Source organism: Arachis ipaensis, chromosome B7, assembly GCF_059453495.1.
Source record: "Arachis ipaensis isolate K30076 ecotype BB chromosome B7, ASM5945349v1, whole genome shotgun sequence".
Classification (NCBI taxonomy): domain Eukaryota; kingdom Viridiplantae; phylum Streptophyta; class Magnoliopsida; order Fabales; family Fabaceae; genus Arachis; species Arachis ipaensis.
Genome location: NC_142442.1, coordinates 100,913,107 through 100,985,195, shown reverse-complemented (window position 1 = coordinate 100,985,195; position 72,089 = coordinate 100,913,107). Strand labels below are relative to the sequence as shown.

The window sequence follows — 72,089 nt, the reverse complement described above, 5'->3', positions numbered from 1 at the left end:
TTTGCACCAACGTTTGCCTCAAACTTGAGGTCAAACATTGGTTCAAAACTATACCCTGGAGAAGCCCAAGTTTGCGCCAACGTTTGCCTCAAACTTGAGGTCAAACGTTGGTGCAACAACTAACCCTGGAGAGCCAACGTTCATGCCAACGTTTGCCTCAAACTTGAGGTCAAACGTTGGTGCAATTAATACCCAGGGAGGAGCCAAAGTTCATGCCAACGTTTGCCTCAAACTTGAGGTCAAACGTTGGCATAATTTAACACCCAGGGGAGGCCAACGTTTGCCTCAAACTTGAGGTCAAATGTTGGCACCAAAAGGTTCTTTGAGGGAGCACGTTTGAGTTCACATTTGGCCTCAAACGTGAACTCAAACATGAGTGACAGATAATCACCGTTCTGCATAATTTTAACACTCCAACGTTTGAGTTAAAGTTTGCCTCAAACTTTGACTCAAACTTAAAGGCTCCAAAGTCCAAATTGCAAACAGATTTCTTTCCAAGTCCAAGAGCAACCAACTGAGGCTATCTTTAATCCAACTCCATCAAGGCCAAGGCCCAAATTCAAGGTTTCAAGACCATTAGAAGAAAGTGTATAAATAGGAGTTAATTTGACTTAGAATGGACGTCAATTTTTACTTTTGAATTTGTACCTCTTAGAGGATTTTACTTACTATAACTTAGATCCTGAAGGAGAATTCAATTCTCTTCCTCTTTGGTTTCTTGTTTTCTTTACTGCAATTCTTGCTTGAGTCTTGGGTGTTGAGAATTAAGGAAATTCTGTCTCAATCTCACCTTGAGATCTCTCTTTGTTTCTTTCACTGCACCATTGGAGAATTGAGATTTGAATTCAAGTTTTCTTACTGTTTTGATCTTTAATTTGTTGCAATTACTTTCTGAATTGGATCAAGGAAGGTAGTGAGATCTAGACTTGGTTTTCTAGTCTCTTGACCCCTGAGATCTGAAATTTCCTTTTTAATTCTTCTGTTAAATGCTTCTTCAAGCCAATTTACATTTTCTGTTTGAGGTCTATTTCAATTCAATTCATCTTTTACTTTCCTGATGTTGCAATTTACTTTTTTCTTGTTTAATTTCTGCAATCCCAATTCCCAATTCCTTTTACAATTCAAGCAATTTACATTTCTTGCACTTTAAGCTTCAGTCATTTACATTTCTTGCAATCTAAGTTTCTGCAATTTATATTTCTTGCACTTTAAGATTCAGCTTCTTTAATTTCTCTGCACTTTAAATTCTTGTCAATTATCCCTCTCCCTTTACAATTCATGCAATTTAGCTTCTGTCAATTATAAATCACTCAAATCAACTCTTGTTCGCTTGACTAAATCAACCACTAAACCAAAATTGGTCAATCCTTCAATCCCTGTAGGATCGACCTCACTCACGTGAGTTATTATTACTTCATGCAACCCGGTACATTTGTCGGTGAGTTTTGTGTTGGATCGCTTTCCACACATCAAGTTTTTGGCGCCGTTGCCGGGGATTGATTATGTTGACAATGATTAAGTGAGGTGGTGATCTAGATTAAGCATTTTTTTTCTTTTAAGTTTCTTTGATTTTTGACTAACACACTAACTGTTTGAATTTTTGCTTAAGTTAACTAAAATCTCACTTTAGCAATAGAGTGAAGTTTTCCTAGTGATGCTGGTTCTGTACATTCCTTGTGTTCTTGCTTGTTGAGTATATGACAGAAGCAATATTCTTCTATTAATCTTTTAAGCCTATCAACTGTTTGATACATTGTGTCAACTAACCCTCTAACCACATTTTGGCATGAGTATATTCAATCTTTATTTGGATTAGTTGTGATTGTGCAGATCATGGAGGAGAACCCAACGAATCCCAGTCATTGTGGAGTAGTGTCCTCACCCTAGATGACAATGCAACCCATGAATTGAAGCATCCGCTCATCACCATAAACGATGTTGCTCAATGGCTTGAAGCCTTCCCACAAGGAAGCATCATCGGATGGAAAGATATAGTGAGTAAATTCTTGGCCAAGTTGAAACCACCCCAGGAAATTGGTAAGCTAGAGGCAGAAGTGCAACCATCCACACAAGAAAAAGGAGTGATGGAAATTGAAGGTGTAAATGCAGTCATGAACCAAAACAAGCAGATGCATCAACAAACTCTGCAACAACTGGAGTTGATAGCCAGAAAAATCGATCGGCTGCAAGTTACTGCAGTAAATGCACACAACTCATGCTGGAGGCCTTACTCTAATTTGAGAATGGAGGAATACCAAAATCAAGGACAAAGGAACTTCAATCATAACAACTTCAGCAACAACCAAAGTTACCCAACACTAGGGGTGGCAAAGCGGGCCGCCCCGCCCCAACCCACCCCGCCCCGCCTAGGCCCGCTCTATAAACGGGACGGACCGGCCTGCCCCACCAACTAAAATGGATTCAAAATGCTAGCCCGCCCCACTTTATGGCGTTTTGGCGGGTTGGCGGGCTAGCCCACTTCTTTTCTTTTTCTTCAATAAAATTCATTAAAATTAACAAAAAAATAATAATTAAAAAATCAAATACAAATAAAAAATAGTAAAAATTATAACATAATTTTTTTACTATTTTTTTAAAATTTTTAACTTCAATAAAATTGTTCAAAATAATATTTGTCAATAGAATCATCTTTATTTTAAAAAATAAGTCACATAATTTGAACATATATACGAAATTGTAAAATAAAATAAATAAAGTTAATAACTAAAAGAAGAATAAAAACAAAAAATGAAAAAAAAAGTGTTTAAAAATTCTATAATTATTAATTTTATAATAGTAATCACTCTTTTATTTAATAAAAAAATAAAAATAAAAACCTTCGACCCGGCGGACTGGCCCGCCCCGCCCTGCCAAAATCCGCCAATTTGGCGGTGTGAGTTTCGCGGATTTTTTTAATTTGGCGGGTTCCAAATCCTAGCCCGACCCGCCTTTTTTAGCGAATTTAGCGGATCGGCCTGACGGGCTCGACCCGTTTTGCCACCCCTACCCAACACATAATATCAACCATTTCCAACACTCACAAAACACACATCCCCAGCCTCACAACCATTCTCAAAATTACCAGAATACCTCTTCCACATCCACATTTTACACACACAATACCTATGCAATTAACCCACAGAACTTCCTGCAACAACCATCCCAACTCATACACTTACAACATTCTCAAAGAATCTCTAACTTAGAGATGAGGATGGAGAAACTCATGGAAGCTCAAGCCCAGATAACCAAAAATCAAGATGAATCACTCAAGAAACTTGCGAAAAACATTATGCTATTAGTTGAGTAATTCACAAAAACGAGTAAAGAGAAAAGGGCAAATACTTTCCCCAGAGCCACTGAAGACAACCTGAAAGACAATGAAAAAGCTGCTAGGTGGGAGAAATGGAAAGCAATCATAGAGAAAAGTGAGAGGGCTATGGAAAAAGAAACAATCATCAAAGAAAAGTACCACAGAGAAGTTTCTCAAGAAGAAATAGAGGAAAGGAAGCCCACAGTAAGAGGAGAAGATCAAAGGCAACAGAATTCTCAACTTCCATGATCAAAGGATGGAGGATGTCAAGCTAGTGACAATAAAGAAGCGCTTGTTGGGAGGCAACCCAACCTGAGGTAGTTTTCTTTTCATAGCTATTTTAATAAAAAGGTTAATTAGCGTTATCTATATTGTAAGAAGCTAAGTTTGGTGTTACACACCAAAACAATATAAGGGAGAATGAAGGATTCTAAGTTTGGGATTCCACAAAAAATTTCATCATAAAGCACATTCTCACCTTCTGCATAATGCTAGCTTCAAGCATTTAGATAACTTAGTTAACTATTCTGCTGTTTCCTAGTTTTTAGTTCTATTACCTGTAGCAAGGAAAAAGAGTTTCACATCTGGTTCATTTGATGCATGAGAACCATTGGCAAGGTACTAAGTTTGGTGTTCCCACACCAAAGTAAGTTCAAAAGCCCACAAATAATTCATGCATGCTAACCACTTTTTTTTAAGTGCTTGGGGAACAAGCAACTTTCAATATCATTGCAGAGGTTCATACAAGTTTTTGGAAAGATTAAGCATCATCAACCAAAGAGATGAAAGAAGAATGTGAGGACCAACAATGATGATGAGGAGGAAAGCAAGTAAACTCCAAAAGGTTGTATTGTTAAGTGATTATTTTACATCAGACACTGCTATGATTTAGAGTGATATTGTACCCTTGTCTGTCTGTTTGTCTGGTATAGTCTTTCTGTAATTCAATAATTAAGATACTTAATTATTTACAACACTATACTCCCCAAAACTTGCTTGCACTCAATGTCTCAAAAAGGCATCACATAACAGTTCTTTGAAAAGAAGGATTGAGAAATTAAATAATTTTGAGGCAAGCAAAAGATTAGGAGAAGTGGTGGTTCTAGTTGTATGATTATGTATTGAGGTTGCATGCTTATGAAAACTTGCATGGGAGCTCATAAGCAGGATATGGAGTTCAAAGAAGTATTGTGGAGATTCTCAAACATTTATTGATCTAAGAAGCAGCAAACAAAAGAAAATAAAGGAAATACAAAAATAAAAGAACATGGCCCAAGGTTCTGAGCATCAATTACTAGGCAGAAAAAAAATAAGAACTCAAAGAGTTATTATCCTGGTAAATGCTTGTGGTCGAATTGTGTCAAAGAGAGAGGCTTGAGCAAGTAAATTCTTAGGGGTGCTTTAACACCTAATACCTTAAAACCAACTGGTTTAGGAGTATTGATTGAAAGCTTATCTAAAGAGCCGCTTTGAGACATGACACTTAGAGTCAAAGCCAAAACAAAAAAAAAAACCATAAGCTGCTTCAAGGTGATTACCTATAGAGAGATCTCCATGATATCATTTGAATGAAAGTCCTAGGACCTAAGACTTCCAAGATGTAGGGACTAGTAAGCACTGAAGTCCTTGCATGAGCATATAATTTAGAGTTCACCCCACTGTCACTTAATCACTTCACTCACAGGACATTACAAGTTATTCTTCAATCCATTCTAATTGAAAGAACCTTTGAGCATAATTCTTTTCTGCAAGCAAGGTTTAAGTTTGGTGTTGTGATGACAAGTCATCTTATACTAGTTTTCTCTTAGTAATTTTTCATTTTTAATAGGTTTTATACACTTTCTTGAGTTACAAGTAAGCCATTTGGGTGGAAATTCATATGTATTTGGATTCAATCAACCATGAGTAAATTGATGCATTTTCATGAGGTTTTGTGCTATAATTGCTTATATGTCAAGAATGATAATAAGTCTCATGATTTTAGCATAGCTTTGATGCATTTGTTGATTGATGACAGGTGACCAAAAGGCTTGGAGGAAGGTTGAAGAAAGGGGATGGCAGAAGGCAGCAAAACCACCCTGGGAAGAGCTCAAGTTTGTGCCAATATTTGCCTCAAACTTAAGGTCAAACGTTGGCTTAAGAAAGAAGCCCTGGAGAAGCCAACGTTTGCACCAACGTTTGCCTCAAACTTGAGGTCAAACATTGGTTCAAAACTATACCCTGGAGAAGCCCAAGTTTGCGCCAACGTTTGCCTCAAACTTGAGGTCAAACGTTGGTGCAACAACTAACCCTGGAGAGCCAACACTCACGCCAACGTTTGCCTCAAACTTGAGGTCAAACGTTGGCGCAATTAATACCCAGGGAGGAGCCAACGTTCACGCGAACATTTGTCTCAAACTTGACGTCAAACGTTGGCATAATTTAACACCCAGGGGAGGCCAACGTTTGCCTCAAACTTGAGGTCAAACGTTGGCGCCAAAAGGTTCTTGGAGGGAGCACGTTTGAGTTCACGTTTGACCTCAAATGTGAACTCAAACGTGAGTGACAGATAATCACCGTTCTGCATAATTTTAACACTCCAATGTTTGAGTTAAAGTTTGCCTCAAACTTTGACTCAAACATAAAGGCTCCAAAGTCCAAATTGCAAACAGATTTCTTTCCATGTCCAAGAGCAACCAACTAAGGCTATCTTCAATCCAACTCCATCAAGGCCAAGGCCCAAATTCAAGGTTTCAAGACCATTAGAAGAAAGTGTATAAATAGGAGTTAATTTGACTTAGAATGGACGTCAATTTTTACTTTTGAATTTGTACCTCTTGGAGGATTTTAATTACTATAACTTGGATCCTAGAGGAGAATTCAATTCTCTTCCTCTTTGGTTTCTTGTTTTCTTTACTGCAATTCTTGCTTGAGTCTTGGGTGTTAAGAATTGAGGAAATTCTGTCTCAATCTCACCTTGAGATTTCTCTTTGTTTCTTTCACTGCACCATTGGAGAATTGAGATTTGAATTCAAGTTTTCTTACTGTTTTGATCTTTAATTTGTTGCAATTGCTTTCTGAATTGGATTAAGGAAGGTAGTGAGATCTAGACTTGATTTTCTAGTCTCTTGACCCCTGAGATCTGAAATTTCCTTTTTAATTCTTCTGTTGAATGCTTCTTCAAGCCAATTTACATTTTCTATTTGAGGTCTACTTCAATTTAATTCATCTTTTACTTTCCTGATTATTGCAATTTACTTTTCTCTTGTTTAATTTCCGCAATCCCAATTCCCAATTCCTTTTACAATTCAAGCAATTTACATTTCTTGCACTTTAAGCTTCAGTCATTTACATTTCTTGCAATCTAAGTTTCTGCAATTTATATTTCTTGCACTTTGAGATTCAGCTTCTTTAATTTCTCTGCACTTTAAATTCTTGTCAATTATCCCTCTCCCTTTATAATTCATGCAATTTAGCTTCTGTCAATTATAAATCACTCAAATCAACTCTTGTTCGCTTGACTAAATCAACCACTAAACCAAAATTGGTCAATCCTTCAATCCCTGTGGGATCGACCTCACTCACGTGAGTTATTATTACTTGATGCGACTCGGTACACTTGCCAGTGAGTTTTGTGTTGGATCGCTTTCCACACATCATATCCTTCCACGGTCCTCCTTTAGTAGGTAGCACTTGAGTTGACAGCAGCTCATTAGAATTCAGATTATACCAGGAACAAACCACCTTCTTCCACAACGGACAATCCTCCTTAGCAAACCGCCACCACCACTTAAACAACATAGCTGTGTTGCAAAGCATAGCATCCCCAACTCTCAACCCACCTAGTTTTTTAGGGGCCTGCTGATGCCAGGACATTTCGGCCAGTTTCACTGACCTTTTCTTTACTGTTTTAGGATAGTTTCATGCATTTTCTTAGGAAATAAGCAAGTTTTGGGTAGAATTTCACTTACATCTTGATTTAAGCAAACATTGTGAACTTTACATGATTTCATGAGAATTATGCATAAATTAAATGACAAATTGGATGATGCATGACTCATAACTTGGATTAGAGCTTTGATGAGTTTTATTTGCTTGATTTCAGGATAAAGAAAGCAAGGAAGAGCCACGTTAGTAGTAACTAACGTGACCACTAACGTGGAATGGGAGCTAGATTACAACGTTAATAAAAAAAGTGATCGCCAATAACGCCTTCGTGAGCCATCATAGCCCACGTTAGTTGCCACGTTAACTACGTTAACGTGGAAGCTAACGTGGAAGAGAAGTAAAGCTCCAATGTTAGTGGTAAAAGTGAATGCCACTAACGTTGGAAAAAGGGGCACACCTAGCCACGTTAAGTACATTAACGTGAGCTCTAACATGGAAGGAACAAAGAAGTGCCAACGTTAGTGACATTCACTTTTGTCACTAACGTTGGACTAAGCCACTATTAGCCACGTTAGTTGCCACGTTAATTGCATTAACGTGGAAGCTAACGTGGAGGAAAGGAATGATGAGCCAACGTTAGTGACACTCACCTTTGTCACTAACGTTGGAGATGGCTATTACTACCACGTTAGAAGTCACGTTAACCTAAATAACGTGAACTCTAATGTGGGAAGAAGGGGTGTTTGGAGCGTTAGTGACAAAGGTAAGTGTCACTAACGCTCTCGAGGCTAAGGCATGCCCACGTTAAGAGCCACGTTAGTTATACTAACGTGGACTCTAACGTGAGAAAAATGGGGCTAAGAGCAACGTTATTGAAAAAGGTAAACCCCAATAACGTTCGCGAAGGATCTAGAGGCAACGTTAGTGGTCACATTAGTGCCGCTAACGTTGAAGTTAACATGAACCATCTTGGGCTAGAAACGTTAGTGAGAAAGGTGATTGTCACTAACGTTCTCGAACCCACATTTTCACTTAAACGTTAACACCATTAACGTCCTAGCTAAAGTCCATGCCTACTTCACACTTTCTCTGCAAGTAAAGCTGAGCCCACTGAAGATTCCAAACTGCTTCAACTCAAGATCCAAAGGCCCATATCCAAGACTTAAAGAGCCAACTAGAAGAGCAGAAGAGCAGTATATATAGGAGTAGTTTTGAACTAGAGGGCAGCTTTTGGGGGATTGAGAGAACTACTCTCTGTATAATTTTACTTTCTCTGTAACTTCTAGTTTTACTTTCAGAATGCATTCTCCGTCTTTGTTTTCCATTCCCAGAGCTATGAACAACTAAACCCCTTTCATTGGGTTAGGGAGCTCTGTTGTAATTTGATGGATCAATAATAGTTTTCATTATTCTTCTTCTTTCTTTTCTCTTGATTTTACTAGAAAGCTTTCAATCTTCATCCAATTGGGTAGTTGTCTTGGAAAAGAAGCTATTCATACTTGGATCTCTTTGGAACCTTGGAAGAGGAATGAAGAGATCATGCTAGAAATGCTTTCTCATGTTGGACCAAATTGGGGTTTGGATGGATATAGTGACATATAATCCTACCAACACTTTGATTTGGAAATACATGTGGTATAATCAGTGACCATACTTCATCTCTTCTCATGAGCAATTGGACCAAAGAATTGGCTATTGATCAAGATTTGAGAGATTGAATTACCAAGGAATTGGAATTCAATCACTTAAGATTGCCAAGGAGATCAATGAATGCATTAATTGAGGAAGAGATGAAAATGAACTTGATCCAGAGAATGCAACATCTCCTAAGCCCAATGAATTCCCCATTTCTGATCTCACCTATTCTCTTTAATTTCTGCCATTTACTTTTATGCTCATCTTCCCAAATCCCCATTTAAGATTCTGCAATTTACTTTCCGCCATTTGCATTCAGCTCTTTATTTCCAATATTTACATTTTCTGCTATTTACTTTCCCGCCATTTAATTCCCTGCAACTCTCACATCAAATTCTGCTTAGCTCAACTAGAACATTCTTCTTACTAAAGTTGATTGACCAATCAATCCCTGTGGGATTCGACCTCACTCTATTGTGAGTTTTTACTTGATGACAATTCGCTATACTTGCCGAGGGAAATTGTTGAGAGACAAGTTTCTGTGCATCAAGTTTATGGCGCCGTTGCCGAGGATTGATTTTGTATCAACAATGATTAAATTGGTGGATAACTAGATTGAGCATTTTTTATGTTGTTTGATTTAAATTCATTTGAGTAATTCACTTTCAGTTTAGCTGTTTTCTTCCCTTTCCCCTACCCTTTTCTTAGTTGTTTACAATTCAGTTCACTAACCCACTAACTGTTTGATATATTGTATCACTCACACTAACAACATTTCTAACAAGAATACTCTCTGCATCTACCCCCGTCTTGCTTTTGCCTTGTTGGTTGTATGACAGGTAGAAGAAGCGGGGCCTCAACTTCCTTTGATTCTGAACCTGAGAGGACCTTCCTTAAATTAAGGAGGGAAGCAACAGGAAATAGAGTAGTTGGTACGGAGAAGAAGAGGAGTATTTTGAACCAGACATGGATGAGAATATGGAGAACCATCATGAAGAAGAGGCTCACAACCATGGCAGAGAAGGCCTAGTGCATCATGCTGGGCAAGAGAGAAGTGTTTTGGGATCCTACATCAATCCAAACCCAAGAAACTGTGGAAGTAGCATCCAAAAGCCAACCATACATGCCAATAACTTTTAACTAAAGCCACAGCTCATCACCCTTGTTCAGAACAACTGTTCGTTCGGAGGAGGTGTCCAAGAAGACCCCAATCAACATCTAACCACCTTCCTAAGGATCTGTGATACTGTGAAGTCTAATGGTGTTCATCCTGACACCTATAGACTGCTCCTATTCCCCTTCTCACTCAAGGACAAGGCATCTAAATGGCTGGAATCCTTCCCGAAGGAGAGCTTAACAACCTGGAAAGATGTGGTGAATAAATTCTTGGCGAGATTCTATCCTCCTCAAAGAATCAATAGGTTGAGAGCTGAGGTTCAAACTTTCAGGCAACAAGATGGTGAGACTCTCTACGAAGCATGGGAGAGGTTTAAGGATCTGACAAGAAGGTGCCCACCAGATATGTTCAATGAATGGGTGCATCTACACATTTTTTATGAAGGCCTTTCTTATGAATCAAAGAAGGCAGTAGACCACTCATTCGGGGGATCTCTGAACAAGAAGAAAACCATTAAAGAAGCCATAGATGTCATTGAGACTGTAGCCGAGAATGACTACTTCTATGCCTCTGAAAGGGGCAACACTAGAGGAGTAATGGAGCTAAATAATGTGGATGCACTGCTGGCCCAGAACAAGCTGATTACCAAGCAACTAGCTGACCTTACCAAGAAGATGGAGAGGAACCAAGTAGCAGTAATCACCACCTCATCAGCAACTCAAGAAGGAGTAAATGCAGAGGCAGAGGGTGATCAGGAACAAGCCAACTACATTGGAAACTCACCCAGGCAGGCACATGATCCATACTCCAAGACTTACAATCCTGGTTGGAGGAACCACCCAAACTTTGGGTGGGGAAATTAACAAGATCAAAGCCAAGATCAGAGACGTCACAACCCCAACAACAATGCGGCTCACCAACATTCCACACAGAGATCATATTAGCACCCACCTAACAACACACCTCAACGTCCATATCAAAACCAAAATGGTCATTCTTATCCATCCAACCCCAACCCACCATCATCCGAAGACAGACTCTCGAGGATTGAGACTCTACTTGAAGTCATATGTAAGGAAGTCCAGGACAGTAAAGTGTTCCGAGAGGAAGTGCGGTCCAATATGCAGAATCAAGATGCTGCCATGAAGAAACTTGAGACACAAATTGGCTACCTATTCAAGCAAATTCCCAGCCATAACTTGTGCAGTAACACCGATCCGAACCCAAGAGAGGAATGTCAGGCCATCACCCTCAGAAGTGGGAAGGAATTGAAGAAAATTCCCAAGAATTTACAAGAGAAGAACTCAAATGAAAGGAAAAAGGAGCGAGATAAAGTCCAAATTCTCATTCCCAGTTCACAGCAAAAAGGAGAAATGCTGAAGCAAGACGTCCCAAAAGCTCCATACCCTCAGCAATTAAAGAAGAAGGGGGACGACAACCAGTTCTTAAGATTTTTGGAAATCTTTAAGAAACTACAAATCAACATACCCTTTGCTGAAGCAATAGAGCAAATGCCGCTCTATGCCAAGTTTCTAAAGGAATTAATGACTAAGAAGAGAAGATGGAAGAGCAATGAGACTGTGATACTAACCAAAGAATGTAGTGCTATCATTCAGCACAAACTACCCCAGAAATTGAAGGATCCTGGGAGTTTCCAGATCCATTGTATTATAGGGGAAATCACAGTGGAGAAGGCTTTGTGTGACTTAGGAGCCAGCATAAATCTGATGTCAGTAGCTTTGATGAGAAAAATGAGAATTGAGGAGGCTAAGCCAACAAAAATGGCCCTACAACTGGCAGACCGATCGTTCAAGTTTTCTCATGGCATAGTAGAAGATTTGTTGGTAAAGGTAGGAGATTTCATCTTCCCAGCAGACTTTGTAGTGCTGGACATGCAGGAGGAAGCCAAGGCCTCCATCATCCTGGGAAGACCGTTCTTGGCCACTGCTGGAGCTGTCATTGACATTCAAAAAGGTGAACTCACCCTGAGATTACACAATGAAAAGATGACATTCAACGTGTTCAAGGCCATGAGTTACCCACTAGAACTATTGGGAGAATGTATGAGGTTAGATTCACTGGAAGATGTAGTACAGGAGATTTTTGAAGAAGAAGAACTTGAAGGGTTAACAGAAGAGGAATCAACATCTAGCGAAGAGGCTGCAACAGCAGAGATTCATATACAGGGTGCACCAAGGGAAGAGAATGAAAAGATAGAAGCATCCAAACTTGAACTCAAAGTACTGCCACCCACTCTCAAATATGCATACTTAGGAGAGAGTGAAAGTTACCCAGTGATCATAAACTCATCCCTCAGCCGAGATCAAGAGGATGAATTACTCCAAGTATTGTGAAAGCATAAGGATGCCATTGGATGGACCCTCGCTGACCTGAAAGGAATCAGTTCGGCCATATGCATGCATAAGATACTGTTGGAAGATGATGCCAAACCATCCATTCAACCCCAAAGGAGGCTGAATCCAGTCATGAAGGAAGTGGTACAGAAAGAAGTTATGAAGTTATGGCAGGGAGGGGTAATCTACCCGATCTCCGACAGCCCATGAGTTAGCCCCGTGTAAGTTATCCCAAAAAAAGAGGAATCACTGTAGTCCCCAATGAGAAGAACAAACTAATCCCTACAAGGACCGTCATAGGATGGCGGATGTGCATAGACTACAGAAAACTCAATGAAGCTACAAGAAAAGATCATTTCCCCCTTCTTTTCATGGATCAGATGCTGGAAAGACTTGCAGGACACGCATATTACTATTTTCTCGATGGTTATTCAGGATATAACCAAATAGTGGTTGATCCGAGAGACCAAAAGAAAACCTCATTCACTTGCCCATATGGAGTGTTTGCCTATAGGCGCATGCCATTTGGGCTATGTAATGCACCTGCAACTTTCCAACGCTGCATGCTCTCCATTTTCTCAGATATGATAGAAAAATTCATTGAAGTCTTTATGGATGACTTTTCGGTATTCGGAGATTCCTTCCCTAATTGCCTAAATCACTTGGCCCTGGTATTAAAAAGATGTCAAGAGACCAACTTGGTCTTGAACTGGGAGAAATGTAACTTTATGGTGAGGGGGGAATAGTTCTTGGCCATAAGGTTTCTAACCAAGGCATTGAGGTAGACAGAGCTAAGGTGGAACTCATTGAAAAATTACCCCCACCAAGTGATGTCAAGGCAATTAGGAGCCTTTTAGGGCATGCCGGCTTTTACAGAAGGTTTATTAAAGATTTTTCAAAGATAGCCAAGCCCTTAAGCAATCTCCTTGTATCTGATACACCATTTGTCTTTGATGAAAAATGCATGCTAGCATTCGAAAACTTGAAAAAGAGGCTGTCCTCTACCCCTATCATTTCCCCACCTGATTGGAACTTACCATTTGAACTGATGTGTGATGCATCTGATTTTGCAGTTGGGACAGTGTTAGGACAGAGGAAAGATAACTTAGTCCATGTGATATACTATGCCAGCAAAGTCCTCAATGACACTCAAAGAAATTACACCACCACTGAAAAGGAGTTGCTGGCAATAGTTTTTACATTTGACAATTTTAGGTCATACCTCATTGGTGCCAAAGTGATTGTTTTCACAGACCACACAACACTTAAATATTTGTTTGCCAAGCAGGAATCAAAACCAAGACTGATAAGGTGGATCTTATTGTTGCAGGAATTCAATATTGAGATTAGAAACAAGAAAGGAGTGGAGAACAAGGTAGCCGATCACCTATCCAGTATCCCTCATGACAAAGGTGGAACACATGATACAAGTGTGAATGAATGTTTCCCATATGAGTAGTTAATGACGGTTCACAAAGCACCCTGGTTCGCAAACATTGCCAATTTCAAGGCAACTGGGGCTTTACCTCTGGAGATCAAGAGAAAGCTCATCAATGACACAAAATATTTTGTCTGGGATGAGCCATATCTCTTCAAGAAGTGTTCAGATGGAATCCTGAGAAGATGTGTTTCAGAAGAAGAGGGAAGAGAGGTCCTATGGAACTACCATGGCTCATGCTATGGAGGCCACCTTGGAGGGGAAAGAACTGTAGCCAAGGTGTTACAGAGTGGATTCTTTTGGCCCACCCTTTTCAAGGATGCCAAGGAAGTAGCAAAGAACTGCAATAAATGCCAAAGAGCTGGAAACCTACCCAAAAGAAATGAGATGCCACATAATTTCATTTTAGAGCTGGAACTGTTTGACGTATGGGGATTGATTTCATGGGACTATTTCCAACCTCATATTCAAACAAGTATATCTTGGTAGCAGTGGATTATGTTTCCAAGTGGGTAGAGACTATTGCAACCCCAACAAATAATAACAAGGTGGTTATAAACTTCCTCAGAAAGAATATCTTTAGCCGGTTCGGAGTCCCACGAGCACTCATTAGTGATGGAGGAAGCCATTTCTGTAACAGACCGCTAGAAGCTCTTCTCCTACGATATGGGATGAAACACAAGGTTGCCACACCTTACCACCCCAAACAAGTGGGCAAACTGAGATATCTAACAGAGAGCTAAAAAGGATTCTGGAAAAGACTGTAGGAGCATCAAGAAAAGACTGGCGAAGAAGCTAGATGATGCTCTTTGGGTATACAGAACGGCATTCAAAACACCTCTTGGGATGTCCCCATACCAACTGGTATATGGAAAAGCCTGTCATTTACCACTGGAGCTGGAACATAAAGCCCTCTGGGCTCTCAAGCTACTAAATTTTGATAGCATTGCTGCTGGTGAAAAAAGAGTCTTGCAGCTGCAAGAAATGGAGGAGTTCAGATCTCAAGTCTATGAAAATGCCAAAATCTATAAAGAAAAGGCAAAGAGAAGACATGACCTCAATCTGACACCCAGGAGCTTCGAAAAAGGACAGCAAGTGCTCCTCTACAACTCCAAATTGAGACTTTTCCTGGTAAACTCAAATCAAGGTGGTCAGGACCCTTTCTTGTCACAAAAGTCTCACCATATGGACACATAGAAATCATGGAGGAAAGTTCAAAGAGGACTTTCACTGTGAACGGACAAAGGCTCAAACACTACATGGGCAACATGGGGAAAAACCCCAAAATGAAGTATCATCTCAATTAATGAAGGAATCGTCGAGCTATCAACGCTAAAAGAGCACTTCGTTGGGAGGCAACCCAACCTAAGGTAGTTTTCTTTTCATTGTCATTTCAATAAAAATCACAAGTAGTTTTCCCTGTATTGTGAGGAGCTAAGTTTGGTGTTACACACCAAAATAATACAAGAGTGAATGTGTAATTCTAAGTTTGGTGTTCCACCAAAGATTTCAGTTAGAATCACACTACACTCCTTCAATGGCAAATTGCTAGCTCCAACCAATTAGGGGAACCACTTAACAGTAGTTTAGTTTCTAGTTCATAGTTGTTTTGTTAATAACAACACATGAGGTTCTCTACATGTATTCAATTTGTTGTACTAGGCAAGGAACTAAGTTTGGTGTTCACACACCAAACTATGTTCAGAAATTCACAAGCATACATGAATGCTAACTATTTCTCAAGTGCTTTGGGAACAAGCAACTTCCAACAACTTTGCAGGAATCTTCTGGAGAAATGGTGCACTATCATCCAAGGAGGTGAAGAAGGATGCAAAAACTATGGATGATGACAAAGGGATAGCTAGAAGCTACCACCCGAAGGTTGCATTATTACTTCACTCCATATACTTGGAATGCAAAAAAATTGGAAGTCCGAATGTGCCCTTGATTAATAGTTACTCTTTAGTTTAAATTATTAGAATTTAATGTCTGTTTTCCTTGCGTTTGTCACATGTGTGCTGATCTAAGTTACCTGTTTTCATTTTCACCTTGCTTACTTGTATGCCTGTCCTTTTGAATCAAATAGAAAGAGAATGTATGTTATGAAAAACTAGAGTGATGTTCAATTTGTGGAGTAAGTTCCTAAGTTTATGGTGTGGTAATAGATTAGCTAAGTTGGTTCACCAACAAGGTAGGAAGGCAACTATCTGTCCTGAATCATATGCTTAAAACACACCCCATGAGACTAGCTACATAATAAGATCCTAATTAGAAAAAGGGAAAGAAAAATGAAAGTTGAGAAATAAAGAAAAAGAATAAGAAATAAGGCTAGGCACCAAGCGTTGAATCTTAAGGCATGTCTGTGGTGCTCCTGTGCAAAGGATATACTTGGATGAATAAGCTCTCAGGGGTGCCTTATCACTTGGTAACTTGGGTTAACTAACCCGGGATTATCAGCTGAAAGTCCACTATCAAGAGTAACCTTTGCTATAGAACACTTAGTAACCCAAAGAGGTACTGGACACCAAGGTCTCAAGTAAGAAAATAACAAACCATGTGTCTATGGTGTGTATGTATGGAGAAAAGAGACTTGAGGGAGTAAGTCCTTAGGGCTGTCTTAACACCTAGCACCTTGAACTAACTGGTTCGGGAGTGCTGGCTGAAAGGTTATCTTAAAGAGTCGCCCCCTCACAAAGCACCTAGTCTAAGAACATAATCAAACCCTGAAATTACAAAGGGATCAATGAATAAAAGTCTCATAGGGTGCAATCAAGTGAGTATTCCAGGGCATGATAAAGGTCTGAAAGCCAGTGAAGGAATGAACCTAAGTTGCTATGCATGAAACCCCATAAAACCAAGGACATGACTTCCACAATAATGACTCATTTCTCTTGTCATTTCAGTCATCATTCTTATGTTCCAGTACTTGCTTAGTGACAAGCAAGCTTTAAGTTTGGTGTTGTGATGCCAGGGCATTTCGGCCAGTTTCACTGACCTCTTCTTTACTGTTTTAGGGAAGTTTCATGCATTTTCTTAGGAAATAAGCAAGTTTTGGGTAGAATTTCACTTACATCTTGATTTAAGCAAACATTGTGAACTTTACATGATTTCATGAGAATTATGCATAAATTAAATGACATTGGATGATGCATGACTCATAACTTGGATTAGAGCTTTGATGCATTTTATTTGCTTGATTTCAGGACAAAGGAAGCAAGGAAGAGCCACGTTAGTAGTACTAACGTGACCACTAACGTGGAATGGGAGCTAGATTGCAACGTTAATGAGAAAAGTGATCGTCAATAACGCCTTCGTGAGCCATCATAGCCCACGTTAGTTGCCACATTAACTACGTTAACGTGGAAGCTAACGTGGAAGAGAAGTAAAGCTCCAACATTAGTGGTAAAAGTGAATGCCACTAACGTTGGAAAAAGGGGCACACCTAGCCACGTTAAGAGTCACGTTAAGTACATTAACGTGAGCTCTAACGTGGAAGGAACAAAGAAGTGCCAACGTTAGTGACACTCACCTTTGTCACTAACGTTGGACTAAGCCACTATTAGCCACGTTAGTTGCCACGTTAATTGCATTAACGTGGAAGCTAACGTGGAGGAAAGGAATGATGAGCCAACGTTAGTGACACTCACCTTTGTCACTAATGTTGGAGATGGCTATCACTACCACGTTAGAAGTCACGTTAACCTAAGTAACGTGAACTCTAACCTGGGAAGAAGGGGTGTTTGGAGCGTTAATGACAAAGGTAAGTGTCACTAACGCTCTCGAGACTAAGGCATGCCCACGTTAAGAGCAACGTTAGTTATACTAACGTGGACTCTAACGTGAGAAAATGGGGCTAAGAGCAACGTTATTGAAAAAGGTAAACCCCAATAACGTTCGTGAAGGATCAAGAGGCAACGTTAGTGGTCACGTTAGTGCCACTAATGTTGAAGTTAACGTGAACCATCTTGGGCTAGAAACGTTAGTGAGAAAGGTGATTGTCACTAACATTCTCGAACCCACATTTTCACTTAAACGTTAACACCACTAACGTCCAAGCTAAAGTCCATGCCTGCTTCACACTTTCTCTACAAGTAAAGCTGAGCCCACTGAAGATTCCAAACTGTTTCAACTCAAGATTCAAAGGCCCATATCCAAGACTTGAAGAGCCAACTAGAAGAGCAGAAGAGTAGTATATATAGGAGTAGTTTTGAACTAGAGGGCAGCTTTTGGGGGATTGAGAGAACTACTCTCTGTATAATTTTACTTTCTTTGCAACTTCTAGTTTTACTTTCATAATGCATTCTCCATCTTTGTTTTCCGTTCCCAGAGCTATGAACAACTAAACCCCTTTCATTGGGTTAGGGAGCTATGTTGTAATTTGATGGATCAATAATAGTTTTCATTATTCTTCTTCTTTCTTTTCTCTTGATTTTACTAGAAAGCTTTCAATCTTCATCCAATTGGGTAGTTGTCTTGGAAAAGAAGCTATTCATACTTGGATCTCTTCGGAACCTTGGAAGAGGAATGAAGAGATCATGCTAGAAATGCTTTCTCATGTTGGACAAAATTGAGGTTTGGATGGATATAGTGACATATAATCCTACCAACACTTTGATTTGGAAATGCATGTGGTATAATTAGTGACCATACTTCATCTCTTCTTATGAGCAATTGGACCAAGAAATTGGCTATTGATCAAGATTTGAGAGATTGAATTACCAAGGAATTGGAATTCAATCACTTAAGATTGCCAAGGAGATCAATGAATGCATTGATTGAGGAAGAGATGAAAATGAACTTGATCAAGAGAATGCAACATCTCCTAAGCCCAATGAATTCCTCATTTCTGATCTCACCCATTCTCTTTAATATCTGCCATTTACTTTTATGCTCATCTTCCCAAATCCCCATTTAAGATTCTGCAATTTACTTTCCGCCATTTACATTCAGCTCTTTATTTCAAGTATTTATATTTTCTGCTATTTACTTTCCCGCCATTTAATTCCCTGCAACTCTCACATCAAATTCTGCTTAGCTCAACTTGAACATTCCTCTAATTAAAGTTGATTGACCAATCAATCCCTGTGGGATTCGACCTCACTCTATTATGAGTTTTTACTTGATGACAATTCGGTATACTTGCCGAGGGAAATTGTTGAGAGACAAGTTTCCGTGCATCTCCTGCACCGCTTCCCATCTTACTAATGCCATTCTATTACTACCATCATCCTTACTCCACAAGAACCTTCTTTGCAGTGAAATCAATTTCTCAGCAACAGCTTTCGGCATCTTGAACAAACTCAAATAATACACAGGCAGACTATTTAATACCGATTTAAGCAGCACCAGCTTTCCAGCCTTATTCAGAAGTTTAGCATTTCATAGACTGAGCTTCTCCTCTACTTTGTCTATTATTGACTTCCAGGTCTTCACCAGCCTTGGATTTGCACCTAAGGGAATACCTAGGTACTTGACTGGAAGGGTCTCACCCATACACCCCAACAATTGGTACATATTTTGGATCCAATGTTCTTCACAATTTATCGGAATGAAGCTCGACTTGTCAAAATTAATGCTGAGTCCTAACATCAACCCAAAGCATCTCAACAGCCGCTTGTAATTCATGATTGTGTCATCCTCTGGTGGACAGAACAGAATTGTGTCATCAACAAACTGAAGATGTGACAGTGCTACACCATCTCTCCCCACCAACAAAGGTGATATACGCCCGTTCCTGACTGCCTCTCCCACCAATCGATGTAGAACATCCACAACCAGTACAAATAAGAACGGAAAAAGCAGGTCACCTTGTCTCAGACCTCTTTCCATCTTGAACGGCTTGGATGGCGATCCATTTATCAGAACCGACATAGATGCTGTGGTCACACACTCCATAACCCACGATCTACATCTATATCCAAACCCCATCTTCTGCAAAACAATGTCCACCAAGCTCCACTTGACTCTATCATATGCTTTTTGGAAATTTAACTTGATTATTGCTGCCTCCTTTTTTCTCAGCTTAAACCAGTTTACCGTTTCACATGCGATAAGTGCCCCATCATGAATTTTTCTGCCCCTTACAAAAGCACTCTGAGTTTCTCCTACTAATGCTGGCATCACTGATCTCATCCTCTTAACCAAAACCTTAGAGATAACCTTGTAAACGCACCCAACCATGCTTATAGGTTGCAGATCTTATATCTCCTTTGCTCCAATGAATTTAGGAGCCAGCGCCACCCAAGTGATGTTGGAGTCTGTTGGTAACCTTGACGTTTGAAAGATACTGCAGTCGTGAATTCCGATCCAATCTCACCCCAATACCTCTTGACAAAATTCATGTTGTACCCATCGTAACCTGGTGCCTTAGAAGACTCACAATCCCACACAGCTTCTCTGATCTCCTCCACTGTCGGTAGCGCCTCCAGATTTACAAAATCTTCCTGCCTTATCCTACTTACCAGACTATCTCCGAAGCTCATCAGAGGAGACTTATCCTGGTGATATAATTCTTTGTAGAATTCGTTAATAGCAATTTTTATTCTGGCTTGGTTTCTGACCAGTCTGCCGTTGATTAACAGTGCATCTATCCGATTATTCCTCCTTCTTGCTGAAGCTATGTTGTGAAAGTACCTTGTAGTTTTGTCCATCTCCTTTGCTTGCCGAGACCAGGACATCTATTTCCAATGGACTTCTTTCCTGACATACCATCTCTCACAGCAGGTAACCAGCGCCTTTCTTCTAGCCTCCATCGTTCCATCATACACCCCATTACTAACCAAATCATCAATCTTCTTGATTTCTTCCTCAAACTTCGTAATCTTCTTGTCCATATCCCCAAATTTAGCCTTATGCCAATTCTCTAACGGGATCGTCAAAGCCTTCAACTTGTCTGTGAACTGCATCTCTCCCAAACCTCTCCATTCCTCTTTCACAAAGCTGAGAAAGCCTTCATGCGTAAACCATGAATCTAGACTTCAGAACGGTCTTGGACCTCTTCTCTGCCTCATGCACTCTATGATGATAGGGTAGTGATAATAGGCATATATATAATAGAAGAAGAAGATAGAAGGGGATAGATAATAGGCATATATATAACATTTTGATTACAGTGATTGCATTATCTTGTATTTTCTTGGAGTAGTATTTCTTTTTTTTTATCATCTTCCAAAATTCAGTCTTGTTTGTTTTAACTGTACATCCTCAATTAATAGAATAAATTTCAAGGGGATGAATCCTATTAGATAATATATAATTATGATTACTAACATAGAAGTATGTATATTTAACGCAATTTTCACAGTAATTAATTAAAAAATTCCTTTATTGTCTATTAGTTCGATTGATGCAATTGATTTCTTATCTTTCCATGCACTCTAGAGACTTTGGAATCCTTCTTCATGTAATTGATATTGTTAATATATTTCTAGTATATCTCAATTAATGATAATTAGTATGTACCTCTTGAGTAAAACAAATGTTTCAAATTCCTTGTCCTTATTTCCTGGCATATATTGATGAGCTTCTTTGAAATCAATTTGTCTATTAAAAAAATATAAGTCATTAGTCGTCAACAAATTGAAGTTTGTACACAAAAATATCTATATCAATGAAAAAATTTGAAGATTAAAATTATATGAAGACTAAATTATACCAAGAAGTAACTACACGCATTTACTAAGAACATAAATTACCTGTGGTGAAAGTAACAAATTTCTTTAAAACTCACATTTTTAGTAAATTCTCCACTTATTCCATCTATTTTTTCTTCTTTGATTAAAATTTTTGTAGTTGACTGAGAAACACTTCGATATAGAGCAACATATAATTGTCCATGGCTAAACATATATTTAGGAAGATATATAGATCCCTACTTTAGGAATGGTCTATCCTTGTAATTTATTTATTATTATTGCAAAATTCAACCTTACAGAAAATTACTTCCTGATAAGTATAAAGGGTAGTTTTGAATTTTCTGTTGTTTTGTGTTTTATCCGAGGCAAGAAAGCTCCTTTTTCACAGTGATGGCCGGTTAAAATTTCTACATCTAACATGTTTTGAAAAGTTCCACAATATAGTAACCTTGTACCATTACATAAGCCGGCCTTAGGTACTATGTTTCTCAATAATATCAAAGGTGCACCTTTTTTCTACCTTCAACACATGAGATGGCGACCCGCCTGTAGAAATTGAGTTAAGGTATTCTTGTTGATATAAATTATTAGCATCTCCTTCTACCTCATCAAATGATACTAAATTTTATTCATCTCCTGAAAATTGGTTGATAATTATATGATTAAGATGTTGTATAGCATGATTTTTTTATGTCAATATTGTCCTTTCTACCATGTAAGATGCGTCCTACCCATGAGATTGTAAGTTTGGAAATGTTTCTTCTATTAAGTTGTGTAACAATATTTCACTTTTTCACGGAATTGTCATATTTGCTTGTATCCGTACAAAGTCTTCATGTATAGTAGGCTCAATTCCATCACCAATGCGCATAAGATACACAACAAAAATATGATTATTAGAAGATCGCATATTTTGTCGCAAATGGAGAATTTGAGTGGAAGCCCATAAATGACACTTAATTATGGAAGCCCATAAATGACAAATAATATAAATGGTATATTATTTTCTAATATGTCTCTCAAAGTACGGTTTATTGATTGCACCGATTCGTTATTTGCCATCGGTGCTTCATCTCAAATTATTGTCGTTGTTTGTCTAATCAGCTTTGCAAGATCTGATTGTTTGCTTTTGTTGCAAATGGAGGATGGTTATGCATTGATTGGGATCTTAAACCTAGAATGAGCTGTTCGACCTTCAAGCAATAATATTGCAGCTATTCCTGACAATGCAATTACTAAGACAATATGACCTTTATTTCTCAATTCTGCAATTATAGCTCTGTAAAGAAATGTTTTGCCTGCTCCTCCCGGCCCATCAACAAAGAACACTCCACTTTTTCTTCAATTAATTGTATTCATATTGCACTTGAAAGCTTTACATTGGTCATTGTTCAATCTTTCTATGGAACACAGGTCTTCCCGGGGTGCTTCGACGGATAGTTCTTCTTAGATATCTCTGAGTATCAAGTTGTTATTGTCATTTTTAGAAGTTAGAATGAGCAAATCGTATTGTGTAATCTATTTTCTGTAACACCCTCACTATCAGAATGTCACGCTTCTGGCTGTGCCACTCTGATAACTAGGAAATTATGATGACTTCTATACTTAATAATAATAAAATATGAGCCTTTAACTCAAATACCGGATCGCTATTTCTTTGAAAAATCAGAAGTTCTTTTTATTTGAAAACAAATATGCATATGCATATATACAAAACTTCTTATGCAAGTAACTTACAAATGTTAGATACATACATATCATACAGCTTCTATCCCTCTTACAAAATTCTAATCACAAAGGCGAGGGAAAACTATGACGAATATATGTACCAGAAACAGCTCCGCTAAGGACTTATAAGAAAAGACTTCATCAACTTCCTCGTCCGTCCTGAAAAGAGAAGTCTGTAGGGGAGTGAGAACATTGTCCTCGAAAGGGTTTTCAGTAAGAGGTTTTAAGAATTGTCGTAAGAAGATATTTAAAATAAAACTATTTTCAAAACGCAGTGATTATTAGTTTATTATTCAAATATAAAATTTGTATTTTGCTTACAAAAATTTCATGCAAAATAACATTTTAACCAAAACTTACCACTGATCCAATCAATCATAGCCTCCGGCCCAAACATAACCAATCACGGCCTTCGGCTCAATATAAAATCAAATCTCGGCCTCTAGCCCAAATTAAATCACCTCGGCCTGTGACACAATTTAAAACAATTCACCATCGAAACTCAATCTCAAACAGAATCAATCACAAACACAAACAAATTCAAGGCAAACACATAAAAAGAACAGTTACAGCAAGTATCACAGTTACTAGTTAAAGAGAATTCAACCAAAATACTTAAGCACACCCAAACAAATCACACAAATGCAATATGATGCATGCATGTCCTACTGGCCATCAGTTCACGTGTCGATTACTTTGCCAGAACCCGACACATTCGGTAGCTAACCCGGATGTCGTCCTCTTAAAAATCGGTGAGCGGTACAATACCACAATCTTCACATCGTGAGCGGTAAACCACCTCGATCCCCACCATCTGCGGATGGTATACCACCTCAATCTCCACAGATATTTTCAATTAGAAAATAGCACACACGTGGGCGGTAAATAATCACGATCCCCACCATTTGTGGGCAGTACACCACTACGATCCCTACAGACATTGCGACACTGGACAAGCAGTACACCACCACAATCCTTAACAGGTCAAAATTCACATTCAAAACCAAATATTTCTTTAAATCCTTGGCCGAAGCAAGTGGGAATAAGCGACAACTCTTGCATACTGCCCAGGTATTCCAAATATTAAAATCTTTCTTTTAAGAACAATTCAGATCCATTTTTCTTTCATAAAACTTCTTTTTACCAAAACAAAGTCTCAAATCAACCTCATAATAAATCATCTTTTCATAATAAAACCAAAATCAAATATTATGATTCTTAAACCAAAGTTTCCTTTAAATAATAGTCCAAACAAAATCTCAGAGTTTTATAAAAATTTCAGTAGCATCTTCTCTAAAACTAGGACATTTACCACCCATCAAGGGTACTAGCTTTATAAAAAGAACTTCTGATTTCTCAAAGAAATAGCGATTTGGTATTCGAGTTAAAGGCTCAAATTTTATTATTATTAAGTATAAAAGTCGTCATAATATCCTAGCTATCAGAGTGGTGCAGTCAGAAGCATAACATTCAGATAGTAAGGGTGTTACATTTTTCGTGCTAAAGGAAGATATCATTTATATCGCTGAGTAGCTGATTTGTTAAAGCTGTTGTAGTACTGGTTGACGGATAAACATCCACTACATATGAAAAAAATTCATCCCATAGACTTTTTACATCTGTAGGCTCACAAAATATTAAGATGGTTGCAAACAACCTTCGTAAAGCACATGGCAATCGTAAAACAAAAGTCTCAACCAAACATGCACGAATGCTATTGTCACTCTATAACAATCCTCGGTGTTGAGCAGATTGCTTGAAGGACGAATATTGGACCCCATTCATTTTAGCAAGTCATCTCAACTGGTTGGTCCTCTAACATTAGATAGCAGAATATGCAAATAGAATTTTTCTCCTTCGAAAGGCAATACAGTATAAATTCGACTGATAGATCTCCTCTGTGTCTTACACTAATTGTAATAACCTAACTTTTGACACATCATGACCGATGCCAAACGTTTAGGTGTTACTTGTTGTAAGGACCTACTTGGCTCTAGACTCGAATGTCATAAGCAATTGTTAATATAAGCCTTTATCGGTTTAGTGTGGTTAACTTATTAATCATGAAAAATCATTTAGATGTTCACAAGGCTAATACTTAAAGTTATATCGCAAATAAATACATGGTAGTAGAAAATATACATATATATGCATATTTACAGATATACATATGAAATAAACTTGGAGATACATGTCATCAATTAAAAATGCCTAGTACTACACCAGGTTATATACATAAAAAAGGGAAGACAATCCCAACCGTCATACGGATTCTCTAGACTAGAACTGATCTATTAGGAGGTCCTACCCCTTTGAGAAAAAAATATATACTACAAAAGTGAGGGGAAAGTAGTACTAAGATCACCAAAAGGGAGTAGAAGATCTGCCGTGCCTATCTCTGGAGTGACCTCTGAACCTCCTCCTAATAATCGGCCCAAGATCTCTCGGGAAGCGGCTCCTCGTCGGACTCTGAGTCCTCCTCTGACTCATCATTCCAGACGGAAAAATCGTCCAAAGGGTTGGCCTACATAGCTGCTGCCACGAATTCCTGAAGGTCGTCAGACTCGATGGGCTGAGGTGCGAAAATAGGAAGGTGCTTCACAAGATCTAAGTTAGTCTCATATGCGTGCAGAGCATCCGGGAGAAGCAAATCGCAGCGTGGTGATAAACCCCATTTTTAGGATTTATCTTATATTTATTTTAGGAAATTTATGACCTTTTACCCACATTTATTCAATGAAATAGCATGATTTTTGTGCTTAAGTGTGAAAACATGCTTTTTGGGCCCTTAATTGCCAATTTTGATTCACCTTTGATTCCACTAGATTACTTGATTTGTGTGTTAGTGATTTCAGATTGAAAAGGCTAGGAATGGATCAAAGGAATGGAGAGAAAAGCATGCAAAGTGGAGAAATTATGGAAAAGCAAGGATTTGGGATGCTGAGACCTATGCGCACGCGCAGCAGACGCGCACGCTGGATTGTGACATCGCATGGCAATGCGTACGCGCACATGACGCGTACGCGTGGATGGAAATTTGTCAAGCGACGTGTACGCGTGACGTGCGTGTACGCGTCGATGTTCGCACGTGACCCACTTAAAGTGAATCCGCTGGGGGCGAATTCTGGGCTTCCTAGGCCCAAATCCAACTCATTTCTGATGCTGTTTAAACCAAGGAATGAAGAAGAATCAATATACTTTTAGACATTAGTTTACTTTAGATTAGTTTTGGAGGGAAAGTTAGTTTTAGAGAGAGAAGCTCTCACTTCTCTCTAGAATTAGGATTAGGTTAGATCTAGATTAGAATCTCTTAGATCTAGGTTAATTTCATGTTTTGATTTACTTTTCCTTTTGTAATTCTTCTTCTTCTACCTTTCCTCTTTCTATTTTTGCATCTAATTCTTGTAATTCTTTACTTTTATGTTGATGCTCTTCTATTTCTCTTTCAATGCAATTTATGATTGACGTTGCTTTATTGTTGAATTGCTTAATTCATGTTGTTTACTTTTATTGCCTTTTATGTGTTTGATGAAATGCTTCTTTTAACTTTAGTGTAGAATTTTCTCCTCTTGGCTTTGGTAGAGTAATTAGTGACTCTTGAGTTATCTAATGCCTTTGTTGATTAAAGATTAGAAGTTGCTAGTTAATTTAAATGCCTCTAAAGCTAGTCTTTCCTTAGGAGTTGATTAGGACTTGAGGAATCAAATTGATTCATCCACTTGACTTTCCTCCATGGTTAGAGGTTAACTAAGTGGGAGCAATGGACAATTTGTTGTCACAATTGAGAAGGATAACTAGGATAGGACTTCTAATTCTCATTCCTTGCCAAGAGCTTTTCTAGTTGTTAGTTAATTTCCTTTGCCATTTATATTTCTTACCTATTACCCCCAAAACCCCAAAATACATCTCATAAACAATAACAAGGCACTTTATCGCAAATCCTAGGGAGAACGACCCGAGGTTTAAATACTTCGTTTTATAATTTTAGGGGTTTGTACTTGTGACAAACAAATTTTTGTATGAAGGGATTAGTGTTGGTTTAGAAACTATACTTCGACGAGATTTCATTTGTGAAATTCTAAACCGTCAAAAATCCGTTCATCAAAATGGTGCCGTTGCCGGGGAATTACAATGATGTTATGTTATTGGTTATTGTATATATGTGAATATTGTGAATAACTTGATTTTTTTGGATTGCTTGTTAGTTTTTGCTAGTTTTATGATTTTTTTCATTACTTCTTATTAGCTTTTGTTCTTATTTTCTCTTTTCATCATGAATTCTCACTTTTGCTATGAGTTTGGTTCTAACTATGTTGTAGGAAATAAGGACTACAAGGAGGATGTGTATCAAGGATGGGATAATCAAAGGTGGGAGGAGCCATATGCAAATGATCAATCTTCATGGCAACAACCTCCACCAATAGACTATGAACAAGAGCCATTCTTTGATGCATATCAATCCAATGGCTATCGTGAATCTCCTTGTGACTTTCAAGAACCACCACCATATACCTACGAGTCATATCCTCAACATGAACCTCAACCATACTCACAAGCCTCTTTTCACCAAACAACTCCACATGACCCTAACCCATATACACAATACCAACCACCTTATGAACCATATGAGCCATACATGGAACCACCATTTCAATATCAATACTCCCAAGAACTACCTCAATATACACCACCATACCCTTACCAAGAAGAACCACCTTCCTATTATGAACCCTTTCTCCAAGACAATGAACCCTTTTATCCACTCCAATCCTTAATGGATGAAATCCTTAGCCTTATACTTCAAGGGCAAGGAGAAATACAAAGGGAGACACTAAAGTTTGTGGCTACCTTGACCAAGGTAGTAAGCACTTTAGCCTCCCAATACTTGAGCACTCAAAGTACTCCCATGGTCACATGTGGAGAATTAATTGAAAAGCATAGCATGAAGGAGAGATTGAAAAATCCGGTGAAAATGAGGGATGCTATTTTGTATTAGAGCAATTGAAGGAGCCTATGATCATTGAAGAAGAGGAAGAAGTGGTTGAAGACTTAGGAGATGCGGAACCTCCTTGGGAACTTAGAGTCGAAGAGAACCTCTCCAAAATGATTGAATTTGATGTTGAGGAGGAGAGTGCACAACCTCCAAAACAATTTTTAAATGAAGACTTGGAAGGAATGGAGCAAGAATTGAGTCCCCTTGGAGATGAAGATCATGCATCCAATTTACTTGGTGGTGAATCCTTTGAGTTTTAAGAACTTTCTCCTAATAAGATAGAAAGCAATGTGGAGGTAGATTTCTCTCAACCTCTCATTTATAATTTGAGTGATGGAGAAGAGTTAGATGAAATTGATGAACAAAGGATTGAAAGTGAAGAAGTTTGTAAAGAGGTGAAGGTTGATAAGGAAGACTATAAGCAAGTAGAGCTTGTAAGGATATTAGAGACAGCCCTCCCCAAGCCATCACCATCCATTCTTTCATTCAAGTGGGTAAATTCCTTATACTTAAGCTTTATAATTCCTCTTGAATATGGTTTGCTTAAGACGGAAGGTCAACTTAGAAATATTTGTGGCTTTTAGAGCAAGAGGGAGATGGTTATGGTGACATGTTCAAAGCATAATAGCAAGGGTTGATATAGTACTAGATTGCTTGGGTTTAGGAGGATGTTTGGTCGCTTACATTAGAATTCTAAAGTCATGCCACCCGGATGGACTAATAATGATCAACTTCAAGACGGGCGTAAAAATAAAGTGTGGGATCCCGGATCGCACAAGGAGAATCAATTTTGGGAGCCCCAAGCTTGTGAAGAACTCCATCAACACTTGGTGCAATGATGAACGGATTATTGATGGTATAGAATTTCTCTAATGAGATCTCGTTGCAAGTATAGTTTCTAAACCAAACAATAGTCCTTTCATACAAAAGATTGTTTGTCATAAGTACAAACCCCTAAATTTATAAACCGAAGTATTGGAACCTCGGGTCGTTCTCCCTGGGATTTGCAATAAAGTGTCTTGTTATTGGTTATGGAGTATGTTTTGGGGTTTTTTGAGATTTTAGACAAGAAACATAAATGGCAAAAGAAATAAGCTAACAACTAACAAAGCTCTTGGTAAGGTATGAGAACTAGAAGTCCTATCCTAGTTATCCTCCTCAATTGTGACCACAAATTGTCCATTGCTACGACTTAGTTAACCTCTAACCATGGAGGAAAGTCAAGTGGATGAATTAACTTGATTCTACAAGTCCTAGCCAATTCCCAAGGGAAAGACTAACTTTAGTGGTATCCAAATCAATTAGCAACTTCTAATTATCAATCAACAAAGAAATTAGATAACTCAAGCGTCACTAATTACTCTACCTAGGCCAAGAGGAATAAAATCTACACTAAAATCCAACCAAGCATTTCATCAAACACTTGGAAGGCATAAAAGGAAAGCTTAGGAAATTGGCAACAAAAATAGAATCTAACCACAATTATTACAAAGAATTAACAACAACAATCAAAAGAAGCACAATTACTATGAATTACCTCTAATTGAATTGAAAGAGAATAGAAAGAACAAGAGTAGATCTGCAACAAAGCATAGAAATAAACTAGAAGAGATTAGAACAAAAGAATAGAGGAATCATGAATGTAACAACAAAGAATTAAGAAGAAGAAGTAGAAGAAAGCATGAATCAAAACCTAGATCTAAGAACTAAACCTAAACCTAATCCTAATTCTAGAGAGAAGAGAGAGCTTCTCTCTCTAGAAACTAACTCTAAACTAATCCTAATGAGTGTAAATGATGCTAAGTGTGTGAATGATGATGATTCCCCTTCAATGCTTGGTCCTTATATGCATTTTGGCGCCAAAGTTGGTTTTAAACCGGGTCCCACAGCTCTCAGAAATTGCTGGGCACGTTTTCTATTAAAAAATCACGTGCGGAGACCGGTGCGTACGCATACAGTGCGCGTGTGCATCCCTGAAGATTTCGCGATCCACGCGTGCACGTACAGTGCGCGTGCACGTGGATGAAGATATCCAAATCTTTAGCTTTTTCATGTGTTCTCCACTTGCATGCTTTCGTCTTCACTCCTTTGATTCATTCCTAGCCTTTTCAACCTGAAATCACTTAACAAACAAATCAAGGCATCTAGTGGAATCAAAGGTGAATTAAGATCATCAAATTAAAGGTCTAAAAAGCATATTTTCACACTTAAGCACAAATTAGGAGACAATCATGAAACCATGCTATTTCATTGGATAAATGTGGGTAAAAGGTCATAAAATCTCCTAAATCAAGCACAAGATAAACCCTACAAATGGGGTATATCAACCTCCCCACACTTAAACCAAGCATGTCCTCATGCTTAAACCAAGAGAAAGCAAAGGGTGTCAACATTTATTCAATGAAATCTAACTAAATGCAACCTAAACTATATGCAACTATCTACATGAATGCACTTGCTTGGTCAAAATAAATCAATTCCCAAGAGAACATATATAAGCACAAGGTCTAAGGGTATTAATAACCATGCCAAACCACAATTGAATTGAAGCTATTAAATATTTTTACAAACTTGCATGAAGAGATGATCATAGGTGAAAACATGTAATTGAGTCATCGAACCCTCACCGGTAGTGTTTGCACTCTATTCGCTCAAGTATTTAGGGTTGATTCACTCAATTCTCCCCTAATCATGCTTTCTAATATTTGTTTTTTTTCTAACAATCAACATATATTTCATGTATGCATACACATATCATGAGGTTTTTTCATTGGTTGTAGTGGGGCTAGGGTCAAGGTAAGATACATATTTGGTCAAGTGGACTTGAAATTTGAATCTTTGATAAGCTTAAACTTCCCACCTAACCTATGACATCCTATACAATTCCAAACTAACCTAACTACCCATTTTTCACTTTTTTTCTTCTCATACTCATGCATTTTCTTTTCATTTCACAACACATATGCATTGATTTTATTGAACTTTACTTTGGGACATTTTGTCCCCTTTTTATTTCTTTTTTTTTCTTTTCCATATTTTTTTTCTTTTGTCTTTCTCATTTTTTTCTTTCTTTCGAACTATATACAAGAACATCAATGCATAAGGTCTAACATTTGATTAATACATGAGCATATACCCAATTCCCAATATTTACAACAAAAATACAAAAATACCCTTTTTATTCACCCAATATCCCAAGTTTTCCCACACTTGAATGACACACACACTAGCCTAAGCCAATCAAAGATTCAAATAGAGGACTTTTATTATTTTTTACTTTAGGGCTTGTAATGTGCTAAATTAAGAACAAAGTGGGTTAATCGTAGGCTCAAATTGGCTAATAATGGAAGATAAAAGGTAAGGCTATTTGGGTAAGTGAGCTAAATGAAATGATGGCCTCAATCATATAAATGCATGAATACACAAAATAATGGAAATAAAGAATCAAACAAATCAAAGATTACAATAATAGAAAGAGAATAATGCTCACAAGAAGGAAAATAAGTGGTTATAAGATGTAACCACACCATTAGACTCAAAACTCGCAAGCTTGTGTTCTTAGCTCAAAAATATGGTCCACAATATATATATATAATTCAAGCAAGTTCTATGAAAGGTTTTTATTCAAATCAATTGGTGCCCTATAGATAGAAATCTTAAAAAATTTCATTATTTTGACTAAGCTTATTATGTATATATATGCAAAAATAAGAAAATGCAAGTAAAAAATCCTAAAAACCTAAAATGAAATGCAAAAGTGTGAGATTAGAAATTTCTCACCCAAAATCGTCGACTGGTTGGACGACCTCCCTACACTTAAAAGTTTGCACTGTCCTCGGTACATTCAAAGATGAACAAGGGGGTACGACGACTCTCCGGGTTGCTACTTTCAGCTGGTAGGTCAACCGGTTGCTGCATGTTCTTTGTCTTGCTTCTATTTTTGCTTGTGGTGCATTGTCATGAAAAGTATAAAATAACACCATAAGATGAGAAAATACAAAAGTAAGGAAGCATACATTGTTGGAATGAGGTACTAATCACTAGAATTGAGTGAGTGAATTAGTGTGACATTAATGACAAAAAGGTGTGTGAATTCTAAATTGGGCACCTTTTAGAATACACATTAGCATAAAAAGTGATGTCACAAAAGAAGCATGCACTTCACTTATCCAAGTGTGCTTGAGATGCTTTAAGTAAACTTGTAAGGTAAGACAAGCATTAAAGAAGCACAAAAGTATCCAAGCCAAATATATATGGATGCATATGATCAAGAAGCACAATGCATTAAGATAAATGCTCAACATCCAATATCAAGAGATTGCCTAATCAAAGAATAGGGTTCAAATCACATGGTAGCCAAATCATGCAATTCAAGAAGAGTTAAAAGCTCGAAGGTGATTCTCATCACTTGGTATTTTAAAAAAAGTAAGCATGAAGAACTTAAAATCAAGTAGCAAAATATAAACTCAATAATAACATCCAACAATGAACATCTAAAAACATTCATGCTAAAATAGCGTTTAGGCAATAAGAGGCAGCAATGTATAGTAAACAAAATCAATAATCCAACACTTATAATGAAATGAAAAACTAAACTAAAACTAAACTAATTAACTAACTAACTAACTAATTAACTAACTAAAATAAATGGTTATCAATGGTGTTTGGAAGTGTTGGATGAGGGGTAGAAGAAGGGAAGAAGACAAGAGAAGGAAAGAAATGGAAATAGGAGAAGAAAAGAAATGTAATGAAGGGAGGACATCCGCGCGTAAGCGTGCATAGCGCGCGCGCGTGGATGGTGGTGCAATGGATGCGACGCATACGCGTACATGGCGCGTCCGTGTCGATGGCTTATTTCGAGAGTGATGTGTACGCGTCAGGTGCGCGTACACGTGAGTGGTTTCGTGCCAAAGGCACAATGCAGGCGCAGCGTTCACACAACTCTCGGGTTTTTGGCTTGGGGGTGGAATTTCTCAATCCACGCGTACGCGTACATGGCGCGTCTGTGTGGAGGGGCGAAAATGCTTAATACACGCGTACATGTGCAGTGCGCGTACGCGTGGATGGTGCTCTATTTTTCAAAATTTTTCTATGTTTTTGCACCAATCCAAGCATTCTAAACCTCCAAACAGCTACCAAAACACCATAAAACTTTATTTAACATACTAAACTACCAAATAAACTCAACAAACAAAACAAAACATGAATTTAAACTAATTCTATCAATATGTACAAAAGAGAAAAATGAAAAGATTTTACCATGGTGGGGTGTCTCCCACCTAGCACTTTTGTTTATTATCCTTAAGTTGGACTTATGGGGAACTCCTCTCAAGGTGGCTTGTGCTTGAATTCATCTTGGAACTCCCAGCAATGCTTGGTTCTCCATTGTGCCCCAAGATTTTTCATGGATTGAGCCAAGTGTTGATGGAATTCTTCACAAGCTTGGGGCTCCCAAAGTTGATCCTCTTTTTGTAATCTGGGATCCCACACTTTATTTTCACACCCGTCTTGAAGTTGATCATCATTATTAGTCCATCCGGGTGGTAGGCACGATGAATTCTCAATGAAGTGACCAAGCATTTTCCTAGACCCAAGCGATCTAGCTCTATACCAACCTTTACAATGCCAACCACTAACCATCTCCCTTTTGCTTTTAAAGCCACAAATATTTCTAAGTTGACCATCCATCTCAAGCAAACCATATTCAAGGGGAATTATAAAGCTTAAGTATAAGGAATTTACCCACATGAATGAAAAAATTGATGGTGGTGGCTTGGGGAGAGGTATCTCCAATGTCCTTGCAAGCTCTACTCCCTTATATTCTTCCTTGATTGCCTCCACCTCTTCACAAACTTCTTCAACTTCAATCCTTTGTTCATCAATTTCATCCAACTCTTCTCCATCACTCAAATCATAAATGGGGGGTTAAGAGAAATCTACCTCCACATTGCTTTCTATCTCATTGGGAGAAGGTTTTTCACTTGCAAAGGATTCACCACCAAGAAGATTGGATGCATGGTCTTCATTACCAAGGGAACTCAATTCTTGCTTCACTCATTCCAAGTCTTCATTCAAAAATTGTTTTGGAGGTTATGCACATTCCTCCTCAACATCAAATTCATTCTTCTTGGGAGGGCTCTCTTCAATTCTAGGTTCCAATGGTGGTTCTGCATCTCCTAAGTCTTCAACCACTTCTTCCTCTTCTTCAATGAGCATAGGCTCCTCTAATTGTTCTAACACAAAGTGGCATTCCTCCTTCTCCACCGGACTTTCCAATCTCTCCTTCATACTATGCTCTTCTTTTGATCCTCCACATGTGACCATGGGATTGCTTTGAGTTCTCAAGCATTGGGAGGCTAAAGTGATTACTACCTTGGTCAAGGTAGCCACGAATTCTAGTGTCTTCCTTTGTATTTCTCCTTGCCCTTGAAGTATAAGGCTAAGAATTTCATCCATTGAGGATTGGAGTGGATAGGAGGGTTCGTTGTCTTGGAGAAATGATTCATAATAGGAAGGTGGTTCTTCTTGGTAAGGATGTGGTGGTGTATATTGAGGTGGTTCTTGGGGGTATTGATATTGGAATGGTGGCTCCATGTATGGCTCATGTGGTTCAAAAGGTGGTTGATATGGTGGATATGAATTAGGGTCATATGGAGGTGTTTGGTGAAAAGAGGCTTGTGAGTATGGTTGAGGTTCATGTTGAGGATATGACTGATAGGCATATGGTGGTGGTAATTGAAAATGATAAGGGGATTCACCATAGCCATTGGATTGATATGCATCAAAGAATGGCTCTTGTTCATAGTGTATTGGTGGAGGTTGTTGCCATGAAGATTGATCATGTACATATGGCTCCTCCCACCTTTGATTGTCTCATCCTTGATACACATCTTCATTGAAGTTCTCATTTCCTACAACATAGTTGTAATCACACTCATAGCCAAGGTGAGAATTCATGATGAAAATAGAAAATAAAGACAAAAGCTAATACGAAATAATGAAACAAAGTCCTAAACTAGCAAAAACTAGCAAGCAAGCCAAAAATCAAGCTATTCACAATATTCACATATATACAATAACCAATAACACAACACCATTGCAATTCCCCGGCAACAGTGCCATTTTGATGATTGGATTATTGATGGTATAGAATTTCTCTAATGAGATCTCGTTGCAAGTATAGCTTCTAAACCAAACAATAGTCCTTTCATACAAAAGATTGTTTGTCACAAGTACAAACCCCTAAATTTATAAACCGAAGTATTGGAACCTCAGGTCGTTCTCCCTAGGAATTGCAATAAAGTGTCTTGTTATTGGTTATGGAGTATGTTTTGGGGTTTTTTGAGATTTTAGACAAGAAACATAAATGGCAAAATAAATAAACTAACAACTAACAAAGCTCTTGGTAAGGTATGAGAACTAGAAGTCCTATCCTAGTTATCCTCCTCAATTGTGACCACAAATTGTCCATTGCTACCACTTAGTTAACCTCTAACCATGGAGAAAAGTCAGTGGATGAATTAACTTGATTCCACAAGTCCTAGCGAACTCTTAAGGGAAAGACTAGCTTTAGTGGTATCCAAATCAATTAGCAACTTCTAATTATCAATCAACAAAGGAATTAGATAACTCAAGTGTCACTAATTACTCTACCTAGGCCAAGAGGAATAAAATCTACACTAAAATCCAACCAAGCATTTCATCAAACACTTGGAAGGCATAAAAGGAAAGCTTAGGAAATTGGCAACAAAAATAGAATCTAACAACAATTATTACAAAGAATTAACAACAACAATCAAAAGAAGCACAATTATTATGAATTACCTCTAATTGAATTGAAAGAGAATAGAAGGAACAAGAGTAGATCTACAACAAAGCATAGAAACAAACTAGAAGAGATTACAACAAAAGAATAGAGGAATCATGAATGTAACAACAAAGAATTAAGAAGAAGAAGAAGAAGAAGAAGAAGAAAGCATGAATCAAAACCTAGATCTAAGAACTAAACCTAATCCTAATCCTAATTCTAGAGAGAAGAGAGAGCTTCTCTCTCTAGAAACTAACTCTAAACTAATCCTGATGAGTGTAAATGATGCTAAGTGTGTGAATGATGATGATTTTCCTTCAATCCTTGGTCCTTATATGCATTTTGGCGCCAAAGTTGGTTGTAAATTGGGCCCCACAGCTCTCAGAAATGGCTGGGCACGTTTTCTATTGAACAATCACGTGCGGAGACCAGCGCGTATGCGTACAGTATGTGTGCGTGTCCCTGAAGATTTCGCGATCCACACGTGCTCGTACAGTGCGCGTGCGCGTGGATGAAGATATCCAAATCTTTGGCTTTTTCATGTGTTCTCCACTTGCATGCTTTCCTCTTCACTCCTTTGATTCATTCCTAGCCTTTTCAACCTGAAATCACTTAACAAACAAATTAAGGCATCTAGTGAAATTAAAGGTGAATTAAGATCATCAATTTAAAGGTCTAAAAAGCATATTTTCACACTTAAGCACAAATTAGGAGACAATCATGAAACCATGCTATTTTATTGGATAAATGTGGGTAAAAGGTCATAAAAATCTCCTAATTCAAGCACAAGATAAATCCTACAAATGGGGTTTATCATGCAACTAATAAGGAATCTTGGGGCACAATGGAGGACCAAGCATTGGTGGATGTTCAAAGATAGCTTCAAGCACAAGTCACCTTGATAAGAAGCTCCCCATAAATCCAACTTAAGGACAATAAACAAAAGTGCTAGGTGGGAGACACCCCACCATGGTAACTTCTTTTCATTTTTCTCTTTTGTACATATTGGTAATTAGTTTGAATTTCTTATTTTTATTAGTTTGTTGAGTTTATTTGGTAGTCTATCATGATTGAATAAGGTTTTATGGTGGTTTGGTAGCTGTTTGGAGGTTTGGAGTGCTTGGATTGGTGCAAAAACATAGAAAAATTTTGAAAAATAGAGCACCACCCACGCGCACGCGCACGCCACGCGTACGCTTGCATCAAGCATTTTCTCCTATCCACGCGCACGCACCATGCACGCGTATGCGTGGATACTAAATTTCCACCTTTCAGCCAGAAACCGAGAGTTACGCGTGCACTGTGCGAACATTGCGCCTGAGGCACAAACCAACCCATGCGTAAGCGTGATGGACACGTACGTGTCCTCTCTCAGGTCTACCATGCACGCGTACACATGACCTGCTCGTACGCGTTGCGTCTATTGCACCATCATCCATGCGCACGTGCCATGCACGCGTACGCGTGGATGCCCTTCCTTCACTACACTTCTTTTCTTATCCTCTTTCCATTTCTTTCACTCTCTTTTCTTCTTCCCTTCTCCTATCCCTCATCCAACACTTCCAAACAACATCTATAACCACTTCTTTTAGTTAGTTGGGTTAGCTAGTTAGTAACTTAGTTTAGTTTTCATTTTATTTTCTCTTTTTTCATAATAAGTTTTGGATTATTGATTTAGTTTACCATATATTGCTGCTTATTACTAATTGAATGCTATTTTAGCATAATCATTTTGTTATTCATTGTTGGACTCTATCATTGAGGTCATATTTTGCTACTTAGTTTTGAGTTCTTTATGCTTACCTTTTGTGAACACCAAGTGATGAGAATTGCCTTCGAGCTTGTAACTCTTCTTGAATTGCATGATTTGGCCACCATGTGATTTGAACCCTAATCTTTGATTAGGAAATTTCTTGATAGATGTTGTGCATTTATCTAAATGCATTGTGCTTCATGATCATATGCATCCATATGCTTTTAGCTTGAATGCTCTCATGCCTCTTTAATGCTTGTTTTACCTTACAAGTTTACTTAAAGCATCTCAAGCACACTAGGATACGTGAAGTGCATGCTTCTTTTGTGACATCACCTTTTATGCTAATGTGTGTTCTAAAAGGCACCTAATTTGGGACTCACATCCCTACTATCATAAATGTCACACTAATTTACTCACTCAATCCTAGTGATTTACCTCATTCCAATAATTATGCTTCCTTGCTTTGGTATCTCCTTATCTTACGGTGTTATTTTCTACTTCTCATGAATGATGCACCACAAGCAAAAATAGAAGCGACAGAAAGAACACACAGCAACCGGTTGATCTACTAGCTGAAGGTAGCATTCCGGAAAGTCGCCATACCCCCTTGCTCATCTTTGAGTGCACCGAGGACGGTGCAAACTTTTAAGTGTGGGGAGGTCATCCGATCATTCGGCGTTCATGGGTGACAAGTTTCTAATCCCAACACTTTTGCATTTCATTTTTGGTCTTTTATAGGATTTTTGTTTCCATTTTTCTTATTTTTGCATATATATACACAATAAGCTTAATCAAAATAATGAAATTTTTTAAGATTTCTATCTATAGGGCATTTCAATTGAGTTGAGTGAAAACTTTTCATAGAACTTGCTTGAATTATATATATATATATATATATATATATATATATATATATATATATATATATTGTGGAATATGATTTTTGAGCTAAGAACACACAACCTAGTGAGATTTGAGCCTAATGGTGTGGTTACATCTTATAACCACTTATTTTCCTTCTTGTGTGCATTATTCTCTTTCTATGATTATAATCTTTGATTTGTTTGATTCTTTATGTCCATTATTTTGTGTATTCATGCATTTATATGATTAAGGCCATCATTTCATTTAGCTCACTTACCCAAATAGCCTTACCTTTTATCTTTCATTGTTAGCCAATTTGAGCCTACGATTGACCTACTTGTTCTTAATTTAGCACATTACAAACCTTGAAGTGAAAAACAATAAATGTCCTTATTTGGATCTTTGATTAGCTTAGGCTAGTGTGAGTGTGTAACATTCAAGAGTGGAAAAACTTGGGACCTTGGTTGAATAAAAGGGTAATTTTGTATTTTTGTTACAAATATTAGGAATTGGGTACATGCGTATGTATTGATTAAATGTATAGACCTTATGCATTGATGTTCTTGTATATAGTTTGAAAGAAAGAAAAATAGAAAAAGAAAGAAAAAGAAAAAGAAACAAAAAGAAGAGTATGGAAAAGAAAAGAAAAAAAAATAGAAAAAAAGAAAGAAAAAAATGAAAAAGGAAGAAATAAAAAGGGGACAAAATGCCCCAAAGTAAAGTTCAATAAGAATCAATGCATATGGGTTGTGATCAAGAAAAGGAAATGCATGAGTATGAGAAAAAGTGAAAAATGGGTAGTTAGGTTAGTTTGGAATTGTATAGGATGTCATAGGTTAGGTGGGAAGTTTAAGCTTATCAAAGATCCAAATTTCAAGCTCACTTGACCAAATATGCATCCTACCTTGACCCTAGCCCCATTACAACCTATGAAAAGACCTCATAATACTTGTATGCATGCATGGAATAAATGTTAATTGTTAGATGAAAAATAAATCTTGGAAAGCATGATTAGGAGAGAATTGAGTGAATCAACCCTAAACACTTGAGCGAATAGAGTGCAAACACTTCCGGTGAGGGATCGATTGCTCCATTACATGTCTCTACTCAAGATCATCACTTTTCTTGCAAGTTTATAAAAATATTTAATAACTCAATTCAATTGTGGATTAGACTTGCTAGTCCTAGGCCCTTGTGCATATATGTTCTCTTGGGAATTGATTTACTTTGGCCAAGCAATTACATTCATTTAGATAGTTGCATATAGGTAGATTGCATTTAGTTAGATTCCATTGAATAAATGTTGATATCCTTTACTTTCTCTTGGTTTAAGCATGAGGACATGCTTGGTTTAAGTGTGGGGAGGTTGATAAACCCCATTTTTAGGGTTTATCTTGTATTGATTTTAGGGGATTTTATGACCTTTTACCCGCATTTATTTAATGAAATAGCATGGTTTCATGATTGTCTCCTAATTTGTGCTTAAGTGTGAAAACATGCTTTTTGGGCCCTTAATTGCCAATTTTGATTCATCTTTGATTCCACTAGATGCCTTGATTTGTGTGTTAGTGATTTTAGATTGAAAAGGCTAGGAATAGATCAAAGGAATGGAGAGAAAAGCATGCAAAGTAGAGAAATCATGGAAAAGCAAGGATTTGGGATGCTGAGATCCACGCGCACGCGCAACAGACGCACACGCGTGGACTGTGACGTCGCATGGCGATGCGTACGCGCACATGACACGTACACGTGAATGGAAATTTGTCAAGCGACGCGTACATGTGAGGTGCGCGTACGCGTCGATGTTCGCACGTGACCCACTTAAAGTGAATCCGCTAGGGGTGAATTCTGGGCTTCCCAGGCCCAAATCCAACTCATTTCTGATGCTATTTAAACCAAGGAATGAAAAAGAATCAATATACTTTTAGACATTAATTTACTTTAGATTAGTTTAGTTTAGTTTTAGAGAGAGAATCTCTCACTTCTCTCTAGAATTAGGATTAGGTTAGATCTAGATTAGAATCTCTTAGATCTAGGTTAATTTCATGCTTTGATTTACTTTTCCTTTTGTAATTCTTCTTCTTCTACCTTTCCTCTTTCTAATTTTGCATCTAATTCTTGTAATTCTTTACTTTTATGTTGATGCTCTTCTATTTCTCTTTCAATGCAATTTATGATTGATGTTCCTTTATTGTTGAATTGCTTAATTCATGTTGTTTACTTTTATTGCCTTTTATGTGTTTCATGAAATGCTTCTTTTAGCTTTAGTGTAGATTTTTCTCCTCTTGGCTTTGGTAGAGTAATTAGTGACTCTTGAGTTATCTAATGCCTTTGTTAATTAAAGATTAGAAGTTGCTAGTTAATTTGAATGCCTCTAAAGCTAGTCTTTCCTTAGGAGTTGATTAGGACTTGTGGAATCAAATTGATTCATCCACTTGACTTTCCTCCATGGTTAGAGGTTAACTAAGTGGGAGCAATGGACAATTTGTTGTCACAATTGAGAAGGATAACTAGGATAGGACTTCTAATTCTCATTCCTTACCAAGAGCTTTTCTAGTTATTAGTTTATTTCCTTTGCCATTTATATTCTTGCCTATTATCCCCAAAACCCCAAAATACATCTCATAACTAATAACAAGGCACTTTATCGTAATTCATAGGGAGAACGACCCGAGGTTTAAATACTTCGGTTTATAATTTTAGGGGTTTGTACTTGTGACAAACAAATTTTTTTATGAAGGGATTAGTGTTGGTTTAGAAACTATACTTCGACGAGATTTTATTTGTGAAATTCTAAATCGTTAAAAATCCGTTCATCACGTGGTCCTACCAAGAGAAAGAGACGAGAAGAGGGGGACTGATCTCCAAGTAGGTGAAACTTGGATAGCATAAACGCGTACGTCATGCCAAAGTCAAAGAGATGGCACTATACAGAGACATGAAACTCGGGCTCGTGTGAAACGTAGATGCGGGTCCATAGCGTCCTCCAAATGAAGACTCCGTCCCTCACTGTGTCCTTATAGCTCAGAATTAGACGAAACTCGTAGAACTCCTCTACCGATCCCATCTGGAGAGGGGGGAAAAAGAAAGAAAAGAAGGGTGAGAACTTAAAGTTCTCAGCAAGGTAAAAAAAAGGAGCCTAAGATCTTTGTCTCTAAGTTGTCGTGAAATGGAAAAAGAACAAACACAGAAACACAAGGCACAAATATATGCAACAAGTAAGTAGAATAAACAATTATGAAATGGCAATAAATAATTCAAAGAAAGTTCATATGTGCAAACAAGATGATGCATGACTGTTCCTAGTGCAGGCCATGAGCTCATGTGTCGTTTGTCTACCCGAAACCCAACGTTACTCGGGGTGAACCCTGAATATGGTTTCTTTACCGTGCCAGTTGGTGCACGAAATTGTGATTACACTTTTCACAACTCCGCACAACTAACCAGCAAGTGCACTGGGTCGTCCAAGTAATACCTTACGTGAGTAAGGATCGATCCTACGGAGATTGTCGGCTTGAAGCAAGCTATGATTATTTTGTAAATCTTAGTCAGGAGATTAATGATAAAAATGATTTTTTTTATGAAAAGTAAATAACATGAAATAAATGGTACTTGTGATTCAGTAATGAGAAACAGGTTGAGGTTCCGAAGATGCTCTGTCATCTGAATCTCTGCTTTCCTACTGTCTTCTTCTCCAAACACGCATGGCTTGCTTCAATGGCAAGTTGTATGATCCTCTCGGATGAAAAATACCAGGTACAATCTCTGCACGGCTAATCAACTGTCGGATTTCTCGTCTTGGATGAAAAATACCATGTACAGCTACCGCACGGCTAATCATCTGTCGGTTCCCACTAGCGTCGGAATAGGACCCTTGTCCTTTTGCACACTGTCACTGCGCCTAACATTCGCAGGTTTGAAACTCGTCACAGTCATCTCTTCCCGGATCCTACTTGGAATACCACAGACAAGGTTTAGACTTTCTGATCCCAGGAATGCTGCCAATTGGTTCTAGCCTATACCACGAAGGTTCTAACCTCCGGACTCGGTCCGTGGATTAGAAACCCAAGAGATACGCACTCAAGCTATTGCCCAATGACTACGTTGAGCTCAGATAGAACGGGAGTGGTTGTCAGGCACGCGTTCATAGGTTGAGGATAATGATGGGTGTCATGGATCATCATATTCTCTATATTGAAGTACGAGTGAGTATCTTAGAATGGAATCAAGCGTGATTGAATAGAAAACAGTAGTAATTACATTAATCCATTGAAACACAGCAGAGCTCCTCACCCCCACCTATGGGGTTTAGAGACTCATGCCGTAGAAGATACAATATGAAGTGTAAAATATCATGAGTTGCAAAATAAATCTCCAAAAGTAGTTTTTATATTAAACTAGTAACTTAGATTTACAGAAAACGAGTAACTAAGTGCAGATAGTGCAGAAATCCACTTCCGGGACCCACTTGGTGCGTGTCTAGGCTGAGTGATAAACCACTATTTTATGGTTTATCTTGTGCTCAATTGAGTGGATTTTATCAATCTTTCATACACTTGTTCATACAAAATGCATGGTTTTACAATTTCCTTCCCGATTTTGTGCTATGATTGAAAACTTGCTTCTTTGGCCTTAACTTTGCTATGTTTAAATCCTCTTTTATTACCATTCGATGCCTTGATATGTATGTTAAGTGATTTTAGAGATTATAGGGCAGGAATGGCTTAGAGGATGGAAAGGAAGCATGCAAAAGTGGAAGGAATACAAGAAACTGAAGGAACTGCTAAAGCTGTCCAGCCTGACCTCTTGGTACTCAATTGACCATAAATTGAGCTACAGAGATCCAAATGAAGTGGTTTCAGTTGCGTTGGAAAGCTAACATCCAAGGCTTCGCAACGATATATAATTTGCCATAGCTTCCCCAAAGCCAGGTGACGCGCACGCGTGGATCACGCGGACGCGTGACCTGGCAAAAACCCAATCCACGCTAACGCGTGGACGACGCTTCTGCGTGACTTTACAGTGACCTGTACGTACCAGCAATTTTTGGGCTTTTTTGACCCAGTTTTCGGCCCAGAAAATACAGATGTAGTTTTAGAGAGAGAAAGGTTCTCTCCTCTCTCTTAGGATTTAGGATTAGGATTTAGGATTTCTATTATGATTAGGCTACTTCTCTTCATTCCAGGTTCAATGTTCCTTTAATTTATTTTCTACTTTTATTTATTCTATTACTTTAATTGTAATTTATCTTTTCAATTTGGCTTATGAACTTCATGTTAGAGTTGATTTCTTCATTTAATATAATTTGAGGTATTTCAGATTTAAGATTTCTTTCTTTTATTTATATTACTGCTGCTTCCAATCTGAAGGTATTTTTATTCGAGTATATTTTCTCTCTTTTTCCTTTGGTTAAGTAATTGGTAACATTTGAGTTATCAGACTCAGCAGTTGATTGAAAATTGGGAATTGCTGATTGATTTGGATCGCTCTAAAGCTAGTCTTTCCACAGGAGTTGACTAGGACTTGAGGATCAAATTGATTGGTCCACTTGACTTTCCTTTATTTAGTAAGGGTTAACTAAGTGGGAGCAATAACAATTCTTATCACACCTGATAAGAATAACTAGGATGGGATTTCCAGTTCTTATACCTTGCAAGAGATTGTTATAATTATTAATTTATCTTTCTTGCCATTTAAATTAATTGTTCCTTATTTCAAAAACCCAAAAATATACACTTTTCCATAACCAATAATAAATCATACTTCCCTGCAATTCCTTGAGAAGACGACCCGAGGTTTAAATACTTCGGTTATAAATTTTATTGGGTTTTGTTACTTGTGACAACCAAAATTTTTGTACGAAAGGATTCTCTATTGGTTTAGAAACTATACTTACAACGCGATTATAATTTTACAAAATTCTTTACCAGCAGAAGTCCGTTCGTCAAAATGGCGCCGTTGCCGGGGAATTGCAAACGTGTGCCTTATTATTGGTTATTGTAAATATTTGCTTTTTGCTTGTTTATTTGTTTTTATTTTTGTTTTTATTTTTGCTTTTTCGTAAATTAAGAGGTTATTGGTTTTTATTTAGTTATTAAAATTTTTGAAAATAATGTTCCTTGTTCTTTCTTGATTTTCAAGTTGTTCTTCGTGTTCATCTTGACCTTCAAGTTGTTCTTGGTTGTTTTCTTCGTTTTGATCTAAAAATTTTAAGTTTGATGTCATTTTATTATTTTTCTCTTTCCTCATTAAATTCAAAAATATCTTTTCTCTTTATTTTAATTGATTTTTTTTGAAAATTACAAAAAAAAAAATTCAGATTTTTATTTTAAAATTTTTATCTTATCTTATCTTAGTTTTAAATTTCAAAATTCAAATCTTTTTCAAAAAAATCATATCTTTTTCAAAATATTATCTTATCTTATTTCAAAATCAAATTTCAAATTTCAATATTTAAATTCCAAAATTCAAAATTCAAATTTCAAAATTTAAATTTAAAATTTTAAAAATCAAACCTTTTCAAAATTTAAACATTTTTCAAATCTTTATCTTATATTGTTGTCAGTGTTTCTAGTTTTAGGAGTTTATTTTCGTTAATTTTTTTTAGTTTTTGTTTTTTATTTTCTCTTGCTACTATGAATTCTCACACCTCTGGTTTTAAGTTTGGTTCTAATGTTGTTGGAAGGAATGGAAGCTATAACAGGAACATACATCAAGGTCGGAACAATCAAAGTTGGAAGGAGCCACGAGGATCTGATCAACCCTTTCGGCAACAACACCTTCCAAGATACCATGGACAACGACCATCCTACAATGCATGCCCAGACATTAGATATGGTGGACCCCTTCATGACAACCAACATCCACCAAATTACTATGGTCAGGAGCCATTCCGAGGTGCATACCAAGATGATAGATTTTGTGGACCCCCTTGTAGTTACCAACAAGCCCCATCATATGCTTATGAACCACCTCCCCAACACACCTTTGAACCACCATACTCACAAGCCCCTTTACACCATTCACCTCCATATGACCCTAAGCCATATCCACCCCAACCTCCACTGGATGACAACACCCTTGGTGTTTTTCACCAAGGGCAAACAGAGCTTCATACCACACTTGCCTCTATCACTAGTCTCACATCTACTCTTCAAGCTCTTATATCCCTCATGGACCAATCTTCTACCTCGAATACTCAGCCCTCAAGCTCTGGTGCACCACCACCCTATATGGAAGACATCAAGGAGGAGTTTGATTTTGTACTAGAACAACTGGAGGAAGCCGTAATTATTGAAGAGGAAGAAGACTTCGGAAATACTGAACCTCCATGGGAAAGTCAAGTCCTAGAGCCTCCTTCCAAGAAATTTAAAATTGATGTTGAGGAGGGTGTACAACCTCCAAGGCATATCATGGTTGAAGACTTTGAAGGGGATGATCAAGAGATGGATTCAATCATTGATGAATTCTTATCTACATTTGAATCCTCTCCCATTGGACTAGATATGGAGATCAAAGAAGAAGAAGCACAACCTCCCATGCCCTTGGTGAACAATGAAGAAGAGATCGAATTGGAAGAAAGCTACCAAGAGGAAGAGGTTGAAATTGAAGAAGCTTACAAGGAGGTGGAAGAATTCAAAGAAGAGCTCAAGAGAATGGAGCTGGAAATCACCTTGCCAAAATTGTTGGAGACCTCTCCCCCGAAGTCATCACCGTCCATTCCTTCATTCAAGTGGGTAAATCTTTCATCTCTAAGCTTAATTAGCCCACTTGAATATGCTTTGCTTGAGACAGATGGGCAACTTAGAGCTCTTTGTGGCTATAAGAGTAAGAGGGAAATGGTTAGTGGTAGGAATTGTCATGCAAGGTTCAATATGGTTGCATGCTCCAAATTGAAACATAAGGGTTGGTATAAAGCTCAACTGAATGGGTCTAGGAATTTGTTTGGCTGCTTTAGTAAGAATTCAGATTGCTTGCCACCCGGTTGGAACAATAATGATCAACAAGAAGACGGGTGCAAAAGCAAGGTTTGGGATCCCCGAATTTGTTCTACCAATCAACACTCCTGGTGCCTTGTCACTTGCTTTAACTTGCTTGAAGGATCTATACAACTAGTGTGGGATCCCGGAGGATATTGGAATTGCAAACATTGGTGGGGATTACTGGATGAGTTCAAGCATAAGCCACCATAACAAGGAGCTCACCAATTGTCTAACTTAAGGCTTTAACTAAAAGTGCTAGGTGGAAGACAACCTACCATGGTATAATCGTTCTTTTTCAGTCTTAGTTTTATTTATTTTGTTTTATTTTTAGTTTTATTTTATTTTATTTTTTTCTTAGTGTTCATTCATAGTTCCTGCATCAGCATTTGCATTCTGCATAAAAAAAAAAAAACGCACGCGACGCGTAAGCGTCGCTGACGCGTCTGTGTCATAGGTGCATTCGAAACATGGAAGAAAGAAGCAGAGAGTCACGCGAAAGCGTGGCTAGAGGTGTGCCTTAGGCACAAGCATGCCCACACAACCGCGTCAATGACGCGTCCGCGTCATTTTGAAAAAGCGCCTCCCACGCGACCGCGTGGCCCTGCAAAATTGACGTAAAGAGGTGTATGGCAGAGAGTTATGATGGAGTGGGGCTAGAATAGTGCTGGAAGCACAAGCCTTACCACATGAACGCGTGCCCCACGCGTCCGCGTCGTTTTTCAAAATATGGCTATTCACGTGATTGCGTCACCCACACGCCCGCGTCACCCAGATTTTTTACAAAATGCATATAAAACAGAAAGTTGTGCGTACGCGAGGCTGCACTCGCGCCAATAGCACAAATCAGGCCACACGATCGCGTGACCCCGCGTCCGCGTCACCTAAAAAATATCACACACCACGCGATCGCGTGACCCACGCATCCGCGTCACATGCGACGCACAGCTCATCAAGATCAACGCCTGCTATCTTGTCCTTTCTTTCCTAATCCTAATTTTCTCTTCTCCCTTTTTATTTCTTTCTTCTTTATTCTTTCTTACTTTCTTCTTCTTCATCTCTTTAACTTTTCATCCTTTTTCACTTTCATTCTATTTTACTTAATTTATTTGCATACTTTCATTCATTGCATTTTAATTTTGTGCATATTTTTATTTTCTTTTCTAAATTTATTATTTTTCCATTGATGTTAAAATTTTCTTATTCAAACTATTGCATTTTTTCTTGAATTATTATGGTGCTTCATGACTTGTTTTACTCTGACTGGGTATTATTCTTCATAAGTCAATGCTACTCCTTCATGATACTTATATTATCTTGCATTGACATGAACTTACACTATCTTGCATTACCCACACTCTCTCCCCCATTATTGTAATTCTTGCACTATTGATATGCCATTTGCTTCTATTGTTTTCTCACCTGCATGTTGTAGCTACCATGTAACTGAGACTCTCACTATTTGGCATTAACCCAATCATATTTTATTTGTTTCCTATCCTTGTTTCTGGGTTACTTTCCTTCTTTTTCCTCTTCTTTCAGGATGGCCACCGAGGAAGAGAAACAGAAACTTCTATATGGAGAAACAAACAAGTCCACCTGCACAATCTCTAGAGAAAACCATCAGTTGTAGTAGCCCGTCCACCTGCACATCTCAGCATGCACTAAGGACGGTGCAACCTTTAAGTGTGGGGAGGTCGATACCAATCTCCATGGGTTAGTTATTTTCTTTTCAACACCAATATTTTATTTTTTTTGTTTGTTCATTGTTGCATTTGCATGTTTGATTGCATATTTGTTTGATTTTGTGCATATTTTACCACTTGATTAAAGTAATATTTTCTTTTTCAAAAAACTTTTTATAGCATTTCACTAATTTGAATCAAAATTTTTATTGAACTTGTTTGAAGAAATATTATACTGGAACATGGTTTAGAGCTCGAACACACAACCTAGTGAGATTTTGAGCCTATTTGATTAGTTGCATCTTATCAACCAATATTTTATTTTTGGTGTGTGTTGTTCTCTCTAAAATTGTGATCTTTGTCTTGCTTAATTATATATTTCCATTGTTTTATGTATGCATGCACTTATATGATTGAGGCCTTTATTTCACTAAGCTTACATACCCATATGGCCTTACCCTTTCATTATCCTTTGCAAACCAATGTTGAGCCTATTATACCCCTTTGTTCTTTACTTTAGCACATCATTAACTCTATGCGGAAAATAATAATGTCCTTAATTTGAATCCTTGGTTAGCTTAGACTAGTGAAAGTACTCATGAATTAAGTGTGGGGAAATTCGGTTTGAAAACATTTGGTTTGAGAATTGAGTATGTTAGAATTTTCAGAAAATGTTAAAGAATGTTGAGAATATGTTCATGCATTCAATACCTTAATCATATGCATTGAAAAAGAAAAGAAAAAAAATAATTTTATAAAAATAACAAAAAAAATAGAAAAAAAAGAGGAAAAGAAAAAAAAGAGCAAATAAGTAAAAGGGGACAAAATGCCCCCAAAGTAAATGGTGAAAGCAATGCATATGTACTGTACTCGAAATTTGGATGCATGAATACGTGGAAGACATGATTAATGGATAGTTAGGCTTTATATTATGATTACATGGATTGTCCTAAGTTAGGTGGAAAGTTTAAGTTAATTAAGGATTCAGATTTTAGTTCACTTGACCAAATACATTCCTACCTTGACCCTAACCCCATTACAATCCTTAAAAGACCTCTTGATATGTGTATTTATGCATTAAATTTTTGTTGATTGGTAGAAGAAAAGCAAACCTTAGAAAGCAAGGTTAGTAGAGAATTGAGAGATCGAACCTTAAACACCTGAGCGATTAGAGTGCATACACTTCCGGTGGGGTTCGAGGCTCGATTCTTTGTTCCCGGCTTTCATGGGCTATTTTCTTCTGCAAGTTTACTTATACTTTATTTTGTAATTTGAAATAGTTAGATCCAGTGCATATTTATTCTTGGAGAATTTATTTACTTTTAAACCAAGTAGGTAAAAGCATCTTGCATATAGTTGCATTCATACAGATAGGTTGGATTTCATACATTCTTCCATTCCTCTTCACCCCTTTATAGCTTCTCTTGAGCTTAGCATGAGGACATGTTAATGTTTAAGTGTGGGGAGTTTGATAAACCACTATTTTACGATTTATCTTGTGCTCAATTGAGTGGATTTTATCAATATTTCATACACTTGTTCATACAAAATGCATGGTTTTACAATTTTCTTCCCGATTTTGTGCTACAATTGAAAACATGCTTCTTTGGCCTTAAATTTGCTATGTTTAAATCCTCTCTTATTACCATTCGATGCCTTGATATGTGTGTTAAGTGATTTCAGAGATTATAGGGTAGGAGTGGCTTAGAGGATGGAAAGGAAGCATGCAAAAGTGGAAGGAATACAAGAAACTGAAGGAACTGCTAAAGCTGTCCAGCCTGACCTCTTGGTACTAAATCGACCATAACTTGAGCTACAGAGGTCCAAATGATATGGTTCTAGTTGCGTTGGAAAGCTAACATCCGGGGCTTCACGACGATATATAATTTGCCATTGATTCCTCAAAGCTAGGTGACCTGCACGCGTGGATCACGCGGATGCGTGACCTGGCAAAAACCCAATCCACGCTAATGCGTGGACGACTCTTCCGCGTGACTTTGCAGCAACCTGTACGTACCAGAAATCACTGGTGGCGATTTCTAGGTTGTTTTTGACCCAGTTTTTGACCCAAAAAACACATATTAGAGGCTATAAAGTGGGGAAATCAATCCATTCATTCATTCAACAACAGAGACAACATTCATATTCATAATTTTAGGTTTTAGATGTAGTTTTAGAGAGAGAGAGAGAGAGGGGTTCTCTCCTCTCTCTTAGGATTTAGGATTAGGATTTAGGATTTCTATTATGATTAGGCTACTTCTCTTCATTCCAGGTTCAATGTTTCTTTAATTTATTTTCTACTTTTATTTATTCTATTACTTTAATTGTTATTTATCTTTTCAATTTGGCTTATGAACTTCGTGTTAGAGTTGATTTCTTCATTTAATATAATTTAAGGTCTTTCAGATTTAAGATTTCTTTCTTTTATTTATGTTACTACTACTTCCAATCTGAAGGCATTTTTATTCGAGTAGATTTTCTCCCTTTTTTCTTTGGTTAAGTAATTGGTAACACTTGAGTTATCAGACTCAATAGTTGATTGAAAGTTTGGAATTGCTGATTGATTTGGATCGCTCTAAAGCTAGTCTTTCCACAGGAGTTGACTAGGAGTTAAGGATCAAATTGATTGGTCCACTTGACTTTCCTTTATTTAGTAAGGGTTAACTAAGTGGGAGTAATAACAATTCACATCACACCTGATAAGGATAACTAGGATGGAATTTCCAGTTCTTATACCTTGTAAGAGATTTTTATAATTATTAATTTATCTTTCTTTCCATTTAAATTACTTGTTCCTTATTTCAAAAAGGAAAAACTACCAAAAATACCCATGAAGTTTACGAACGCTGACAAAAGTACCCATAAACTAAGGAAATTAACGCTGTACCCATGAAAGATGGGTTCCGTATGACAAAAGTATCCAAATCTTAATTTTTGGTTGATTTTTTAATAAAATTCCTAAACTACCCTACACTCAACCTCAACTCACTTTTTCAACCTTTCATAACTCAATTTATACCAACTCTTGCCATGGAGTCCAAAACTACTCCTACAACAAACCAGACCGAAATCAATGGTAGTAGTGGTGGTGGTAGAGGATCGGACCTCAACCGATTCACTCATAAGTTTATAATTCATACCCAAACCAAATTAACCAAACACCAAAAAATACTCAAAACATAAAAATTTTCAAATCCATTCATCCAATTTGAAATTTATTTCAGCAAAAATCAGAAGTAGAAGTAGCCATCAATTGGATCTTCTATAAATCAATCTCAGCCTTCATAAAAAAATAGAAGCAGATTTAAAAAAAAATAGAACAGTATCATTTTAGTAGTAACTAAATCAATTTCTAAAAAGAAGAAAAATAAAATAAAAATATTTAAAAAAAAGAAATACCTTTTTCTTCGCCAGCCAACTGTAACGTCGTCAATGGCAGAACCTCCATCCACAATGTCGCCTCCCTTTCTTTTCTGATTTCTCTTTACCGAACCCGCTTTCTGCATGCAAGAGTACCATGACCCCTCTCTCTTCTCAGGTGTGCGATGACGGTGTTCTCCTCAGCTGGGTTAGACGTGCCATGACGACGTTTTCCTCGGCTACAACAGGCATGCCGCAGCAGCATTCTCCTTAAGTTGGGTCACATGTGTGCGATGAAGGTGTTGTAGTCACCTCAATAGTGAGAGGGTGAAGTAGTGAGAGGGGAAGAGATTGGCGGTAATGGAGTAGGTGGGTGGTGGACGGCAATGAGGAGGTAAGAGGAGAGTTTCTATGACTCTGTGAGGGTTTTTGAGGGATAAGTGAGGAGAGAGGAAGAAGAGAAGAGAGGGAGTGACGGTAGAATGGGGTTAGGGTGGGGTAGTTTAGGAATTTTATTAAAAAATCAATAAAAAATTAGGATTTGGATACTTTTGTCATACGGAATCCATCTTTCATGGGTATAGCATTAATTTCCTTAGTTTATGGGTACTTTTGTCAGCATTCATAAACTTCATGGGTACTTTTTGTAGTTTTTCCTTTCAAAAACCCAAAAATATACACTTTTCCATAACCAATAATAAATCATACTTCCGTGCAATTCCTTGAGAAGACGACCCGAGGTTTAAATACTTCGGTTATAAATTTTATTGGGTTTCGTTACTTGTGACATCCAAAGTTTTTGTACGAAAGGATTCTCTATTGGTTTAGAAATTATACTTACAATGCGAATATAATTTGACAAAATTCTTTACCAGCAGAAGTCCGTTTGTCACTGAGCTTCCAAGCTTTCACGTGCATATGCCCAAAGTTGGCATTAAACGCCACCCTGGGTGCCAGAATGGGCGTTTAACGCCGAAAAGGGTGCTAGTTCTGGCGTTTTACGCCAGAAAGTTTTAAGCTGACTTTGAACGCCAGTTTGGGCCATCAAATATCGAGTAAAGTATAGACTATTATATATTGCTGGAAAGTCCAGGATGTCTACTTTCCATCGCAATTGAGAGCGTGCCAATTGGGCTTCTGTAGCTCAAGAAAATTCATTTCGAGTGCAGGAGGGTCAGAATCCAACAGCATCTGCAGTCCTTTTTCAGCCTCTAAATCAGATTTTTGCTCAGGTCCCTCAATTTCAGCCAAAAAATGCCTGAAATTATAGAAAAACACACAAACTCATAGTAAAGTCTAGGAATGTGATTTTTGAATAAAAACTAATAAAAATATAATAAAAGTAACTAAAATATACAAAAAACTACCTAAAAACAATGCCAAAAAGGGTATAAATTATCCGCTCGTCACAACACCAAACTTAAATTGTTGCTTGTCCCCAAGAAACTAAAAAAAAAAATAGGATAAAAAGAAGAGAATATACAATAAATTCCAAAAACATCAATGAAGATTAGTTTTAATTAGATGAGCGGGACTAGTGGCTTTTTGCTTCTGAACAGTTTTGGCATCTCACTTTATCCGGTGAAGTTCAGAATGATTAGCAACCATAGGAACTCAGAATTCAGATAGTGTTATTGATTCTCTTAGTTCAGTATGTTGATTCTTGAACACAACTACTTTATGAGTTTTGGCCGTGACCCTAAGCATTTTGTTTTCCAGTATTACCACCGGATACATAAATGCCACAGACACATAACTGGGTGAACCTTTTTAGATTGTGACTCAGCTTTGCTAGAGTCCCCAGTTAGAGGTGCCCAGAGCTCTTAAGCACACTCTTTTTTTGCTTTGGGCCACGACTTTAACCGCTCAGTCTCAAGCTTTTCACTTGACACCTTCACGCCACAAGCACATGGTTAGGGACAACTTGGTTTAGCCGCTTAGGCCAGGATTTTATTCCTTTGGGCCCTCCTATCCATTAATGCTCAAAGCCTTGGATCCTTTTTACCCTTGCCTTTTGGTTTAAAGGGTTATTGGCTTTTTCTGCTTGCTTTTTCTTTTTCCTTCTTTTTTATTTATTTATTTATTTTTCGCCACTTTTTTTCTTTTCTTTTTTTTTCTGCAAGCTTTTCACTACTTTTTCTTGCTTCAAGAATCAATTTTATGATTTTTCAGATTATCAAATAATATTTCTCCTTCAAGAGCCAACAACTTTAACATTCATAAACAACAAATTCAAAAATATGCACTGTTCAAGTATTCATCCAGAAAACAAAAATTATTGTCACCATATCAAAATAATTAAACTAATTTCAAGATAGAATTCGAAATTCATGCACTTCTTGTTCTATTACAATTAAAAACATTTTTCATTTAAGAAAGGTGAAGGTTTCATAGGACATTCATAGCTATAAGACATAGACACTAGACACTAATGATCATATAATAGAGACACAAACATAGACAAAACATAAAGCATAGAATCCGAAAAACAGAAAAATAAGAACAAGGAAATTAAAGAACGGGTCCACCTTAGTGATGGCGGCTAGTTCTTCTTCTTGAAGATCCCATGGAGTGCTTTAGCTCCTCAATATCTCTTCCTTGCCTTTGTTGCTCCTCTTTTATGGCCTTTTGGTCCTCTATGATTTTATGGAGGATAATGGAGTGCTCTTATTGAGGTCCATGAGTGGGCTCTCTTGTTTGCTCCATCCTCTTTCTAGTGATGGGCTTTTGAGATGAATCTCTCCATCTCTCATGACTCAGAGTTGGAAGCAACTGACTTCCCTTTCCTCATCCTAGAGGTTTCTCCGGCCTTAGGTGCCATTAGTAGTTATGGAAAGCAAAAAAGCTGAGCTTTTCCACACCAAACTTAAAAGCTTTGCTCGTCCTCGAGCAAAATAAGATAGAAGGGAGTAGAAGAAGAATGATGCAATTAATTTTGAAAACTTATTACTGTATACAAGAAAAATTAAGAAGATTTGAAAAGAATTTGAAAAGATATGTAAGTTTTAAAAATGTTTTGGAAGGAATTGAAAAGAATTAAAAATAGAATTGGAAAGATTATTAATTCTTGAAAATAGAAATTGAAAGATGAAAGTTTAAAATATGCTTGATGCAAAAAATTATGAATTAAAACATGAAAAATTGAAAAAAATCGAATTGGAAACAAAATTACCTCCCTTGTGTCATCCTGGCGTTAAACGCCCAGAATGCTATCTATTCTGGCATTTAACGCCCACTTGTTTGCCTATTTGGGCATTTAACGCCCAGCTAGATACCCTGGTGATGACATGTCACCATGTCATGTTTTTCTATGCTTTTTCATTTGTTTTCAATAGGTTTTATGCACTTTCTTAAGCCATAAGCAAGCCAATTGGGTAGATTTTCATGTTTCCTTTGATTTAATCAACCATGTATGAATTCATGCTATTTCATGAGGTTTTATGCTATAATTGTCACATATTATGAAAGAATGAATATCTCATGATTTTGAGCATAGCTTTGATGTGTTTGGTTGATTAATGATAGGTGAAGAAAGCTTGGAGAAAGGATGAAGCAAGAAGGAATGGCTAGGAGGAAGAGAGAACAAAAAGTTTGAGCAAAAGTTTGCCTCAAACTTTAGCTCAAACTTTTGGATTAATTGAAAATGAACCAGGAAGCAAAAAGCTGGACCAAAAGTTAGCCCCTAACTTTTTGGCTAACTTTTGGGCAAAAGCTGGAGCAAAAGTTAGCCCCTAACTTTTTGGCTAACTTTTGGCATGAAAAACACTCCCTGGATGAGCAAAAGTTTGCGCCAACGTTAGCCCCTAAATTTTTGGCTAACGTTGGCACATGAAAAACACTCCCTGGGCTAGCAAAAGTTTGCGCCAACGTTAGCCCCTAACTTTTTGGCTAATGTTGGCGCCATGAGTGTGCAAGGGGTATACTTCCAGCAAGAATAACTTGAGCTACAGAGCTCCAAATGAGGTGATTCAAAAAGCAATGGAAAGTAGGAATCGAGAGCTTTCCAAGCATATATGGCACTGCATGATGGACACTAAAATTGAAGGAGAAAACTGCCCCACAATGAGCATAAACGAACATGGTGGCAACCTGCAGTGAGGCCAACTGACCTCTGCACCTTCGACGGAGTATAACTCGAGCTGTAGAGCTCCAAATGATGTGCTCCCAACGGCATTGGAAAGTAGACCTCCAGGGCTTTCCAACAATGTATAATAGTATGGGGTAGACAATATGTTTGAGCCTCCAGAACTGGCGTTTTCGACCACGTTTGAGGCAAACGTCGCCTCAAACGCTGCACACCAAAACCAGCAACCTTGTCCTCTTCAAATGAGCATAACTTGAGTTGTAGATCTCCAATTGAGGTGATTCCAATTGGGTTAGAAAGCTGACATTCAGAGATTTCCAACCATATATAATAGTCTATAGTTGGCATGAAATTGGCAACGTTGACAAGAGGACAAAGTAGCACCCCATACATGCACACAAGGGGGCCAACGTTGGAACAAAAGTTTGACCCCTAACTTTTGCCCCAACGTTGGTATCAGCAAGGAAGGGTGCTGATGTGAAAAGTTGGAGCAAAAGTTAGACCCTAACTTTTACTCCAACTTTTACTCAAGCTTTCATGATTCCAACCCGGTTCAATTCGGTTCTCTCTCCAACTCCAAGAGCAATCAACCAAGGCCTCTATCAACCCAATTCCATCAAGAGCAAGGGCCCATTATCATCACTCAAAGGCACAAGAGATAGTTAGAATAGAAATTTCATTTTAATTGTAATTTGTTTTGAATTTCATTTTCATTTTGTAAAAATGCCTATATAAGGCATCATTCTCATTTTAGAAAGTAAGCCCGAATAGAGAGGAGGGGGGCGAGCTCCACTAGGGAGCATTAGGAATACAGAGCTCTCTCTCCGAGTTTCATTTTCTGTTTTGAATCTTGAATTGAGATTGGAAGGAATTCTGTTTTCATTCTCTATTTGCAACTTCTCTTTACTTCTTCTGCAATCTTTTTTTAATTCTCTGCAACTTTTCTCTTGTTGAATCAAGGAAGGATCCACTCCTGAGATCTTCAACATCCTTTTAAATTTCTACAAATTAAGCACAGTCACTTTGCTCTCTGATCTCCTTGTTCCCAATTTACTTTTCAGCACTTTTGTTCCTCTGCATTTTACATTTGAGCCACTGCGATCTGAATTTACTTTTCATGCAATTTTAATTTCCTTGCAATTGTTCTAAGCTTTGATTTACTGCTTTCATTCAATTTCCCTGCACCCAGTCTCCTTTACTTTCATGCAATTTACTTTTCTTGTAATTTAAGATTCTTGCTATTTTACTTCCTTGTTCTTTAAGTTACTGTCCAATTTACTTTCTGCACTTTAATTTTCCTTGTCATTTACTTTCTGCTGCATCAATTATCACACAAATGTTAGCTTGACTAAACTAATCACCCACTAAAGTTGCTTGATCCATCAATCCCTGTGGGATCGACCTCACTCCCGTGAGTTTTATTACTTGATACGACCCGGTGCACTTGCCGGTTAGTTTTGGGTGTTTTGGAGAAATTCGTTTTTCCGCGAAAATATCCCATCAAGTTTTTGGCGCCGTTGCCGGGGATTGATTTAGATCAACAATGATTAAGTGGGTGAGAAGTCTAGATTAAGCATTTTCTTTATTTTTGTTCTCTGTTCTAAGTTGAAACCAAGGTGTTTGAGTTATTGCCTCACTAAGAAATTCTTTCTCTATGACATGAATTTCAAATTTCATTGATGTTTACAAAATACAAATGGAGTTCAACTCATCTTATGGTCAAACAAAATTTTATGGGATATCACCCACCATCACCAATCTCTAATGGTGGTTGGGAATATCACCAAGAAACTTCAAATTCTGGGCACTCCAATTCATGGAGCTATGCTTCAGAACCACAAGATGAGAAAGAAAATCATATGGGATATTTCCCTCCACCTCAAAATGATGCAAGTCATGATTCTAATGGTGGCTGGGAAGGGAATTCTAATGCTCCATATGATATTCATCCGAAGATATCATCACTTGACCATGCTTCAACAGAAAGCCTCTGTCAAAACTCACCAACCACACAAACTTCCATGAACCAAAGCCTCTCAAAGATTGAGTCCATGCTCAAAAGATTTGCGGAGGAGGAAGAGAAATACCATAAAGAACTAGAAAACTCCCTCAAAAACATGGAAGTGATGGTAGACCAATTGTTGAATGCAAGGAAGGAGAAAATGGAAAAACAAGAATGCAAGGTCCCTGTGTCAAGTGAAATTACAAAAAAAGAAGAGGTGGTGAAAGTAGTGGAACCTGAAACTGCTCTTGAGGTGATAAAGGAACATGAACATTCACAACCCTCACAAACTTCCCTTGAATCTGTGATCGTTAAATATGAAGAGGAGATGAAGAAATGTTGGGAAGATCAACAAACCTCCTCAATGAAAAAGCTATTAAAACAAATGTTGAGTGTAAAAGAGGAAGTGGAGGAGCAAGAAAGTGAGGAAGTCATTCCAAACTCAAGTGAGGCAGAGAAGTACATGAAGGAGGAGTTCATGGAACCATCAGTTCAAAAGGCTCTGGATGAATACAAAACTCCAGTAATCACACAGCAACCAAGACTTGGATTCAAAGAAGTGAAGGCAACTAACAAGAGCACCAATCCTGTCCCTGATCCAGCAAGCAAGATCAATCAAGCCATTTGCAAAAGGAAGCTTGCTGAGGAAAGGCCAAGGCAAGGGACAGTAGCTGAAACTTCTCCTCCTTTGAAGTCATTTCTCTTAACAAATTGGAAGAAAAGGAAGAAAGTAAAGAACAGGTAGACAGTAGGTACATTTCTTCTCCTTGCTTTGTTTAAATTTCAATAAATTGGCATATGATCACATTCTAAGTTTGGTGTTGCCTTGCAACAAATTGTTTTCAATCCCATTTGGATGATTGCATCAATTCTACATGAAGTGTCACGCTAAGATTCTAAGTTTGGTGTGCCACTTAATTTTCTATGCAATGAATCCAGCAACATCACTTGTCTGCATAATCATATTGCCTTTTACAGTGTTATTTTTCTTCTTAGTTGGATAATTTTTGTTTTCTCTTTGTTTCATTTATTTACTTGTTTTTAATGCTTTCCTTCATTAACTGTTTTTGTTCATACATCACCAAGACATCCTTATTCATAACAGATTCTTCATTTGGTGATTGTATTTAACATATAACAGTTTCTTTTGTTTAGTTTTAGTTCAAATAAATTGACATAGGATTGCATTCTAAGTTTGGTGTTGCTATGCAACACAATTTGCTTCAAATCTTTACTGGATACTTGCATTGATTCCAAGTGAAAGTGTCACACTAAGTTTGGTGTGCCACTTATTCTTTATGCAAAGTATTATGCTCACCTTCTTAAGCTTGCAATCACAATGTCTCTGTCTCTTGTGCCTTGATTATTATCTTTAATTTTTCTTGCTTGAAACACATGTACTACTAACATTTCTTGTGTAAGACATTCATGATCCATCTTAGCCCCATAGCCACGGTTCTAATAGTTGCTTGAGGATGAGCAAGCATTCTGAGTTTGGTATGGGAAGGAGGAGAATGAGAGGAAAATGACAACAATAGAGAAGATGAACTACAAGGTTGTAAAGTTCCTTTTCCTCTCATTTGTTTCAAGCACTATAAACTGCATGATTGTCTTTACCTTCTCTGTATGCATGTGTGTATGAAAAGGCATAGTTTGATTTCTAATTTGCAACATGGTGCTGTGTCATTATGATTACCAACTTGAGTTTTGTGAATTCAAAAGCAACAAAGTATCATGATCATAAACAAACAAGGCATTAAAGAAGATTTTAGCATGTGCATAAAAGTATTGGAAAGCTAGTATGATTAATTGTTGCTCAATTACATTGGATTTTATTTAATTGAAGTTTTCATCTAGTACATTTTTTGAAAATCATGAAAACCTTGAAAGAAAAAGCAAAAAAGAGCAAGAAAAGAAAAAGGGAAAGAATGAGAAAGCTGAAGGCTCTGAGTACCAATGGCAATTTATTTGTTAAGTGCTTGTGGTGTTTATGTATCAAGCCAAATGCTTGAAAACAAAACACTTAGAAGTCAAGGTTAGGCTCAAAGTGCAAAAGCACTCCCTCAAAGCTCAAGGCTCTGAGCATCAATGATTAGAGAGTCAAGAAAAGAAAAGAAAAAATGAGCTTAATGAAGTCCTCTAATCAAATGCTTGTGGTGCTTATGTATCAAGTGGTAATACTTGAAAACAAAGCATTTAGAAGTCGTAGCTTTGTTATCAACTCATGGGGCAAAGCACCCAAAAGGAGAAGCTAATAAGAAAATCAAAAGCTTGTTTCAAGGAAGAAATATAAGAAAAAGATTTCATAAATTGAGCTAGATGGAAGCATCAATCATTTACATTTCTTTTGTGATTGTAGCATGCTTAGAAAACTAGCTTACCATGAACATTGAGTTGCTATTCTTCTTTCCTTGGATTGTCAATCTTTATTGCATGATTCTTTTCTTGCTTGGGGACAACCAAGGTTTAAGTTTGGTGTTGTGATGACATGTCACCATGTCATGTTTTTCTATGCTTTTTCATTTGTTTTCAATAGGTTTTATGCACTTTCTTGAGCCATAAGCAAGCCAATTGGGTAGATTTTCATGTTTCCTTTGATTTAATCAACCATGTATGAATTCATGCTATTTCATGAGGTTTTATGCTATAATTGTCACATATTATGAAAGAATGAATATCTCATGATTTTGAGCATAGCTTTGATGTGTTTGGTTGATTAATGATAGGTGAAGAAAGCTTGGAGAAAGGATGAAGCAAGAAGGAATGGCTAGGAGGAAGAGAGAACAAAAAGTTTGAGCAAAAGTTTGCCTCAAACTTTAGCTCAAACTTTTGGATTAATTGAAAATGAACCAGGAAGCAAAAAGCTGGACCAAAAGTTAGCCCCTAACTTTTTGGCTAACTTTTGGCATGAAAAACACTCCCTGGATGAGCAAAGGTTTGCGCCAACGTTAGCCCCTAACTTTTTGGCTAACGTTGGCACATGAAAAACACTCCCTGGGCTAGCAAAAGTTTGCGCCAACGTTAGCCCCTAACTTTTTGGCTAACGTTGGCGCCATGAGTGTGCAAGGGGTATACTTCCAACAAGAATAACTTGAGCTACAGAGCTCCAAATGAGGTGATTCAAAAAGCAATGGAAAGTAGGAATCGAGAGCTTTCCAAGCATATATGGCACTGCATGGTGGACACTAAAATTGAGGGAGAAAACTGCCCCGCAATGAGCATAAACGAACATGGTGGCAACCTGCAGTGAGGCCAACTGACCTCTGCACCTTCGATGGAGTATAACTCGAGCTGTAGAGCTCCAAATGATGTGCTCCCAACGGCATTGGAAAGTAGACATCCAGGGCTTTCCAACAATATATAATAGTATGGGGTGGACAATATGTTTGAGCCTCCAGAACTGGCGTTTTCGACCACGTTTAAGGCAAACGTCGCCTCAAACGCTGCACACCAAAGCCAGCAACCTTGTCCTCTTCAAATGAGCATAACTTGAGTTGTAGATCTCCAATTGAGGTGATTCCAATTGGGTTAGAAATCTGACATTCAGAGCGTTCCAACCATATATAATAGTCTATAGTTGGCATGAAATTGGCAACGTTGACAAGAGGACAAAGTAGCACCCCATACATGCACACAAGGGGGCCAACGTTGGAGCAAAAGTTTGACCCCTAACTTTTGCCCCAACGTTGGTATCAGCAAGGAAGGGTGCTGATGTGAAAAGTTGGAGCAAAAGTTAGACCCTAACTTTTACTCCAACTTTTACTCAAGCTTTCATGATTCCAACCCGGTTCAATTCGGTTCTCTCTCCAACTCCAAGAGCAATCAACCAAGGCCTCTATCAACCCAATTCCATCAAGAGCAAGGGCCCATTATCATCACTCAAAGGCACAAGAGATAGTTAGAATAGAAATTTCATTTTAATTGTAATTTGTTTTGAATTTCATTTTCATTTTGTAAAAATGCCTATATAAGGCATCATTCTCATTTTAGAAAGTAAGCCCGAATAGAGAGGAGGGGGGCGAGCTCCACTAGGGAGCATTAGGAATACAGAGCTCTCTCTCCGAGTTTCATTTTCTATTTTGAATCTTGAATTGAGATTGGAAGGAATTCTGTTTTCATTTTCTATTTGCAACTTCTCTTTACTTCTTCTGCAATCTTTTTTTAATTCTCTGCAACTTTTCTCTTGTTGAATCAAGGAAGGATCCACTCCTGAGATCTTCAACATCCTTTTAAATTTCTACAATTTAAGCACAGTCACTTTGCTCTCTGATCTCCTTGTTCCCAATTTACTTTCCAGCACTTTTGTTCCTCTGCATTTTACATTTGAGCCACTGTGATCTGAATTTACTTTTCATGCAATTTTAATTTCCTTGCAATTGTTCTAAGCTTTGATTTACTGCTTTCATTCAATTTCCCTGCACCCAGTCTCCTTTACTTTCATGCAATTTACTTTTCTTGCAATTTAAGATTCTTGCTATTTAACTTCCTTGTTCTTTAAGTTACTGTCCAATTTACTTTCTGCACTTTAATTTTCCTTGTCATTTACTTTCTGCTGCATCAATTATCACACAAATGTTAGCTTGACTAAACTAATCACCCACTAAAGTTGCTTGATCCATCAATCCCTGTAGGATCGACCTCACTCCCGTGAGTTTTATTACTTGATACGACCCGGTGCACTTGCCAGTTAGTTTTGGGTCTTTTGGAGAAATTCGTTTTTCCGCAAAAATATCCCATCACCTGGCTGGCGTTAAACGCCAGGAATCCTTCTTTACTGGGCGTTTTTCTGAACGCCCAGAATGTTACCATTTCTGGCGTTAAACGCCCATAATGCTGCCTATTCTGGAATTTAACGCCCAGAATGCTGCCTGCATGGGCGTTAAACGTCCATTATGCTATCCTTACTGGCGTTTAAACGCTAGTAAGCCTGTCCTCTAGGGTGTGCTGTTTTTGATGCTGTTTTTGATTCCACTTTAATTTTGCAGCTGTTTTTGTGACTCCTTTTACTGAGCTTTTAATTTAGTCTCAGTTTTGAGCATTCTTGCTCAACATTGCCTGCAAGATAATGTTTGTGCTCACTGTACTCTTTGGGTATGAATCTTACAACTTTATAGTTTTCAATGTCTGCAAACCAAGGTACTTCCTGAATGGCAAAGAGTTGCTCATCCGGGAAGGTTTCAGAGATCTCAATAGGAAGAGGGGATGCCTCTGCTACTGGTTCTATCCGGGACAGGTGATTAGCTACTTGGTTTTCTGTCCCATTTCTGTCTCTTATTTCTATATCAAACTCTTGCAGAAGCAATACCCATCTTATGAGTCTGGATTTTGAATCCTGCTTTGTGAGGAGATATTTTAGAGCAGCATGGTCAGTGTACAAAATCAGTTTTGATCCTACTAAATAAGATCTGAAGTTGTCAATGGCATAAACCACTGCAAGCAACTCCTTTTCTGTGGTTATGTAATTCTTCTATGCATCTTTCAAAACACTGTTAGCATAGTAAATGATGTGCAGAAGCTTGTTATGCCTCTGTCCCAATACTGCACCAATGGCATGGTCACTGACATCACACATTAGTTCGAATGGTAATGTCCACTCTGGTGCAGAAATCACTGGTGCTGTGACCAGCTTAACTTTTAGAGTCTCAAACGCCTGCAGACACTCTGTGTCAAAGACAAATGGTGTGTCAGCAGCTAGCAGATTGCTCAGAGGTTTTGCAATTTTTGAAAAATCTTTTATAAATCTCCTATAGAATCCTGCATGCCCCAGAAAGCTTATGATTTCCTTAACATTGGCAGGTAGTGGTAATTTTTCAATTACCTCTACCTTAGCTTGATCCACCTCTATTCCCTTGTTCAAAATTTTGTGCCCAAGGACAATTCCTTCAGTCACCATAAAGTGACATTTCTCCCAGTTTAAAACTAGGTTAGTCTCTTGGCACCTTTTCAGAACAAGTGCTAGATGGTCAAGACAAGAGCTGAATGAGTCTCCAAATACTGAGAAGTCATCCATGAAGACTTCTAGAAATTTTTCTACCATATCAGAGAAGATAGAGAGCATGCACCTTTGAAAGGTTGCAGGTGCATTGCGCAGACCAAATGGCATCCTTCTGTAGGCAAACACTCCAGATGGACATGTTAATGCTGTTTTCTCTTGGTCCTGAGGATCTACTACAATTTGGTTGTAACCTGAATAGCCATCCAAAAATTTGTAGTATTCATGGCCTGCTAGTCTCTCTAGCATCTGGTCTATGAATGGTGAAGAAAAATGATCCTTCCTGGTGGCTGTATTGAGCTTTCTGTAGTCAATACACATACGCCACCCTGTAACTGTTCTTGTAGGAATCAGTTCATTCTTTTCATTATAAACCACTGTCATTCCTCCCTTCTTGGGGACAACATGGACAGGGCTCACCCAGGGGGTATCAGAAATAGGATAAATAATCCCAGCCTCTAGTAACTTAGTGACCTCTTTCTGCACCACCTCCTTCATGACGGGATTTAGCCGCCTCTGTGGTTGAACCACTGGCTTAGCATCATCCTTCAATAGGATCTTGTACATGCATCTGGCTGGACTAATGCCCTTAAGATCACTTATGGACTACCCAAGAGCTGTCTTGTGTGTCCTTAGCACTTGAATTAGTGCGTTCTCTTCCTGTCACTCTAAAGCAGAGCTTATGATCACGGGAAAAGTGTCATTTTCTCCTAGAAATGTATATTTCAGGGATGGTGGTAGTGGTTTGAGCTCGGGTTTAGGAGGCTTCTCCTCTTCCTGAGGAGTTTTCAGAGGTTCTTCTGTTTTCTCTGGTTCCTCCATATCAGGCTGAACTTCTTTAAAAATGTCCTCTAGCTCTGATTCGAGACTCTCAGTCATATTGACCACTTTCACCAGGGAGTCAATAATATCAATGCTCAGGTAGTCTTTTGATGTGTCTGGATGCTGCATAGCTTTGACGACATTCAACTTAAACTCATCCTTATTAACTCTCAGGGTTATCTCCCATTTTCAGACGTCAATGAGGGTTCGTCCAGTTGCTAGGAAAGGCCTTCCTAGAGTGAGAGTTGCACTCTTGTGCTCCTCCGTTTCCAGCACTACAAAGTCAGTAGGGAAGGCAAATGGCCAAACCTTGACAATCATGTCCTCAATTACGCCTGATGGGATTTTAATGGAGCCATCAGCAAGTTGGAGGCATATCCGAGTTGGTTTAACTTCATCAGTCAAACCAAGCTTTTTGATAGTGGATGCGGGTATTAGGTTGATACTTGTCCCAAGATCACATAGAGCTGTCTTGGTACAATCATCCTCTAATGTGCATGGTATCATAAAGCTTCCCGGATCTTTAAGTGAGGAAAACTTTTTCAGTTTCTCTCCAATCCTTCTTATGACTTAAGATATCTTTCATGAACTTAGCATAAGAGGGTATTTGCTCAAGTAACTCTGTAAATGGAATCTTTATTTCAAGAGTCCTGAGATAGTCTGCAAAGCGGGCAAATTGTTTATCCTGTTTTGCTTGGCGGAGTTTTTGAGGATAAGGCATCTTGGCTTTATATTCTTCAACCTTAGTTGCTGTAGGTTTACTTCCTACAGAAGTGGTTGGAGAGGCCTGCCTAAGGGGTTTGTTATCAGCACTTGCAGGTGTCTGATCCCCTATTGGCATTTGAACGCCGAAATTGGGTGCTGTATGGACGTTTAACGCCAGATTGCCACCCTTTTTTGGCATTTGGACGCCAGACTTGGCTATCCACTGGGCATTCAACGCCAATTTCTTACCCTTTTCTGGCGTTTAAACGCCAGAATCCTTCCTCTCTGGGCTCTTACTGTCCTCAGAGGGATTTTGGGCCGTGGTTTGGTCATCCTTTGTCAGCTGTTCCTTTCTTGGCTTTCTGCTGCCTTGAGTTGAGACATTCAATGTCTTTCCACTCCTTAAATGAACAGCTTGGCACTCTTCTGTTATCTGTTTAGATAACTGCTGTCTTGTCTGATTCAATTGTGCTTTCATATTCTTGTTAGCCTTTTCAGTGTCTTGTAGCATCTCTTTAAATTCTGCTAACTGTTTTGTTATAAAAAGCAATTGCTAATTGAGTTTAGCAACTTATTCTGGAGGACTAATTTTATTGGATAGTGCTTTAGCCTCTTCTTTCATGGAGGACTCACTACTTAAGTACATGTGCTGATTTCTAGCAACTGTATCAATGAGCTCTTGAGCCTCTTCAATTATCTTCATCATGTGTATAGATCCATGATGTGTGAGCATCTTTTCCATCTTTTCCTAGTGAATTTGCATCTAACTTGCTGAGTTTAATTAAGAATTAATTATATTTTAGCCACTATGGATGCTATTTTGAGTTTTGTGCAATTTTATTCATTTTAGGTAGCATTCGGATGGATTTGATGAAGTTCTGCAGAGAAAGAGAAGAAACCAAGGAGATGACCAGCGAATACCGACGCGGACGCATGGCTCACGCGACCACGCGGAAAGGAGGAAATCGCAATGACGTGATCGCGTGCCTGACGTGAACGCATGGACTGGAATCTGCACAAATGATGCGAACGTGTGGACGACACGGACACGTCACATGAGCGATCTGCAGAATTGACAGAAAATATTGGGGGCAATTTCTGGGCTGTTTTAACTCAGTTTTCAGCCCAGAAAACACAGATTAGAAGCTGCAGAATGGAAAAATCAAGTGGTCTCCACCCATCAGTTGAAGACTTGTTAATTAATTCGAATTTAAATTCAAATCTTAAATTAGGAAAATATATTATTTTAAGTTTAATTTTGAATATTAGATTTTAAATTTATTAGGATTAGTTATAAAAAGGGATCTGATGCCATCAGATTAGAACGCTGTACATTTTACCAGAATCCTACTTTTCTTCTCTGAACTATGAGCAACTAATCCTTCATTGTTAAGGTTAGGAGCTCTGTCTATTTCTATGGATTAATTTTATTACTTTTTCTATTTTAATTCATGTATGGATTTATAATTTAAGAATTGTTTTCTCTCTTTATCTTATGAATTTGGGTGGAACGGAAGTATGACCCTCTTTCTATTTGAGTTCTTGTAAAACTTGGAAAAGCTCTTTACTTGAACAACAGCTTGAAAATAATTTCTCCTAAATTTTAATTATCTGAATTTAACAGGATACGTGACATATAATCCTTTTACTTCTTGGATAATTAGAGTTTTTGTGGCATATAAACTAGAAATTGATTATCACCCTCTAATTGGTATAAATTATCCGCTCATCACCAGTCAGACACAATGATCATCATGGGCGAACCCATGTCAGTTAAGATATCTTGGCATCACAGTAATAAATAGACTATCAGTTAGGCGAATATTCCCGTATTAGCAACCTTAGGCTATTAGTTAGGTGGGCACTTTCGCATTAGCAATTTGGCACAAGACCCATTCAACATACAATTCTCAACTTTTTGTTTCATTCATTATTTCTCATTTTCTTTTCTTTCCTTTATGCTTTTGCATCACCTTACAGCTAAGCATATATCCGCATCACCAATTAGCTAAATGTGTCTCCGCATCACTATAAAACTAGGCATACCTCTGCATCACCGCTTAACTTTAAATTCTTCCTATAGACAACTTACATACCTTTGTTTAACTAAGTTCACACATGCTGTCAAATTTAGACATACCCTTTGAATATAAATCAAGGTTTTACCACGTGTGGATTAGAATTGAATTTGATAGCCAACTTAGTAAAATCTGCTGCTGCACTCAAGAGAATTCAGAAAGAATACAGCAAGCAGCCCTGTTTTTGAAAAATTTATAATAATTTCAATTTTAACCGTTACTTCTAGATTTTGTTGAGGATACACTCAACACACCTATGTTTTAGAAAAAGCAAGTTTCAAGTTCATAGCACTTCGTTCGGTTAATTAAATGTCAATTAGAAGTGCTGCCCTGTTTCTATAAATTGGTTCTGAAATTCCTGCGAACAGCCCAGATTTCAAGAGACATAATTAACTCTACAAAATAGCTATAGACATGAAATTCATACTCACTTAAAATAGACTTACAGATCTTTAAAATCCTGTTGGAAACAACTCAAAATGCCAAATATATCAAAAGTTCTAGTGGCTGGAAGTTGATACTATAGAACCAGAAAAAATAGAAAATTCTGTAGCAACCACTAAATTTAAAAAATTCACATCTTCCAAGGTCTGTCCTTTGCTACCTTAAATCAGAAAACTCTAAAAAATATAATTAAAGAATTTTGTCAGTTTATAGGGCCAATTGGCCGAGCTTCCTATAGAGTAAGGAAAAGGATTTTTACTCTTGTGATGGGATGAATTTGATTGGGTTGGTCGTCATTTAAAGAAGTTGAAGCTTAACAAGGGTAGAACCTTTGAATTAGGAAGAACAACGGAGCACAGAGTTACTGATTCTTACTTAACAAAAAAAATACCAAGGGAATCAAAAAGAAAAAGGGTAGGGTTTCTTCTTTGGCTTCGAGTAGCAGTTCCTTTGATGGTCCTCTTCGTCCTACTTGATGATGATGTACGCAGATGATGACGATCTTGTTGACATTTCCTCATTCTCTTCCTTGATCAATTGCTACTTTTGCTTCCTTTCTCCTTTTCGTGTGGTTTCTAGAGGAATTGAAGGGCTGGGCTTATATATATATCCAAAGGAGGTGGAAAATGGTGAGCTGGTGCGACAAGGCTTCGTGGCTTCCTCCCTTTGCAACACCATATCACATCATTCATTGCATGAAGATGTGACCATGTTTCCCCCTGTAGTATCGTTCGGTTCTGAGAGAGGAAGAGGGAATGAGTTTAATCAGAGTTCCCTTGGGCTTTGGTTTAGTTAAAGGAAGCTTAGTTCGGTTGAACCGGGAGAAAGAAAAAAACCGTGACTTTGCAATGGGGAAAGAAAAAACCAGGTGAATAGTTAGTAACGCATCTAAGGTTGTTCCTTTACTAATTTTATTATCTATGCTATATATATATATATATATATATATATATATATATATGCGTGTCAGTGAATGTTATAAAGAATGAGAAATCATAGGCCTCGTAGAGGTAGGGTGATTACTTTCTGGCCTCCTAAAAAAAATTTTGTCCTCAAAATTTTGTTGCCTCGGGTGAGGGGATCGGTTTCGGTAGTATTTCCCGCATCCATAACAAACACCGTCCTAGGCTGTTGCTGCCAAGGGGAAACAAATTCAGCCTTCCGTCGTGTGCATTCTTTGGCTATGTGTCCGGGCTTTTCGCAATTATAGCAAACCCCAGACTTCAACAGATAGGGTCTGCCTCCATGATTACTTCCACATATAGTGCATGTCAGTTTTGGTTAGGTCGATTGTGGTTGTTTGCCTAAATCTGGCTGCCGAGTTACTTTGATGTGTCTTCCTTGAGGAGTGAGGTTACGATTGAAATTCCTTGTTGGAAGATTCCTTTGATTAGTTTGTGCTGCCACTAGCTTCTTTACGCATTCCTCTGTGAGTTGGCTCTTGTTAACTAATTCCAAAAAATTCCGGATTTCCATTGGACCATCATGAGCTAATAGTTCTTCCCTAAGCCCTCCTTCGAACTCGATGCACTTCCATGTCTCAAAGCAGCTGGTGCTCCTTGACAAACATTTGAGAACCGACATAGCTCCTCAAACTTGCGAGTATACTCAGTGACTGTCATATTTCCCTGTCGCAGCTGAAGTAATTCTAATTCCTTAGCGGTACAAAAACACTGAGAAAAATATTTCTTATAGAATTCAATTGAAAATTCCTCCTAAGTGATGTCAATAGCTTCTCTTCCTAACAGTTGAAGCATCCCCTGCCACCAATGTTGTGCGTCATTTCTCAGCATGGAAGTAGCAAATTCCACCCGCTGTTCTTTAGGGACTTGTTGTGCTCGCATTGACCGTCATATCTCTTTAAACCAGTCATCAGCTTGCGTAGCACTAGTGTTTCCATGGAATCACGGTAGATTTATCTTCAAGAAAGAGGCTAAGATCATTGGCCGGTTATCGTTACGTAATCCACCTTCACCTTCGTCGCCATTTTCATTTTCATGTCTAGTCTCATGGTTACTTTCAGTTCCATTGTGGCGATCAAGACGTTCAGCTACTCGATTGGTAGCAGCTACTGAGTCACATACAGCAGTGGTCATGGAATTTATAGATTCAAGAATAGTCGTTGCATCGAGGATAGTTCCTCACTTGTTCCCTCCCGTCGAGAGGGTCCTCACCTATTCGTAGCCATTCGAGTCTATCAATATCCAATAATCAATATTAAGGTGATCAGTCTTAATATATCAAAATCAAGTATTAATATCACTATAATGGATGTTCACAAACCTTCATGTAGAATATATTATAAAATATCCTAACTGCATGGAACAAAAGATTCAGAGTATGCAAGGAAGCATAATCAGTCCACCCCAAGGCTCAATGGACGAACTGCTCTAATACCAACTTGTAACAATCCAACTTTTGACACTTCATGATCAATGCCAAACATTTAGGTGTTACTTGTTGTAAGGGCCTACTTGGCTCTAGACTCAGATTTCATAAGCAATTGTTAATATAAGCCTTTATTGGTTTAGCGTGGTTAACTTATTAAGCATGAAAAATCATTAAGTTGTTCGCAATCTAATACTTAAAGTTATATTGCAAATAAATACATGGTAGCAGAAAATATACATATATACATATTTACAAATATACATATGAGTTACGATAAACTTAGAGATACATGTCATCCATTAAAAAGACCTAGTACTACACCAGGTTATATACATAAACAAAAAAGGAAGATAGTCCCAACCCTTACACGGGTTTTCTAGACTAGAATTGATCTACTACGAGGTCCTACTCCTCTAAAAAAAAGATATACTACAAAAGCGAGGGAAAAGCAGTACTAAGATTACCAAAAGGGAGAAGAAGATCTGTCGTACCTATCTCTGGAGTGACCTCTGAACCTCCTCCTGATAATTGGCCCAAGATCCCTCGAGAAGCGGCTCCTCGTCGGACTTTGAGTCCTCCTCTGACTAATCAGTCCAAATGGAAAAATCGTCCAAAGGGTCGGCCTACAAAGCCGTTACCACGAACTCCAGAAGGTCGTCAGACTCGATGGGCTCAGTCTGAGGTCCGGAAATGGGAAGGTGCTACGCAAGATCCAAGTCGGTCTCATATAAGTGCCGAGCATCCGGGAGAAGCAAATCGCAGTGTGGTCCTACCAAGAGAAAGGGCCGAGAAGAGGAGGACTGATTTCCAACTAGGTGTAACTCGAATAGTGTAAATGTAAGAACCGTAATTAATTAACCGCTTAACTAAAATAGTTTTATTGCCCAAAATAGGTTAAAAAAATTTAGAATATTAATTATAAAATTTAAATATGATATTTGGACCCAGTACATTTTCTGATTTGGAAAATGTAATTTTCTGCGGAAAATTACGTAAAAACGGGTACTGATAAATTAGCCGGCAGTACCGACTTAAGTCTGTCCAGTACTGCATGAGAATAATAAAAATTATAGAAAAACTTAGAAAAATAATTAAAGTTAAAAACCGGGCACTAATTCTAAAGGTTTGGCCCAAAAAATTGGACCAAACGGGAAAAAAATGCTAACGGGTTGGACCGGGTCCAAGCCCAAGTCGAACTTATATATAACCACTTAATAAAGCCTTTCAGCCTAATAAGACTCCAACAACACAAAATCACAGCTGAGAATTGAGAGGAGAAGAAGTAGAGTGGCACTATTCACATTAACCTTCATTTGTTTGTATCTTGAGCTACAGTGCTCCGATTTGCGTGCCGTTTATACCTACGGGAAGCTCTTGTCGAGCTCGTCATTTCTAACTAATTATTGTTGATAAGGAATCACGTTTCACACTCCCTTTCTTAGCCCTAACAGTTTTGAGGAAGTTTTGTGATTTTGATTATTTAGGGGTGATCTAGTGTTGGAGTATTATTGCGTTTCTCCCCTATTTCCTTTGGGTAAGGTGAGTTGCTTCAAAACCCTTGTGGTTTGGTATTTTGTGAACCCTAGATATTCATTTTAGGTATATTTCTTGTGTATAGTTTGAATTTGTGATTGTTGGAGTTGATTTGGAGCATTCGATTTGAGTTGGTGAATTGTTAATGATTGGAGGCTTGATTTTGGACTCAAATTTGGTGTTTGAAGCATATTAGAAATCGGTCAAGGTATGGTTTCGTCTTTCTCTATATAATATGTAATATTTCATGACAGTTAGGCTAGTAAACCTTAGGATAAGATTGAATTGGTTGTTGATAATTGTTTATGTATGATGATTTTGATGATTGTGATGATTTCGATGAATGATGATGTTGATTAATGATATTGGGATTGAATAAAGATGATCATGAGGATTGATAATGAATTATGAGGCTTGTTGATGTTGATAAATGTTGAGGATGGTGAAATGATGTTTTGTGATGTTAATTATTGAAATTTGAGTTTTATAAGTGGAATTTGGTGTATGG

At 37.9% G+C, this 72,089-nt stretch overlaps 1 non-coding gene and 1 pseudogene across 1 annotated transcript; both read right to left on the bottom strand.

Annotated features, from left to right (window-relative positions):
* Positions 1-10,234: 10,234 nt before the first annotated feature.
* On the bottom strand, positions 10,235-10,341 carry LOC148553529 (small nucleolar RNA R71). The gene has a single exon (XR_015893873.1). It is a non-coding gene; the product is annotated as a small nucleolar RNA R71 (small nucleolar RNA).
* Positions 10,342-20,401: 10,060 nt separating this feature from the next.
* LOC148553528 (uncharacterized) lies at positions 20,402-69,845 on the bottom strand (annotated as a pseudogene).
* Positions 69,846-72,089: the final 2,244 nt, after the last annotated feature.